The sequence below is a fragment of the Eubalaena glacialis genome, chromosome 14, assembly GCF_028564815.1.
Source record: "Eubalaena glacialis isolate mEubGla1 chromosome 14, mEubGla1.1.hap2.+ XY, whole genome shotgun sequence".
Taxonomy (NCBI): Eukaryota; Metazoa; Chordata; class Mammalia; order Artiodactyla; family Balaenidae; genus Eubalaena; species Eubalaena glacialis.
Genome location: NC_083729.1, coordinates 58,786,274 through 58,858,362, shown reverse-complemented (window position 1 = coordinate 58,858,362; position 72,089 = coordinate 58,786,274). Strand labels below are relative to the sequence as shown.

Here is a 72,089-nt window from a genome sequence, read left to right as displayed (position 1 = left end):
ATCTGTCTTACGCATAATGGCTCATTTTTATCCATCCCTTGTGTCTTACCAGAATAGGTTACTAAGGAGGCTGGCCCCGCAGCACAGAGGTCTCTCAGCCTGAGCTCTGCGGATGGCCCTCATCCCCAGGCCTCCTTGCCTTTGCTGGGCTGACCCCTCCTCCCTGACATTCTTGAGCTTCTCCCAGGTCATGAGCCCCCGGGCTCTCGGCAGCTGAAACAAAAGCTGAAAGAAACCCACTCAGCTCTGCAATCAGTGTGCTGAAGCCCCCGTCCATAGCAAGGGGCCAAACCCTTCCATTTCCAGTCCTGTGGAGGCTGGAGCCACTGGGCTCAGATCTGTTGGTTAATAGGGTTGGAGAAGTTGAGACCAAACTCTAGGTCCAGAAGGAAAGAGCAGATTCAGGCCCAGCCCAAAGCTGCTTCTATTTTCTGAGAAGAAACGAAGAAGCAACCATTCTCTTCAGACTTTCTGGAGCAATCCTCTTTTGAGCACCCTTATTCTGTGGTGGATAGAAGTTCTTCTATCTGATGAGAGCATCTGTTCTAACTGTGGCAGTGGAGGGCGGAAGAGAGGTTGGGAAAAATGTACGTCTAGGAGCAAACAGAAATTGAGGTTGGAGAACTGTTCATGGTGTTTCTGGGGAGTCCTGTACGATTAGCACAACGTGTTACTAAGAATGGCCGTGGACCAGGGGTGCCGTGGAGGCTGGTTTATCTGTTTGGCCCATTCTCAATCTCGTCCTGAACAGAAATCGGGGCTCTGATGAGTGGTGGGGGAAGAAGAATGGCAGGGCATGGAGCTGGGATCGCAAGTGAGGGCCTGAAGCCTCTGGCAGTACAGCATTGGGTGTCCTGTACAGGCAGAGGCTTCCAGGTGGCCTTGGGGACCTAGGTTAGGAGGGACAGGGAGACTCAACAATATGAAGGGCTGGGACAAGCTTTGCCTGTTCCCCTGTCTCCCTTAAGCCAACCTTAATCCCTGGGGTTTGTGGACGAAAAATGTCACCTGCCATATCAGTAAACAAAGGATGGTGCAGCCATCAAACTATCAGCCACTGCAGCCGCCCCCCGACTGTGCACCCTGAGGGGATTCAGGATGGAGAAAAGCAGGGAAATGGTCCTAGGTAGTTAAGGTGCATATCAAAGGAATGATTTCAATGAGCCCAGACTCTCGCATCTTCCCATACAGAGAAAAGTGCTAAATTCATTACTTTGAGATATCTGCTTTTTCTTTAATTAACAGTAATTAATTTTTGATTAATTTTGACCACCCGTTTTTTGTTGCAAAACCTCCAATATATCCTGGCCCCTCCATTACCTCTTTGGAACATTCCCTCAGAGCTATCTGAGAGGCTGTATCCCAAGCTTGAGTTCTCAGCAAGTCTGCTGAATAAAATATAATTGTCAACTTTTAGGTTGTGCATCTTTTTTCAGTTGATAGGTTGAACTTCTGAATAATGAATTAAAAATCTTACCAGGAATAAATATTGACCTAACGTACTGATAGCAGTGATGAGACACATTGCTGGGGCTTTTGATCAGTTCTTAGCAGTCTTGCTGGCACGTGTGTTAGCAGAAGAAATGATACCACTCTGGTGTGACCCTGAGGGTTTTGACCATCTGGCCCCAGTCTATCTTTCCCAGTTCACCTTTTCCCACCTTCCCATCAATTCCTTGCTTTTGTCCTTCTGAACTCTTCCCAATTCCCAGGCACACCCTGCACTTAACAGCTGTGCTGAGGGTATTCTTACTGCCTGGTAGAAATCCTTCTCTCTCAACTCTTTGGAAAAGTCTTATTACCCATTCATTATGTTCCCAGGCAATTTCCTTCTATAATGATTTTTCTAGCTCCCCAGATAAAATTGATCCTATCCTTCTCTGAAATTTCATTTTCATGCTACTATAGCATATGTTGAATTATAATTATTCCTTCATTGGTGTCACCCTGCTAGATCACGTATGCTTTAACTGGGGAGACCAAAGTTAAACTGAATTGCCTTGTCCTGCATTAAACTAAATGAAAAGTCTAAGATAAGCAAGTACTGTCTCAGTATCCGGTAGGTGTTTATAAAAGAGGGAAGGGAATGGAGGTGGAGAAACTCTATCTCTGTTATCAATGTTGCATGCTGGCGTATACACACACACACATACACACACATATACAGATAGATAGAACTACTTACTATGTACCATATACTGTACATACATGTATATTTTAATTTAATCCTCATAAGGAAAGAGAAATGATGAAAGGTTTAAGTAATTTGCCCAAGGTCACATAACTAGCAATAGAGCATAAATTCAAATTCAGATAGTCTTGACTCCAGAGCCCAAGACTTCATCTGTTATTATTAACGACCTCCCTTTATCACACCTCTAATGGACACCTGTCATTTCCTTGGCGACCTGCCTCCTATTTTAGAAGCTGAAAAGCCCAGACATTGTCCCATCCTCTCTTGCACCTAGAATGCAGGCAGGTGACCCAGGCTTGACTAAACAGATGCCTCTGCTAGGGACTCTGAATTGGGAGCTGGTGACATAAAGAGGCAGAGACAGTGGAGAATCCAGAGGCGCCAAGGGGGTGGTAGTAGAAGCAGCAGCATCCAAAGTCCGGTGTCTGTGGTTGCCAGGCAATCTGTGGCTTCCATTTTTCAATGGTGGGTCAGTGGTGGTGGTTTCCCAACTAGGTGGGTTAGGTGATGTGTTTTGGCTGGGGTCCACCTGCGGCAAAGCTTCCCTCGTCTGGTTTCCTTTTCTTGCCTGGTTCCAATCATGTTGGAAAGTCCTGGAACTATTTCACAACTCACCAACGAATGCTTTTTTTTCTGCTTAATCAACCAGAGTTAGTTTCTGTTGCTTGCAGCCAACAACCCTGACTGGTATAATATATAGACTCATTATCTTTAATGTAGGTTGACTCCAACATACATCATTCTTACCTGGAAGAAAAAACACACATGGACCAAGAATTTTATGAAAGTTCAACAGAGTAGAGGGTGAAGGTGGTGGATCATTGGGAACAATTTCTAGCTCATTGATCTGACTATTTATGATTCACGTTGCAGTTTGCATGGATGATTATGGGATTTTTCAGCGTGTTGTTACAAAACTGGCGTCCAGAAGTGGACTTTTACCTTCCAAGTATAATTTGACTTCCAAGTCTAACTCTGTGCTTTAAAAATTTTGTGATGAATTTGGCCTTTGAATAATACGAAAGAAAATTACTACATATCTTTCCTGCTATTATAAGCAAAATGGCTTCCTCAAATTGTAGTACTTACAAAAGTAAGATCACAGAGGAATTTGAACTGCCGAATTATTTAACATAATCCGACTCATTAGAGGCTTAGCTTCTGAGATGGAAGAAGATACGATAGCTTACAAAAAAATTACTGATAAATTCCAAGATGGAATTCACTTTGAAGAGAGTGAAATGTGGTTGGTGGGTAACAAATCTCTCTGGCCTAATGCAATGAGAGAGTTGAATTTGCCGTTTGACAAAGGGGTTTATAATTACAAGGCATCTCTGAACTTCTGGAAGAAGCTACTGCTTCAGATGGCCAAGAGTTCTACTGAGATGTCAGATATAAGATAGGAATAAACCTTACAGAGGCCAGGGGTTTGACCTTGGTAAGTCTAGACACACTAATATGATTATCATCACTCTAATCAGGTTGTAAATTAAACACACACTCTACAAAGCAAAGACTTTCATGGGGTTGTTATTTAGAGGATGATGAAAAGCTGCTTTCTGTCTCTCCTGAGAACACAACGGGAAGAAATGAGGTGACTTTGCTTAGATCAGTGGCTTTCAACCAGGGGTGATTTGGCAATGATGGTAGGGAGAGGGAAAAGGGAGGGTGCTACTAGCATCTAGTGGGTGGAGGCCCAGAGTGCCACCAAACATCCTACAATGCACAGGACAAAATCCCACAACGAAGAATTCTCTGGGCCAGAAATGTCGATAGTGTTGAAGTTGAGAAACCCTGGGTTTGATGTAAGAAAGAAATTTCTGAACTTGAAGTTATATAAATATCGGAATGGGTTTACAGGTCCAGGACTACCGTGGGGTGAGTAAAGCACTGACCTCTGGGTGCATAATTTGAGGGTCAAAAGCCTCAGTAATCAAGATAAATAATATTTTTAAAAAATCAGTGCAAAAAATCCATGATGAACAGTGTCTCAAAAATTTAAATAAAGACAGGATCCAACAGAGATGGGATTTGGGTAGAGGAAGTTAAAATCTTATTTATCTTGATTACTGAGGTTTGGGGCATCTCGCTTAAATTTTGTGTCCCAGGCAAGGACTTCAGTTCCCTCACTCTAGTCCTGACCTGTTGGATTATCAAGGGTGTGGAATCGTTTCAGCTAAAAGGTGATTTGATTTGAGTATTACTAAGCTGGGGAATAGTTAAGCCTGGTGGAGGTAAATGAGAAGGTCTTTTCCAGCTCTAGAATTTTAGATTTTGGTGACTAAGTTAAATAAGGAAGCAACCCCTATATTAAGCTGCACAGAATTTCTGTAACATGGCTTTCTAACTTCTCTGATTTATAGCCTGGCCTCAGTTAGCCAAGATCATCTTCATTATAAAATGTAATGTATGAAGGGCATCCCAAAGAAATACGTGGCATTAACTATAATCTTTAGCAACACTCTTCTATTGCAAATTTCTCTGTCAGAAAAATAAACATTGCGTGACTTTCCCATTTTACTATTTCTCCGTTTCATCCTTTCGTCTCCCAGCCCCACCTCACCACAAAGCCTCCTGACTATTCTTCTTCAGGATCCATTGGTATTGACATTCTTCTACATTACTTGCCCCTTTTGTTCCCTAAAATGCCATAGATGGAATCTTTGTGTGTGTGTGGAGATGGGGAGGATTTTAAATATTTTTCCTTCTCATAGGCTTGGGGAAGTAGTCTGTCTATATCTGATGACTAAGTTTATATATGTGGGCTATAGAGTACTTACCACATAATGCTGACCTCTCAGAAATGCCAGATGAAAGCTTCAAAGATAATTTACTATCCTGGGCAGGGCAAGATAGACAGTTACAAAAAATTACAGTAATATTACCAATTAGGAGAAATGTGGTCCTGGATCCGTATTAGAACAAACACTCTAACCGTTATAGGTCGCCTTCCCTTAATTTCCCCGGTTTCCATCTATGTGCAGCTCCCGTTAGAGTACCTGCATTCAGCAAATGTATTCTTGCATGAAGTAACTGGATATGGAACCCACCACTTCCCCACATCCTGTCACTTAATCTAACTGACATATGTACAATTCCTTTTGATCTATGCTAACCATCCTTATCTCAGTGCAGATCTCTAGTTCTATCTGTTATTTTTTAAAAATGCTTTAATCAGAGGGTCACGACAAGTTGGGTTGAATTATAGGGTTTGGGTTTAAGAATTTTCTTTCATTCTGTTAGAGACAAAGCAACATCAAACTTGGGCTCCTTCTTCCCAACCCCTTAGTCATTGCTATTTTGATGAGCTATTTTGTGTTTATTTCTTGAAAAAAGAACAAAAGGAAAAGAAAAGAAAAAGAAACTAAGTGGTAGATGGGTAGATGAGAAATAATTCTAATTTAATTGGAATTACCAAAGCTAGACATAGCCAAATGTTTTCTTCTCTTTTTTCCTTATCCTTTTCATTTTCTTTTTTCTTCTGGGCTCAGGGTGAACGGAAGGTCAAGTAGTCTGCCCACTGCTTAAGCAAAGGATATGTTTAATTGTCTAGGATTTGGGACTCGGGCAGAAGTTCTGCAGTCCCTTTAGGATTATGCATTTTGACTCAGGATCTAAATGACACATATGTGCCTAGGTTCTCCAATTCTCAAGAAAAATGCTCAAAGTTTCCTTTATAATAATCAGGCTACATGAACATCAGGTTTGTGGGCCTCCTATGGCAGAAAAGAAATTATGTCTCCTGCATAATTTTAGTTAGATCTTCAGAAAGGAGATCAAGTGAGACAAATGGGGTATTTGTTCTCTTTTCTACATCCCTGTTCTCTAAACAGATGTTACTCCACCTATTTTATATAACCTTGCAAACATATACTGAACAAATGGAGGAATAAGTGAATGAATCAGAGTTCATTGCAAATGGTAAGGATTCTTTTACAAAACTTTTCTCTTGGTCATACATAAAGTATGAGTCACGAGGTAAAATGTTTTGTTTTGTTTTTTTTTTTACTGTGGTTTGTGCTAATCACTGCTGATAAGAGAGTATCATACAAAAAACACCACCATCCCTGCCCCCAAAAAAAAACAAAAAAAAAAAAGAAAAGAGAGAGAGTATCATATGACACTTTAAACAGAATCCTACGACTACTAAATAAATTATCACTTCATTACTGGAGTCATAAGTTTAGGGTTCAAAAATTTTCCTTTAATCACTCTGCTTCCTGTGTTGCAATATAACTTCAGCTATGTTAAAACAACTCCCTCCATTGTACTATTGTGTTTTTGTGCATGTTTGAAATTTTTCATAGAAAAAAGTGTTTTAAAAACTTCCCACCCACTGCACCAATTTATTGTTCATAGTGAATAAGTCAGGGAGTGTCTCTTATGTCTAATGCTTTGAGGCAAACCCTTTAAATGCAATCTGGGTCATCTCAGTGATCTCAAGGTTTCTGTGCCCTAAGTTGTATCTTCTGTTCGGGTCTGTTTCAGATTATGTCCGTAGGATGGAAAAAAATCCGTTACCATAGTAAACCAGCACCTTTTCAATATACAAGTTCAGTTACAATATTCTCACAGAATGTTTCCATTGAAAGAGGCTGACATAGAGAATGGACTTGAGGACACGGGGAGGAGGAAGCATAAGCTGGGACCAAGTGAGAGAGTGGCATGGACATATATACACTACCAAACGTAAAATAGATAGCTAGTGGGAAGCAGCCGCGTAGCACAGGGAGATCAGCTTGGTGCTTTGTGACCACTTAGAGGGATGGGATAGGGAGGGTGAGAGGGAGACGCAAGAGGGAGGAGATATGGGGATATATGTATATGTATAGCTGATTCACTTTGTTATACAGCAGAAACTAACACAACATTGTAGAGCAATTATACTCCAATAAGGATGTTAAAAAAAAAACTTAAAAAAAAAAAGAGGGCTTCCCTGGTGGTGCAGTGGTTGAGAATCTGCCTGTCAATGCAGGGGACACAGGTTCGAGCCCTGGTCTGGGAAGATCCCACATGCCGCGGAGCAACTAGGCCCGTGAGCCACAACTACTGAGCCTGCGCGTCTGGAGCCTGTGCTCCGCAACAAGAGAGGCCGCGATAGTGAGAGGCCCGCGCACCGCGATGAAGAGTGGCCCCCGCTCGCCGCAACTAGAGAAAGCCCTCGCACAGAAACGAAGACCCAACACAGCCATAAATAAAAATAAATAAAATAAATAAATAATAATAAAAAAAAAAAGTCAAAGTCCTGCATCCCGAGAACTCTGTCCGTCTCCAGCAAACTGAGGTTTCAACATGGCTCTGTAAGAGTTAGTTGTTTGGAGTCTGACAAATCACATCAATGTGAGTCTCATAAAATCCACTAAGTCACTGTATAGACATCAAATATGTAAAAGCAATAAAGTATTATATTTTCAGTGACTCCTCTCCCCCAGGAGAGACTAAGCTTCTGTGAGTTGGCTTTGATAATGGTAAAATGCAGTCACTAGAGCTCACGCTGGCAAATCAACATAATTTCTGGGCTCCTCTAAACACGAGGAATTGATATTTCTTTCATAGCTCAGCCCTGCCCCAATGACTTTTCACTATTCCTGTTTGAATGAGTGGGTAGGCTAAACACAGAAAACTTAACTGTGTTATACCCATTATTAGATAAGGACAGAGGGTGATAATCTCATAAGATGAGGTGGGGTCAGGGGAGCCATTTCCACTTGACATCATAATAGCATTAGCTTGGAAAAATTATCTGGAGCCACGTAGAGAACACACTGGATTTAGTTCAAATCCACTAAGTCTGGCTATTTATAATAGATTCCTTTGTACAGTCTATTCTGCTTGTTACACTTGACATGAAGTACTTAGCAGCCCTACAAAAAGAGAAAAAGTATTTGTAGGTATTTAGTAAAGTGGAGTCATTGAACAAAAAACAAAAAAAAAATAAAAAAGGGTAGAAAAAGAAAGATCCGTCAGGATGAGAAAGGAAAAAACAGGGATGGAAATGGGGAAATAAAACAAGTTTCCGTTTAGATTTGTAATTCATCTTTGTAAAATCTATTTCAGGCCTGAGTTATATTGTAGCCCAGGAATATTTAGTGCAGACAAGGCTAAATGGTAAAGACAGGCTGATTTAAAAAAAAAAAATTTTTTTTTTGGCCACGCCATGAGGCTTGCGGGATCTTAGTTCCGCCACCAGGGATCGAACCTGGGTCCCCTGCGGTGGAAGGGTAGGGTACTAACCACTGACCACCAGGGAAGCCCCAAGACAGGTTGATTTTTAACAGTAACTCATTCAACATTAGATGTGTGTATCATTTTCTTCATGACTACCTATATACTATGCTCTGGGAGTCCCCAAATAGCAGTTTGATCTTCAAGTCTTTCGACTGGTTTTAAATAACTTTTCAGATAGGCAAAAAGATTTGTCTTTCGGAAAAACATCTCCCCCATTATTTTTAATAGTAATCAATATCAGGGAGAGAAGTTATTTACATCCTGAAACCAAAATGAACTTATATCTGTTAAAATACGATCGGCATACATTGCCAGAGTTCACTTAAATACCATGAGTTGTGTGAGTCTCAGAATGCAGGCTGGAACCAGCAGTATCAGTGTCCCCTGGGAACCTGCCAGAAATGAAAATTCTCAGCTCCCCACTCCAGACGTGATGAATCATAAATTCTGGGGGGAGTGAAGACGGAGCAGCAATCTGTATTGTAGCAAGCCTTCCCGGTAATACTGATGCACACACAAGTTTGAGAATCACTGCATTTGTGTATCCACAGTGGTGGCTTTATTTCCTAACCATCTTGTTTTATCACATGGATAGGCTTTACCAACCAGGCCAGCTGTACTATATTCTAAAAAGTTCACTCATTCTTCAAAGATTGATCACACCTTGCCTGATGCTGCCTCTGCCTCAAGGTGTGATTGATCACACCTTGCCTGATGCAACCTACAGAATAGCTCTAGCATATGGGTCATATTTTCAATCATTATTAAAATCCTTACTTGCTTTTGTTCTTTTTTAATTTCAAAATTTTTTGATATAAGTGACATATAACATGGCATGTAACCTACACACATTCTTCCTTATATTTTAAATCATCTGAATTTACTTATAATATGACATACAATGTAAATGCTATGTAAATAGTTGTAAATACAATGTAAGTGCTATATAAACAGGTGCTAGTGGGGAGCAAAGTCAAGTTTTGCTTTTTGGAAATTTCTGGAATTAAAAAAAAATTTCTTTTTTTCTATTGAATCCTCGGATGTGGAACCTGCAGATATGAAGGGCCATCTATATGTGGTTGTATCACCTAGGGCTTCTGCTTGAACCCTGACTGATACAAATTGGCAGTGGTGCCAGATCAAACCCAAGGCCTGCTTTTGTATGACTCCTGAGCCAAGATGGTTTTTATGTTTTTAGAGGGTTGTAAAATAAAACAAAGAATGTGTGACAGAGACCATACGTGTCCCACAAGGCTGAAAATATTTACTCTCTGGCCCATTACAGAAAGTTTGCTGACCCTTGTAGGAAAAGTAGGAGTGTAAAATGCTATGGCTACTTTTTAAACAGTTTGACAGTCTCTTAAAAACATAAACATAAATTTATCATATGGCCCAGAAGTCCTGCTCCTACATATTTACTGAAGAGAAATGAAAATACATGTCTGTACAAAGACTTGTGCCTGAATGTTCATAGCTTTTTAATTCATAATAACCAAAAATCAGACAACACAAAGGCCCGTTAACAGCTGGATGAATAGACAAATTGTTATACATCCATAAAATAAAAGGGAATTAACCTCTGATACCCAACAATATGGATAAATGTCAAAAAAAAAATGCCAAGTGAAAGAAGGCAGAGAAGGAAGAGTACATATTGCATGATTCCATTCCATTTATATGAGGTTCTAGAACAAGTGATATCAATCTATAGTGACAAAAAAAGTACTAGTTGCCTGGGAGGCCAGTCTGGGGGGTTGACTGAAAAGGGGCTTGAGTGAACTGCCCAAGGAATTTTTTTTTTTTTTGGCAGTGCTGTGCAGCATGTGGGATCTCAGTTCGTGACCAGGGATGGAATCCGTGCCTCCTGCAGTGGAAGTGCGGAGTCCTAACCACTGGACCACCAGGGAAGTCCCTGGGTGGCTTAAACAACAGAAATTTGTCTCATAGTTTTGGAGGCCAGAAGTCCAAGGTCAAGGTGTTGGCAGGGTTAGTTCCTTCTGAGGGTTTTGAGGGAGAATCTGTCCCATGCCTCCCTCCTAACCTATGGTGGTTTGCTGGCAGTCTTTGGTGTTCCTTGACTTTAGATACATCAGTCTGATTTCTGCCTTCTCCCTGTGTATGTTTCTGACTCTGTGTCCCAATTTCCCCCATTTTATAAGGACACCAGTCCTACTGGATTAGGACCCACCCTAATGAGCTCATATTTGCTTGATCATCTGCAAAGATCCTATTATCAAATAAGGTCACATTCATAGGTACTGGGGGTTAGGATTGTAACATCTTTTGGGGGGGGGGACACAAGTCAACCTATAACAGTTGTTCACAAATTAATATAGAGGTGTAGGACTTGGCCTCATGAACATGGTCATCTCAACAAATTCCTCTCTTCCTTAGGCCATAAGTCTTTGGAATCTTTGCCTGTCTTTCCTGTCTATCATGTTATCTTGATCTAGGCCAAGTTCTACAGGGTAAGCATAATTGAATTGATTTGGTTTGAGGCAAACATTTAAACAGAGAAAAGACAAACATATGTACTCAATATTCAGCTAAACTAGTCACCCACTAATTTACGTTAAGGCCTTAAAGTAAATATTACCTACTTAGAAAGGTTACTTTATCTAAAATAGTATGGCTGCAGCCACAGTTGCCTTTACAAAGTCTATTTTTGAGACTTCTGAAGCTGTGAGAGCCATAGTGCTACCAATAAACCAAAGGTAAAAATTATTTTTATTAATAAAATTTTACTTCCCTTTTCAGAGTGTAAAGTTTCTAAAGGTTGACTTTTTCCCCATCCAGTTATTTATTTATTTTTCTAAAATTTATTTATTTTTTAAATTTTTGGCTGCGTTGGGTCTTCGTTGCTGCGCGCAGGCTTTTTCTAGTTGCGGCGAGTGGGGGCTACTCTTCGCTGGGGTGCGCGGGCTTCTCATTGCGGTGGCTTCTCTTGTTGCAGAGCACGGGCTCTAGGCACGCGGGCTTCAGTAGTTGTGGCATGCGGGCTCAGTCGCTGTGGCTCACGGGCTCAAGAGCTCAGCCTCAGTAGTTATGGCACACGGGCTTAGTTGCTCCGTGGCATGTGGGATCTTCCCAGACCAGGGCTCGAACCCGTGTCCCCTACATTGGCAGGAGTATTCTTAACCACTGTGCCACCAGGGAAGCCCCGTCCATTTATTTTTAAATGGAATACTTTATTCTAAAATTTTCTAATTAAAGAGTTAAGACATTTTTAATGGACAAAACTGTATCTGTCTGGTTTTTTCTTTGTATTTCTTAGTTTCAGCATAATATAAAATTTTCACAGAAAAGAATAATTCTATTGGAAAATAGAATAAAAAATTCACCCAAATGCCATTACCTTATATAGCTATATATTTTTTCCTGAAATTCTATACACATTACATTTAGATGTACCGATTGAACAGAACATATTTTTTTTCCTTCAAAATATAGATGTGCTTCTTCCTGCTAATAACTTTGTTAGTATAACATTTCCACTGTATTTTTGTTCCTTGAGAGGAAAACGATGCCAGATTTCTTTCTTTATACTAACGAGTTTACACATTTCCTAGCCTTTTCTTTATGTAATAGGTAAAAAGATGAACCTAATACCAACTAGCTAATCAACGACTAGACAGGGTTATGGTAATGTTCCAGGCACTGAAAAAGAAATTAGGGAGGGAGAAAAGAGGTCAGTGTCCTTAAGAACTGGAAATCTAGCTGACGAATTTACAAAAGAGGTGCCAGATCTGAACACAGATCAAATTCCTTACTATGTTGATCTGCACATTATACTTCTATGCCTGGGGAAGCTCCCCCAGGGCCATTGTGTGTCGGCTGCCAAGGGAAGAGATTCAGTGTGACTTGATTTCTTCAAGTTTTTGCTCAGTGAGGCTAACAGGTGGTTGGGGGAATGATAATAATAGGTAGTGAGATATCATTTATTATTTAATATGGAAGGAAAAATATGCTATTGACATAAGACATAAAAACAGAGATTCCTCTCCCATTTGGAATGAAAGAAACACACATCAAGAACGGTTGCTAATGAAAATGAGAAATTTCTACTACCCACCCTGTAAAACAAAGAAAACAAGCAATAGAACCTCGCAACACCCTACCCTTCTTTTATATTAAGTACTTAATTTCTGAATGTGGAACATTAATTACATTGTTGAGATTAAGCCAATTTTGGTAATTTGGATTTTCAAGCTCATTATCTCTTGTATCCAGATGCAAATATTTCATTCTAGGGACAGGGGTTTTACAGAAGATTTACCAAAAAGCAGGGTCCTCTCCACAGAGAGCTATTTATTTTCCATTTAGCAGAAGTCATGGCATAGAGCAAGTCCAAAATAGTGCAAATTACTACAAATGTCTCTGCTCAAACATTTCCAGTCTCTTTTGCGTCAGGATAATTGTTTCCACGTTTCAGTTTATTTTGTTAGCATAAACAGGTTTTTGAGTTTGTCTGGATAATATTTTTACCTTCCAAGTTCCTTTTGCCTGTAGCGTCCCAGCCTTTCTTTGGGAAAGGGCAGGACTCAGCACTTTTCAAATAGTCATTGTGATTTATAATCCTATTAATTGGCTTAATAAGGACTTCTGGGGCTTGAGTTCCAGGCATGGACACTCCAAATTCCCATTATATTGAGGACCCTTGTATTGACCAGCAGTCTTCACTTGGTTATTCCCCAAGCCCAAGTTATGGGATGTGTGAGCTTTGCCTCTCCTGAAGTTTTCCTCTAAATTCATCCTCCTTGTGGAAACTGTTGGATAACCCAACCTTCCTGTCTAAATTAGCCCAATTACTGAACCATGATTATAATTAGCAGCATACCCATTTTTCCATTCACTTTGGGAGCCAAAAGTACTATCTCATCATGAGTTAATTCACCAGGCCGGGTCTTGGGATTGTTGTCCTATCACTGTTGCTAAAAGTAGTCATACGAAGTCAACAAAAGAGAGTTTCAATACACAGTTTCAGCCTTGCTTGAAACTTGGATTCCAAATGTTATTTGAACTATTTATTAGTTGTTATTAGTGCTATATAACAAAGAATTTAGCTGGCTTTTGTCTCTGGTTACTGGGAGAGAGCCTCTAAATTATTGGAATTTCCCAAGTGGTAGGAGAGTCTTTGTTGTTCTTGGTGAACCCCTCAGACCCCACCTGAGTTCATGCTAATGAGGTGACTCATGGTGGGCACTTGGATAGTTTCAGGATAGGGGTTGGCTAGGCTGCAAAGATCAACCATGTGATTAGAGGGTTGGGGCTTTGAGCCAGGCCCTATCAGTGCCATATGGGAGGAGAACTGGAGATTGAGTTCAATCATGTGGCCAGTGATTCAATCATTCGTGTCTACGTAATGAAGCCCCAATAAAAAACTTTGGACACCTGGAACTCAGGTGAGCTTCCTTGTTGGTTATACTCATTGATGTGCTGGGAGGGTGACCTGTTCTGAGGACACGGAGGGTTTGTGTTTGAGAGCCTCTCAGATCTTGCCCTATGTGTCTCTTCATTTGGCTAGTCCTGATTTGGATCCTTTATAATAAAACTGAAATCATAACACTTTCCTGACTTCTGTCAGTTTATTTTAGTGAATTATTGAGCCTGAGGGGGTAGTGGAAACCTCCAAATTTGTGGCCAGTTTGTCAGAAATGCAGTGGCCAGAGAACCCAGGAACTTGGGCTGGTGTCTGAGGTGAGGGGAGTTTGCTTACTGTGTCCTTAGCTAAAATTTGACCTAACTCTGCATAGTTAGTATCAAAACTGCATCGCAATGAGGAACTTACTTTAATTTTTTTAACAGAAGTTGAAGAATTTCTTACGCATATGTAAGAACACATGAGAACGCATAACCTGGTCAATTGTCCAATTAATTTTCTTCTTGAGACTTTTTTTTTTTTTACAGTAGACTTCCAAGTCCAAATAAAACAGGTTTTTTGTTGTTCTTGTTGTTTTAGTATATTGAAATGCAGCATGATATTCTATTAATGGGGTTATTTAATACAGCCATTGTTTCAGCAGTTTGGGGTTTATAACCAGCTGGGTTACTTTTAGTTCTTAGTAGAAATGAAATGATTAGATCTTTTAAACAACCACTTGCAAGACTTGGACACTAAAGCTCTAAGAGGTGGGAATTCTACAGAACCACCAAGAAAAACCAGATATGTTGCTGAAGGTCTCCTAGTGACAAAGATGCAAGGGTGGTACCAAAGTAGACACATCAACTTGTTTTGGGAACTTCAGAGGAGGAGAGAGGAGGGCAAATCATCTCCATGTCTCTTACCACATGGAGGCTTATAAAAGACTTTGCATATAGTAGGTGCTCAATAAATGAGATGCCATGAATAAGGCCCTTAAAGGTTATGTGAGGGCTGGATGGAAGTCCATGTGTAAGATTCTGGTGGGTACTTTATGTAGTTTAATAAGCTTCAAGGACTGACAGCTCAGAGACAGGGAACTAGAAGCAGTGTGAGAAGTCGTGGCTTCTAAATTATGTTTCTGAAACAGATGTTTATATTTTCTGTTTCAAATTAGTGCTTTAAGTTCTGACACTTCCAACATGGCCCCCATCTGGATGGGTGGAGAATATGGGGCAAAATCCAGCAGTCTATTCTACAGAAAATGTCTCCTCCTGCCCCTTGAAGAACGGCGAGGAATCCTGAGTAGCGAGTGTGATGCTGGGGCTAAGACAGGGCAACTATCAAATGTGATAGGTGACAAAAGTTTTCCAATCCAAATACTTACTAGATGGCGAACACATCGTTTAAGTTCAGAAGGAACTTACATCATTCCTTTATTTTTTTTCTCCTTAAAAATGACATTTCAATTTAATTATGTAATTATTAATTTTAAAAAAGAACTTATATTGGAAACAACCTGAAACTGTATTTTTCTGTTGCTTATATTAAAAAGCATAGTATGATGAATCCCCATGTACTCATCATGCAGTTGGGTGAATTTCAGTTGTGAGAACTGAACCAATGTTGCCCTACGAAGCAAAGACTAACGAAAAAAATGTTCAGTGAAATGGTAAAGATATCCTTCGTGAAGAAATAGGACACTCTGGCATTTCTTCAAGTGTGTCTCTGCTGTCCAGATCAGTTTATGGTGCTCCAGAGCCTTCAGAAGGCAGTTGTGGAGCTCCTTTAAAAATGGCCCTGGCTTCTCAGTGGTCCTGGGAATCAAGGCCACTGACTGCAGTGGAAGCTTTTCCAGATACTCCTCCCTTGAGAGAGAGGAACCAGGGAATAAGTTGGGAAATAGAGCGTTAGAATTCCTGAAGCCTCAGAGGACCTGCTGGGGCAAAATCCCCAAACAAAAGAGATGATTAAACACTGATGATGGGACATGAAGAAACTCCCCATCATGGTACATTTAAGGGAGCTATTAACACTTAGTGAGGAGCAGCTGGAAACACTTGCATTTCACCCTCACAGCTGGCTCTCTCGCTGGCCACATGAGGTTGTCATAATGGCCTTGTAAAACACACCCAATTGTCTCTTATTCCTTAACTAACATCTTATAAAGTTGACAATATGATTATGATGGAATTGAATCAGAAATGAATTGACACTTATCTGCACACACCATAGCTTCCTGTCAAGAATTTAAGGAATAGTGTGGGTAGGAAGGGAGCTGTCAAATACATGAAGACAAAGCACAAATAGTGGCATCAGGAGCTCCTTTAAACCTTTAAGGAAGAAAATAACAAAGTACAGTAAGTGCAAACGAGTGCTGTCAGTGGGAAGGAATCTTAGCCCTACGATTCTTCAATCAGTTTCATCTCCTTAGCATAAGACTGGCTGTGTATACTCTTTACAATAGCCAAGACCTGGAAGCAACCTAAATGTCCATCGACAAATGAATGGATAAAGAAGATGTAGTACATATATACAATGGAATACTACTCAGCCATTAAAAAAAAAACAACCAAAAAACGAAATAATGCCATTTGCAGCAACATGGATGGACCTGGAGATTATCATACTAAGTGAAGTAAGACAGAGAAAGACAAATACCATATGATATCGTTTATATGTGGCATCTAAAAAAAATGATACAAATGAACTTATTTACAAAACAGAGAGAGACTCACAGACATAGAAAACAGACTTATGGTTACCAAAGGGGAAGGGTGGAGAGGGATAAACTGGGAGTTTGGAATTAACAGATACACACTACTATATATGTAAAATAGGTAAATAACAAGCACAGGGAACTATATGCAATATCTTGTAATAACCTATTATGGAAAAGAATATGAAAAAGAATATATATATATCTGAATCTTTAATCATCAATCCAGAAAACTCAGGTTATTCTTCATGAGGGAATGGCAGGAGGCAGCTTTGATATTAGAGAACAGAGCTACATACAATTCACAGGAAGGGTTTATTCTGAGTAATAAATACATATATTTATTTTCATTATGTCTATAAACATTGATTTTTTTTTTGAAGAATGTTATTATACTGCTAGGTTTAAAGGAGTATGACAGGCATCAATTTTTTAAATAAACTTTGCCTTTATCACAATTATTTTTTCAAATGGCTACTTCTAGAAAGGTATTCAAATCCTTTATTCCATTTTTTGATGTAAATCATTTAGGACAATAAAGCACAGTGAGGTACAGATGAGCGCTATGGTCTGGATGTTTATGTCCTCCCAAAATTCATACACTGAAAATCTAATGAAGTTATTAGGAGCTGGGTGGGGCCTTTGTGAGTTGATTTGGTCATAAGGGTGGAGCTCTCATGTTGGAGTTAGCTCCCTTATAAACAAGGCCCAAGAGAGCTCCCTTCTGCCTTCCCCAAATGATGATACAAGAAGTTGGAAGTCGAGGATTGGTTCAAGATGGTGGAGTAGAAGGAAGTGCGCTCACCCCCTCTTGTGAGAGCACCGGAATCACAACTAACTGCTGAACAATCATCGACAGGAAGACACTGGAACTCACCAAAAATGATACCCCACATCCAAAGACAAAGAAGAAGCCACAATGAGACAGTAGGAGGGGTGCAATCACAATAAAATCAAATCCCATAACTGCTGGGTGGGTGACTCACAAACTGGAGAACACTTATACCACAGAAGTCCACCCACTGGAGTGAAGGTTCTGAGCCCCACGTCAGCCTTCCAAACCTGGGGGTTCGTCAACAGGAGGAGGAATTCCTAGAGAATCAGAATTTGAAGGCTAGTGGGATTAGATGGCAGGACTTTGACAGGACTGGGAGAAACAGAGACTCCACTCTTGGAGGGCACACACAAAGTAGTGTGCGCACCGAGACCCAGGGGAAGGAGCAGTGGCCCCATAGGAGACTGAACCAGACCTACCTGCTAGAGTTGGAGGGTCTCCTGTAGAGGCAGGGGGTGGCTGTGGCTCACTGTGGGGACAAGGACACTGGCAGCATAAGTTCTGGGAAGTACTTGGTGTGAGCCCCCCCAGAGTCCTCCATTAGTCGCACCAAAGAGCCAGGTAGGCTCCAGTGCTGGGTCGCCTCAGGCCAAACAACCAACAGGGAGGGAACCCAGCCCCACCCATCAGCAGACAAGCGAATTAAAGTTTTACTGAGCTCTGCCCACCAGAGCAACACCCAGCTCTACCCACTACCAGTCCCTCCCATCAGGAAGCTTGCACAAGCCTCTTAGATAGCTGCATCCACCAGAGGGCAGACAGCAGAAGCAAGAAAAACTACAATTCTGTAGCCTGTGGAAGGAAAACCACATTCACAGAAAGATGGACAAAATGAAAAGGCAGAGGACTTTGTACCAGATGAAGGAACAAGATAAAACCCCAGAAAAACAACTAAATGAAGTGGAGATAGGCAACCTTCCAGAAAAAGAATTCAGAATAATGATGGTGAAGATGATTCAGGACCTCGGAAAAAGAATGGAGGCAAAGATCGAGAAGATGCAAGAAATGTTTAACAAAGACCTAGAAGAATTAACGAACAAAGACCTAGAAGAATTAAAGAACAAACAAATAGAGATGAACAATACAATAACTGAAATGAAAAATACACTAGAAGGAATCAATAGCAGAATAACTGAGGCAGAAGAACGGATAAGTGACCTGGAAGACAGAATGGTGGAATTCATTGCCGAGGAACAGAATAAAGAAAAAAGAATGTAAAGAAATGAAGACAGCCCAGGAGACTTCTGGGACAACCTTAAATGCAACAACATTTGCACTATAGGGGTCCCAGAAGGAGAAGAGAGAGAGAAAGGACCCGAGAAAATATTTGAAGAGATTATAGTCGAAAACTTCCCTAACATAGGAAAGGAAATAGCCACTCAGGTCCAAGAAGCACAGAGCATCCCAGGCAGGATCAACCCAAGGAGAAACACACTGAGACACATAGTAATCAAATTGACAAAAATTAAAGACAAAGAAAAATTATTGAAAGCAACAAGGGAAAAATGACAAATAACATACAGGGAACTCCCATAAGGTTAACAGCTGATTTCTCAGCAGAAACTCTACAAGCCAGAAGGGAGTGGCATGATATACTTAAAGTGATGAAAGGGAAGAACATACAACCAAGATTACTCTACCCGGCAAGGATCTCATCCAGATTCAACTGAGAAATCAAAAGTTTTACAGACAAGCAAAAGCTAAGAGAATTCAGCACCACCAAACAAGCTCTACAACAAATGCTAAAGGAGCTTCTCTAAGTGGGAAACACAAGAGAAGAAAAGGACCTACAAAAACAAACCCATAACAATTAAGAAAATGGTAATAGGAACATAAATATTGATAATTACCTTAAACGTGAAAGGATTAAATGCTCCAACCAAAAGACACAGGCTTGCTGAATGCATACAAAAACAAGACCCATATATATGCTTTCTACAAGAGACCCACGTCAGACCTAGGGACACATACAGACTGAAAGTGAGGGGATGGAAAAAGATATTCCATGCAAATGGAAATCAAAAGAAAGCTGGAGTAGCAATACTCATATCAGATAAAATAGACTTTAAAATAAAGAATGTTACCAGAGACAAGGAAGGACACTACATAATTATCAAGGGATCAATCCAAGAAGACGATATAACAATTATAAATATATAGGCACCCAACGTAGGAGCACCTCAATACATAAGGCAACTGCTAACAGCTATAAAAGAGGAAATAGACAGTAACACAATAATAGTGGGGGACTTTAACATCTCACTTACACCAATGGACAGATCATCCAAACAGAAAATTAATAAGGAAACACAAGCTTTAAATGACACAATAGACCAGATAGATTTAATTGATATTTATAGGACATTCCATCCAAAAACAGCAGATTATACTTTCTTCTCAAGTGCGCATGGAATATTCTCCAGGATAGATCACATCTTGGGTCACAAATCAAGGCTCAGTAAATTTAAGAAAATTGAAATCATATCAAGCATCTTTTCTGACCACAATGCTATGAGATTAGAAATGAATTACAGGGAAGAAAATGTAAAAAACACAAACACATGAAGGCTAAACAATACATTACTAAATAACCAAGAGATCACTGAAGATATCAAAGAGGAAATCAAAAAATACCTAGAAACAAATTACAACAAAAACAGGATGATCCAAAACCTATGGGATGCAGCAAAAGCAGTTCTAAGAGGTAAGTTTATAGCAATACAAGCCTACCTCAAGAATCAAGAAAAATCTCAAATAAACAATCTAACCTTACACCTAAAGGAACTAGAGAAAGAAGAACAAACAAAACCCAAAGTTAGTAGAAGGAAAGAAATCATAAAGATCAGAGCAGAAATAAATGAAATAGAAACAAAGAAAACAATAGCAAAGATCAATAAAACTAAAAGCTGGTTCTTTGAGAAGATAAACAAAATTGATAAACCTTTAGCCAGACTCATCAAGAAAAAGAAGGAGAGGACTCAAATCAATAAAATTAGAAATGAAAAGGAGAAGTTACAATGGACACCGTAGAAATACAAAGCATCCTAAGAGACTACTACAAGCAACTCTATGCCAATAAAATGGACAACCTGGAAGAAATGGACAAATTCTTAGAAAGGTATAACCTTTTAAGACTGACCAGGAAGAAATAGAAAATATGAACAGGCCAATCACAGGTAATGAAATTGAAACTGTGATTAAAAGGCTTCCCACAAACAAAAGTCCAGGACCAGATGGCTTCACAGGTGAATTCTATCAAACATTTAGAGAAGAGCTAACACCCATTCTTGTCAAACTCTACCAAAAAATTGCAGAGGAAGGAACACTCCCAAACTCATTCTATGAGGCCACCATCACCCTGATACCAAAACCAGACAAAGATACTACAAAAAAAGAAAATTACAGACTAATATCACTGATGAAGATGGATGCAAAAATCCGCAACAAAATACTAGCAAACAGAATCCAACAACACATTAAAAGGATCATACACCATGACCAACTGGGATTTATCCCAGGGATGCAAGGATTCTTCAATATATGCAAATCAATCTATGTGATACACTATATTAACAAATTGAAGAATAAAAAGCATATGATCATCTCAATAGATGCAGAAAAAGCTTTTGACAAAATTCAACACCCATTTATGATAAAAACGCTCCAGAAAGTGGGCATAGAGGGAACCTACCTCAACATAATAAAGGCCATATACGACAAACGCACAGCAAACATCATTCTCAACGGTGAAAACCTGAAAGCATTTCCTCTAAGATCAGGAATGAGACAAGGATGTCCACTCTCACCACTATTATTCAACATAGTTTTGGAAGTCCTAGCCGCGGCAATCAGAGAAGAAAAAGAAATAAAAGGAATACAAATTGGAAAAGAAGAAGTAAAACTGTCACTGTTTGCCGATGACATGATACTATACGTAGAGAATCCTAAATATGCCACCAGAAAACGACTAGAGCTAACCACTGAATTTGGTAAAGTGGCAGGATACAAAATTAATGCACAGAAATCTCTTGCATTCCTATACACTAACAAACAACAAAAGATCAGAAACAGAAATTAAGGAAATAATCCCATTCACCACTGCAACAAAAAGAATAAAATACCTAGGAATAAACCTACGTAAGGAGACAAAAGACCTGTATGCAGAAAACTATAAGACACTGATGAAAGAAATCAAAGATGACACAAACAGATGGAGAGATATACCATGTTCTTGGATTGGAAGAATCAACATTGTGAAAATAACAATATTCACAATATTGATTCTTTGGGTAGTGAATTATTCACAATATTTCACTACCTAAAGCAATCTACAGATTCAATGCAATCCCTGTCAAATTACCAGTGGCATTTTTTGCAGAACTAGAACAAAAAAACTTAAAATTGTATGGAGACACAAAAGACTCTGAATAGCCAAAGCAGTCTTGAGGGAAAAAAATGGAGCTGGAGGAATCAGATTCCCTGACTTCAGACTATACTATAAAGCTACAGTAATCAAGACAATGTGGTACTGGCACAAAAACAGAAATATAGATCAATGGAACAGGATAGAAAGCCCAGAGATAAACCCATGCACCTATGGTCAACTAATCTATGACAAAGGAGGCAAGGATATACAATGGAGAAAAGACAGTCTCTTCAATAAGTGGTGCTGGGAAAACTGGACAGCTACATGTAAAAGAATGAAATTAGAACACTCCCTAACACCATACACAAAAATAAACTCAAAATGGATTTGAGACCTAAATGTAAGACTGGACACTATAAAACTCTTAGAGGAAAACATAGGAAGAACACTCTTTGACATAAATCACAGCAAGATCTTTTTTGACCCACCTCCTAGAGAAATGGAAATAAAAACAAAAATAAACAAATGGGACCTAATGAAACTTAAAAGCTTTTGCAAAGCAAAGGAAACTACAAACAAGACGAAAAGACAACCCTCAGAATGGGAGAAAATATTTGCAAATGAATCAACAGACAAAGGATTAATCTCAAAAATATATAAACAGCTCATGCAGCTCAATATTAAAAAAAACCAACCCATTCAAAACATGGGCTGAAGACCTAAATAGACATTTCTCCAAAGAAGACATACAGATGGCCAAGAAGCACATGAAAAGCTGCTCAACATCACCAATTATTAGAGAAATGCAAATCAAAACTATGAGGTATCTCCTCACACCAGTTAGAATGGGCATCATCAGAAAATCTACAAACAAGAAATGCTGGAGAGGGTGTGGAGAAAAGGGAACCCTCTTGCACTGTTGCTGGGAAAGTAAATTGATACAGCCACTATGGAGAACAGTATGGAGGTTCCTTAAAAAACTAAAACTAGAATTACCATATGACCCAGCAATCCCACTACTGGGCATATACCCAGTGCAAACCATAATTCAAAAAGACACATGCACCCGAATGTTCATTGCAGCACTATTTACAATAGCCAGGTCATGGAAGCAACCTAAATGCCCATTGACAGACGAATGGTTAAAGAAGATGTGGTACATATATACAATGGAATATTTTTCAGCCATAAGAAGGAATGAAATTGGGCCATTTGTAGAGATGTGGATGGATCTAGAGACTGTCATACAGAGTGAAGTAAGTCAGAAAGAGAAAAACAAGTATCGCATATATGTGGAACCTAGAAAAATGGTACAGATGAACCGGTTTGCAAGGCAGAAATAGAGACACAGATGTAGAGAACAAACGTATGGACACCAAGGCAGGGAAAGCATGGGGGGTGGTGGTGGTGGGATGAATTAGGAGATTGGGATTGACATGTATACACTAATATGTATAAAATCGATAACTAATAAGAACCTGCTGTATAAAAAAATAAATAAAATTAAATTTAAAAAAAAGAAAGAAGAAGTTGGAAGTTTGCAACAAGGAGAGAGCCCTCACCTGACCATACTGGCACCTTGATCTTGGACTTCCAGCCTCTATAACTGTAAGAAATAGGTGTCTGTTGTTTATAAGTCACCCAGTCTGTAGCATTTTGTAATAGCAGCATGAAGGGGCTAAGACAGTATTAGAACAAATATCATTTTTCTGTGTTTTTAGAATGACTCATGAGCTGACAACCTATTTAAATATTCCCATCCCACCAGAATGTTTCAAATCAGTCAAGTACTCCTTGACATGGGGTGGTGGGCAGGGGTGAAGGAAGGAAAGAAGAAGGACAAGGCAACAGAAAGAAAAAGAGGAAGTGGCTTATTTATTGAGGTTATTTAGGCAAACAGTAGAGATGGTGATGGCATCAATTCCTCATCCTCTAAAAACTCCTACCCTTGGTTTCAAGATAGAAAATCTCACCATCTGGGTATTCTCTGGCAGCAATACTCAGGCATACATGTGGAAGTTTTAAATGTTGAAATCAGGAATTATAGGAGAAAAAAGTTTGGTGAAGGAAAAGAAGAGGAAAGGAAAGTGGAAGAAAGGGGAGGAAAAGAAGAGGGGGAGGTATTCCCAGCTGTAAATTTGAATGTAAGCTCCATAATGAGGAAGGACTTTTTTGTCACTGCTCTACTTATAAGACGTAGAATAGAGTCTCGTATTTAATAGGGACTCAGTAAATATTTGTTGAACAAATCATGGGATTGTGGTGCTACTGTGGTGTTGATGGTTAGGTGTACAGCAGTTCAGGCAATGTGCACCTCAGATCTCCCTTTAAGAAAGAATTTACCGTTCTGTGGTAGAAGTGCAATTGACTGAGAGCCGCCACCTGGCAGCATCTTTAGGCTCTACTTCCGTTTTTAAGCTGAAGCCATGCTCTTGCTAATGACTGAATATAGAGGTGGGTGCCATTGCCTGGCCATTTCTGCCCAATGTGGTCTCCTCTAAGGGGCAGTCTTTGCTCTGGAACTCACTGTTGGGGTGGTGAGACCCTGTCAGATGTCCATCACGGTCGGAGGCTTTCTGCTCAATCCTGCTTCCTACGTCTTTATCTTTCAGAGACATCTCTGCTTCCCCCACACCTCGAACCTCTTGTACTACTAACTCCATTTCAGTGTTTGCTTCCTGATGACCTAAATGACACAAGGTCTGACAATTTGCCTTGAAGCCTCATTATCACTTTGGTGCTGGATGAACTGTCAGCTTCTGAGTTATTCTGGGTGCTTCAGTCTTCCCAGATCTCAACAGTCTTCCTGGTGAGGTTATGCACCCAACTCTCAAGGATTGTGCTACTGAAAATGTGATCCCTGGACTGGCGCCCATCTCCGAACTATTTGTTATTACCTGTCCACAATGAGATGAATGCAGAGATTGAGAATAATCATTTAAAAACTTTTATGACAATTTGGCATCACTCTAACAACTAAGGTCTGTGAACTGGTTTTCTTGAGTAGGGTATAAGATTAGTTTGGATGTTGTTGAACTCACACTGTGAGTCCCATGTTGTGTGGATTGCGTAGTAGTCATATGTAGTAGGACCACATTGCAACTTGCGATATTTTGAGGTGACTCTAACTATGTATAAAATCTGGAATCTATTTCTTTCATCAAGAGATAATTTAATCTTAAAGATAACTTTAAAGGATAAATTGTTGGAACTGGCAATTGATGAAGGATTGAAGATGAATTTTGAAAATGTCATCATTTGTTTTATTTTACTTTTTAAAAATATTTATTTATTTATTTAGCTGCGTCAGGTCTTAGTTGCGGCACCCTGGGATCTTTAGTTGGCTCCTTAGTTGCAGCATATGAACTCTTAGTTGTGGCACGGCAGTTCCCTGACCAGGGATCGAACACCGGCCCCCTGCACTGGGAGCATGGAGTCTTAGCCACTGGACCACCAGGTAAGTCCCTGTTTTATTTTAGATAAAAGTTAAAAATGAATATTCTTAGCTTGCAGAAATTGCTTTGAAAACTCTTCTCCCATTCCCATCAACTTATCTCTGTTTCTCTACTGAGTGTAAAAACAAAACAGAGAAACAGTTTAGATACTCACCACCCTCAACCAGAAGCCTTATCTTTAATCCCACCAGATTAGAATAACAAACCAGAAGAAAGCTCATTTGCCACTTAAAATACTTTAGATACTGACACACACGGTGTTTGTTCAAAGTGCTTTTGTAGGCATTTAATATATGGAATCGCTATTTCATGCATAACTTTTTGTTAAATTACGATTGTGGAATAAAGTCAGGAAAGTAAAAACGATGCTCCTAATCGTTCAAGTAGCAATATGCAGTCTTTGTCTTTTTTTCCTCTTACGTTTGTTCTGATTTCATTTATTGCAGTGCAGTTTTATGTTTTTTGAAATAATTAGAAATCTGGGCTTCTCTTTTGCCTTTTTATCCATCTTTCAAGCAATTCATTTTGATTATATTTTACAAAAGTATCTCGTAGCGATGGGTTGGAAAAACAAAGAACCCGAAACTTCCACCACGGATAACTTGGGAAGCTGCTTTGGAGGCTAATTTTGAGGCGGACAATGGGAGCGTAGTAAGAACCTGGGCCCTGCAACGAGTTTCAGCGAACGTAAAAACCAGCACAAAGCTTTAGTAACTAACATTTTTTTTTTTCTGGTTAAATATGCTCAGTTTGTAATCCGGTGGGCGTTGGCCAAATGCAAATCTAGAAAAAGGTGCCGGCGCCCCGCCCCAACAACCTCCCACACCTTCAGCCTGCGGCGCGGTTACAAAATGGCCTTCGAAGGCGGAAGGGAAAGGAGCGAAGGGGCGGGGCGAGCAGCGTGAGGTCACCGAAGAGCGCCGCTCGCGCCGCGGGCAGAGCCGGCGCGCCACTGACGTCACCGCCGCCGACTGCTTTCTGGGAGGCAGGAGTGGAAGCCCCGCGAGGTATTATTCAGAGCTGGGGTTGGAGTTTCTCGTGCTTTTAAGTTCGCTTCTCCTGGAAGCCCCCTGTCACCCTCCGGCTGACTGTGGGGAGGGGGACCGGGCTGCGTAGCCTTCTGCGAATGCGAGCGTTGGGGCAGCGTCGTGGCAAGATCCCCCACTTCCGCTTTCCTGTGGCTGCTTGCTGGCTTCGGCTTACCTTGGCCCTTCACGTCTCTGGGTCCGGCCTTTCGCTTTTTCCTCGCTTCTTAGCTCCGCCTCTCAAGTATTGGAGGGCGGAGAAATTAAGAGCACGTGACTTCACCGTTAATTTTCAGCTGCCTTCAAACCTGGTTGAGGGAGGAAGGCCAAAGTGGCAGATGTAGGGGAGTAGTTTCCCGTGTCATCCGTTATCATTTACATACATGATCACGCACTGCCTGCCACTGCAATATTAGCCCACCTGAGATGGTAGGCTAATTTCGACCTTAAGGTGAAATCTAATGGAATCTCAAAAAAGTGGTTTTTCTTTACGGCCCAGGAAAGTTTAGTGTGACTGAAACTTCTGTTTGAAAGTGTCTTTTGTGTCTTGCTGTTTGTTGACTGCAACAGTTTTGGCTTGATAAAGATGTATCTGTCCCAATGAGATGTTTGCTGGCCACTTATTAATCTTTTTGGACTGATAGTAGACTGACCCGAGACTTAACCGAATGTTGACGTTGGATTCGAAAATAACCAAATAATTCCTATTGAAATTCCGAGAACTGTTTGTGATTGATGGAAAATGATAGAGCTCACCGTTTTGTTGAAAGAGAAAATAATGATTTTGTGAACAATGTTTTTTCAAAATAATTAGAACGGTTCTGAGTCAAAAGATGTTATAGCTGTCTTCAGATAGCTATGTTGTATGTATTGCAGTTCAGAGGTGATATAATTTTTCATTACAGTCTTAAAATTTTCAAATGGCTCTTTATGTGTTTTATATCAGTTAGCGACTGTTTCCAAACAGTTGACCCTTCAAGTATGGCTCTAAGTAGTCCCCACTGGGTTGGGGTGTTTGATCATTTTCACTTTAGTAAAATAATAACTAGTATTACTAGTTAATGTATTGAGTCCTGAGCCAGACACTGTTCTAAAAACTTTACCTATATTATTTATTTAACCTGCACAGTACACCTGAGAGGAGATGAGAATATTGTCATAAGCAAATTCCATAGTTTTGGAAGGTAATTTTACTGCTTCACATCAATAATTTTGAAAACACTTCGAATTAAACGTTAGAATTAACAACTGAAGTAATTTCATTGTAATCTGATTTAATTATTCATCTCGATCTTGAGCAACCTCTTTGTAATTTGTAATTTATATCTTTTTCTACTATGAGACTTTGGGATAAATTTGTTTTTAGAGGCTAGCATCTCTATCTTTTCTCCGTGATTTTACTTTAAGTATGAAGGAGAGTTACAGGCTGCACTAGCGTAGACTATCTGCCAAAGACAACAATATTTATGGAGAGATTGTTGTATATACATTTCACTATCATTTTCTAAGGTAATGCAGTGCAAAAAAGTCATTACGTTAATAGAATTCTGATGCAACATTTACGGATGTCTCTCTAGTTTTCCCCCCAAATTATATATATTTTGGATTTGTTCCTGGCTTAGTTCATAATTGTATGTAACTCTACTTAGTATAGGGATGGAAACAGCCCTGGAATGTACATTATTATATATTTTCTTTTGGATCCACATGGTCACTATCCTAATCTGATATTGAGATCCTCCAAAATTTGGTTCCAGTTTACTTTCATTGTTTTTTAGTTAGTGAACAAATAGTTATTAAGTACATGGCAAGACTTTATGTTAATCACGTGGAGATACAATGGGTAAATAACCAGTGGAAGGTTTTGAACAGAGGAGTGACATGATCTGGTTTAGGTTTTTAATAGGATCACTCTGCCTGCTGTGTTAGGAGCAGGTTGTTGGAGAGAGGGGTAGGGCAAAGCCAGGAGACTAATTAGGAAGGTGTAATAATTCAGATGAGATGATAGCAGCTTCACAGCTGGAGAGACTGTGGTGAGTAGCAGTTCAATTTTGGATGTATTTTGTAGGTAAAGCGAACAGATTTGCTTCTGGATTGAATGTGGGTTGTAAGAGAACTGTCAAGGTTTTGGGCTTGGGCAACTAGAATGGTTAATTGCCATGAACTGAGAAGTGGAAAACTATGGGAGGAGCAGGCTTGTGAGGGAGAATTGGGAGTTCATTATGATGTGTTAAGTTTGAGATCTCTGTTAGTCATCCAAGTGGAGATGTTGAGTAGGCAATTGAGTCTACCAAGTCTGGAGTTCAGTGGGGAGGTCATTGCTGGAAAAGAACATTTGGGAGTTGTCAGTTGGTATTTAAAATCGTGAGACTGGAGACAATCGCCAAAGGAGTGAATGTAAACAGAAAAGCAGTACAAGACGTGAGTCTTTAGGCATCTTAGCCTTTATAGGTTTGGGGAGATGAAGACCCAACAAAGTAGACAGAAAGAACAGCCATCGGGGGACAAGGACAGTTTTGAGAGTCTAGTGTTGTGGATTTCAGGGTGGAGTAATGTGTTCACTGTTCTCAGACGCAAGTTATGGATCAGATAGATAAACGACGACTGACATTTTTGGATTTATCAAGATACATGAGAAGGAGTGTTATTAATGGATAAGTGATAACGGTCTGGAGAACCTTGGGAGCAAAGAGGAAGAAGGGACTACTTTTGTTTGGGAGATATGGAAGCCTTTATAGAGGAGAGGGCATTTGATGTGGGTTTTAAAGGATTAATAGGTTTTACTAGGCCCAGAAGACAGGGGAGGAGTGGGGGGAGGGAGTATTGCAAGCAGAGGAAAAAGCCTTACTCTCTCCCTTCAAGGCCATACCTCCCAGTCAGCTGTCTTCAAGATGCTTTTGCAAGTCCTTTCCTTTGTATCCATTAGTCAGTTCCTCATTCTGGATTACCATTCTTGCTCCAGGCCTACTGAACCCTGCTAAAGAAATTCACAAAAGACCCAAATTAATGCTACCCACCTTCAAATGGGTCCTTTCTCGGTTGTCTGACAGTTGCTTTATTTATCCCTACTCTCTTCCTAGCACCTACTCCACATTTACTCAGCATTGACTACATGCCAGGCACTGAGGAGTCATTTCTTTAATAGATATTTATTTAGCATCTATAACATGCTACCCCGATACTTGGAGTGTATATGAGCAAAGACTTGCCCTGCACCAAGGTGCTTACAGTCCAGTGTGGGTGATGGACACTAATCAAATAATCACAGAAATATAAAATTACAACAATGATATGGAGAAATACATGGTGCTGTGAGACTGTATAACTAGTGGATGTGACTTAATGTGAGGCAAGAGGGAATGCTTCCTTGAGAAAGCATTGTTGATGAGGGAGCCGAGTTTAGCAGGCCAAACATGTTGGTGGCAGGGAGTCCTCACAACAACTCTAGGAGGAGTCTGTAGAGAGCACGAGGCTAGAAAGGCTTTTGTACCATGAGAATAGGGAGAAAGTGGCCTTATGGTGGCTAGAAAATTTAGCAATAGGGAAGGCAATCCATTCATATAGTTCTTTGAATAAAATAGAGCTAAAGAATGTAGGGTTTTTTTTTTTTAATAAATTTATTTATTTTTGGCTGCATTGGGTCTTCATTGCGGTGCGCGGGCTTCTCATTGCGGTGGCTTCTCGTTGCGGAGCATGGGCTCTAGGTGCGTAGGCTTCAGTAGTTGTGGCTCGCGGGCTCTAGAGCGCAGGCTCAGTAGTTGTGGCGCACGGGCTTAGTTGCTCCGAGGCATGTGGGATCTTCCCAGACCAGGGCTTGAACCCGTGTCCCCTGCATTGGCAGGAGGATTCTTAACCACTGTGCCACAAGGGAAGTCCCAAGAATATAGGTTTGATTGTAACTGTTGAGTTGGGGGCAAATGCCATTTTATCTGGCATATTCGGAACTAAAGTAAATTCAAAATTTCAGAGAGTTGAAAATTTTATTTATAAACTTATGTACTGTTGTAATATGTTACATATATTATTGTTTAGAGATCCTAATTCTGAGAGTATAACATAAAATGTGCTCCTTTACCTTCCTGCTTTGGTTTCTCAGAAGTAACCATAGTTAACAGTTCCTTTTGTATTTTTAAAGAAACTTACATGCATATAGAAGTATGCATCCACACTCATACATTTTTTTTCTTAGAAACAAATGGGTTGTATTATAAATGCTGTTCTTCAGTTTTTGCTCACTTAATGTATCTCAGGAATCGAAGCTCTGCTTCATATTTTTCCCTGCTGCAGAGTATTTTATTGAATGAATATATCATAAATTATTTAACCAATCCTTGCTAATGAGCATGGTGGTTGTTCCCTGCTTTAAAGTGTGTTTTTAAAAAGTGTTGCAGCGGACATCCTTAAACATTATCTTGTGTGAAAATGTGTATTTTGAGACGTAGAATTGCTGGGTCAAAGTATTTGCGCATGTATAATTTTAAAGCATAGTGCCAAATTTGCCCCCCAAAATGCTCAGTTTACACTCCAATTAATAGTAAATGAGAGGCTGTTTCTCTTCATCTTTGCCCATATTAAGTACTATCAATCTTTTTGATTTTTGCTTGTTTGACAGATGAAAAATGGCATCTTGTTGCCAACAAACACGTGAAAGAATGCTCAACATCATTAATCATTAGAAAAATGCAAATCAAAACTACAATGAGATATCATCTCACACCGGTCAGAATGGCCATCATCAAAACACAATAAATGCTAGAGAGGGTGTGGAGAAAAGGGAACCCTCTTGCACTGTTGGTGGGAATGTAAATTGATACAGCCACTATGGAGGTTCCTTAAAAAACTAAAAATAGAACTACCATACGACCCAGCAATCCCACTACTGGGCATATACCCTGAGAAAACCATAATTCAGAAAGAGTCATGTACCACAATGTTCATTGCAGCTCTATTTACAATAGTCAGGACATGGAAGCAACCTAAGTGTCCATCAACAGATGAATGGATAAAGAAGATGTGGCACATATATACAATGGAATATTACTCAGCCATAAAAAGAAACGAAATTGAGTTATTTGTAGTGAGGTGGATGGACCTAGAGACTGTCATACAGAGTGAAGTAAGTCAGAAAGAGAAAAACAAATACCGTATGCTAACATATATATATGGAATCTAAAAAACAAACAAAAAAATGGTCATGAAGAACCTAGGGGAAAGACGGGAATAAAGACGCAGACCTACTAGAGAATGGACTTGAGAATACGGGGAGGGGGAAGGGTAAGCTGGGACAAAGTGAGAGAGTGGCATGGACATATATACACTACCAAATGTAAAATAGATAGCTAGTGGGAAGCAGCCGCATAGCACAGGGAGATCAGCTCGGTGGTTTGTGACCACCTAGAGGGGTGGGATAGGGAGTGTGGGAGGGAGGGAGATGCAAGAGGGAAGAGATATGGGGATATATGTATATGTATAACTGATTCACTTTGTTATAAAGCATAAACTAACACACCATTGTAAAGCAATTAACTCGAATAAAGATGTTAAAAAGAAAATTGGCATCTTGTTCTGGTGATTTATGTTTCTTTAATTATGAGTAAGATTGAATAGCTTTCTTTTTGCTTATTGGTCGTCTGGATTCCTTTATATGTGAACTGCTGATTTTCTTTGTTCATTTTTCTTTTGGGTTGTAGGTATTCTTTTTTTTGTTATAAATTTATTTTTGGCTGCGTTGGGTCTTCGTTGCTGCGCACGGGCTTTCTCTAGTTACGACCAGCAGGGGCTACTCTTCGTTGTGGTGTGTGGGCTTCTCCTTGCGGTGGCTTCTCTTGTTGCAGAACACAGGCTCTAGGTGCGCGGGCTTCAGTAGTTGTGGCTTACGAGCTCTAGAGCACAGGCTCAGTAGTTGTGGCGCACGGGCTTAGTTGCTCAGCAGCATGTGGGATCTTCCCAGACCAGGGCTCGAACCCATGTCTCCTGCATTGGCAGGGGGATTCTTAACCACTGTGATACCAGGGAAGTCCGGGTTGTAGGTATTCTTGTGTGTTGTTCTTAAGTTGATTTGCAGAGGCTTCTTTTATCTGTCTTAATGTTGCAAATATTTTTCCCTAGTTTTTCATTTGACTTTAGACTTGGTTTTTAAATTTATTTTTGCATGCATACATTTTTGTAAGGGCCACGTAAAGATATAAGGCATCAGGATTTTTTTAGAAGGAAATTTGTGACATTATGGAAGTAATTAGACTGGAACATCAGCCTTTGTTGGAAAGGTTAGTAATACAATACAAACCTCATTTGAGGCCACTGGCTCTGTCTTGTTTTTATAAGTTGTTTAGCAACTATCACAGAGCTGGTGAACACCCAGTAACCTACCTTCCCCTCACCCCAAATTATATTTGGCATTGAAATGAGATGTAGTCGAGTATTCTAGACTATACTTTCTATTTAGGTGTTGCCCAATTTATTTATTTTTTTGAAACCTAGGAGGTTTTTTAAAAAAATTTATTTATTTTATTATTTATTTTTATTTTTGGCTGTGTTGGGTCTTCATTGCTGCGCGTGGGCTTTCTCTAGTTGCAGAGAGCGTGGGCTACTCTTCGTTGCGGTGTGTGGGCTTCTCATTGCGGCGGCTTCTGTTGTTGTGGAGCACGGGCTCTAGGCGTGTGGGCTTCAGTAGTTGTGGTGCGTGGGCTCTAGAGCGCAGGCTCAGTAGTTGCAGCACACAGGCTTAGTTGCTCCACGGCATGTGGGATCTTCCTGGACCAGGGCTTGAACCCGTGTCCCCTGTATTGGCAGGTGGATTCCCAACCACCGCGCCACCAGGGAAGCCCTCCCCAATTTATGAACTGGGTTATATTCTAAAAGTTAATTTGTGGGTTGGCTATCTAATTTCACTATAGAAATAATGTACATAAGTTCTTATCTTTGTTCTCAAAGTATGGTGAATCCTTGAAGGCTAGCTTTTTTTTTTTTTTTTTAAGGTAAATTCAACATGTCTTGTAATTTTACCCTTATGTGCATCAGTTTACATCCTTAAATCATAGGGGTATTTTCTTATGTAACTGTGATGCCATTTTTATAGCTGAATTATAATTTCATAACAAAATTATCAATAATTTCTCAGTGTCATCTAGTACCCGATCCATGTTTAGGTTTCTTTCTTTCAAAAATATCGTTTTACACTTAGTTTATTTGAATCAAGATCCAAACAAGGTCTACACATTCCATTTGGTTGTTAGATCTGAAGGTAGATCTCTTCTTTCTCTCCCTCCTCTCCCTTTTCTTAGTTTTTTTTCATGCCATTAACTTGTTATGGAAACCAGGTCAGTTGTCCTATAGAGTATTTCTCATTCCAGATTTGTGTGTTTGCTTTCTTGTGGCATGAACTTGTTTCTTTATCCTCCATATTTCCTGTAAGTTGAAAGTTAGCTCTAAAGGTTCAGTTAGATTCAGATTCAACTTTTTTGGGGAGTTGGAAATGCTACACAGACGCTGCTGTGTATGTCACATTGCTTCACATCAGGAGGTTCATGATACATTTATGTCATGCTTTTAGTGATGAAGACTGATCTGTGGGTTCAGGTAGTGACAGTCTCACTTCTCTATTGTAAACTTCCCCTTTTATCTGTCGGTGAACATTACGTGAATCTGTAATTTCACTAGGGGTTGCAAAATGGTGATTTTCTTTTTTTTTAAAGGTTATGATTTCTTCCACATTTGTTAACTGGAATTTGAACTCTAGTTTTATTACTTGGGAACCTGACAATCATCAATAACATGTCTATTGTGGAAAAATGCTGTCAGAGCAACAATTTGTGTTGCCAGGAATATACCTTTCCTGGCTGTAGTTCTGGAGGCTTAAAGGAGTGTGATGGTCTTTTTGATGTGTCAGCTTGGCGAGGCTGCAGCCCCCATTCAGTCCAACACCAAACTAGGTATTGCTCTGAAGGTATTTGAAGATATAATCGAAATACACAAACAGTTGACTTTTGTTAGTCTAGATAATCTGGGTGGGCTTGATCCAATTAATTAGAAGGCTTTAGAAGCAGAGCTGAAGCTTCCCTGACGAGAAAGAAGTTCCACCTGTGGACAGCAGTTTCAGCTTGCAGCCAAGAGTTCCAGCATGTTCTTTCTTGCTCGCCTGCCCTGCAGATTCCTCCACAATTGCATAAACCGGTTTCTTGCAGTACATCTCTTCAGCAGTTCCGCTGCTGTGGTTGAACCCCAGCTGGTACCAGGAGCCACTCTCTAGGCTCTCATGTTCTCTAACAAAGTGGGGTGAGGAGTGGTGGCAAGGGTCAGAGAACCTACTTTTGTTAGGGTAACCCTCTAATTTACTGCTCAAACTGGGGCTTCTGAGAGAGAAATGGGGAGCTGAGCAGATGGCAAGCTGAAACAATAGACATAAATGGGGACTCTCTTGGGCAAGTTGAGACATAAAGTCATTCTGTGTGTCAGCCACTGGTGACACATCAGCATGGCAGTGTCATATTGATGACACCGCCCCCTCAGGGAGCTTGTAGTCAAAGTTAAGTAAATCAACACATGTCACCAGATAGTGTTTTAGGTGACATGAGAACCTGTAGCTGTCCTTATCCAGACAGAGGGAATGGGAGGGTGGCACTCAGAGAAGTCTTATCCACTAAAGGGAAACCTGATCTTACCTCCAAACATAAGCAGGGTTTGAACAAAGTGAAGTGGGAAGGGTGGTTCATGTATAGAGAACCACACGGGCGAAAGGTTAGACTGAATGGGCATAGAACATTTGGAAAACTGCCATGGTGGCTACAGCTATAGGATTGGAAGAGGGGAGCAATGAAAGATGAGGCTAGTCAGACAAGCAAGGGCCACATCGTAAAGGGCCTCACATCCATATAAGGGGTTTGGAGTTTATCTTCAAGGTGGCGGGAAACTATTGCAGGATTTTAAGCAGGGGTGTACCATGACCAGACTATCTTTATAGAAAAGTTATGTTTTGTAACATCCTAACATTGAGAGTGGAGAAAAATTGAGAGTAGGGAGACTACTCCAAGGCTCTTGAAATGATCTAGTTAGTGAGAATGGGGGAAAGCCTGTGGCTAAGGAGATTAAGGAGGCCGTATTGACAGGACTGATGGAACTGGGGCCTGAGGCAGCGATGAGGGGCGACTTCCAGGTTCCAGGCTGCACTGAGCTCCCTGAAGCAGAGAATGGAGGGGAGGAGGTAGGGGATGATGTCGTGTGCCCCTCCTTTTCTCCTGTCGGTACTGTGGCTCTCATCACCAACGAGAGGAGGGAAGGAATGGCAGTAACGTCCTGTAGGGATTGCTGGGCAGGGTTTCTCCCCTCTGCCCCTGAGTCTCAGCCAGACCTTCCTGAGGGATGAAGAGAGGCACCTTCTCTCATGCCCTCTTCCACTTTCTCCACTTCTGCAGCCTGCGCTTTAGAAGGAGTAGGTGGAGGGAGGGGTGGGGAGTCCCTGTAGAACCAGGCAGCGAGTGAGGGGCAGAGGGGGGCGAGTTCTCTTCTTTGGACATTTACCACGTACAGTCTTGGGCAAGTTACGGAAACTCACTGTGGGTCCGTCTGTTGTCTGTGAGGAGTAAATGAATGAATGTGTGTGGCTGCTCAGGGCAGTGCCTGGCTCACAGGCAGTGGGGTTCAGATGTTGGCTATGGCTGCTGATAACCATCCATCCACTGCTTCATCCTGGCATCTGAGTAACAAAGGGGACAGAGGGCGGTTTCTGCAGCTCCCTCCTTGGCAGGGTTTCCTGTGGAAGGAACAAACACTCAGGAGCTATCTGTATAAAATGTTAGAAGAAATCATTTGAATTGGGGGGAATTTCTGATAATAGAAGAACCTTTATTTTTCAGTCTCCCTTGCCTTTATTTTTTAGTTAGGAAAAAGGCAAGTGGTTCAGTTCAGATTTAATGAGAGTCATTATTCTTACTTACTGCCTTGCTTTCAGTGTTCACCGTAACCCATTTTAACAATAAATAACTACTTGTTTACTAGGGCTTAGGGACAAGGAATAATTGCAGGAAAAATCCCCATCATGATCTTGAGAGGGGAAATATTTTCTAATAGAAAAATCGGATGAAAAAATTCACATTTAAATAAAGGCTTTTTTGTGTTTTTTATACTTGCAGTATTTGTTAAAAGCCAAAACACTTTATTAAAATATGCCTTTATTTAAATTTAATGATGGTTTATTTTTAGTTACAATTTTAATACATGCTTTTTGAAATAATGAAATTTAAACAACAAAGAATGAAGAGCTAAAAACATGAGTCTGCTTTGATCTCATTCCCAATTCCTATCCCTTCTCAGAAAGAATGTCTATTTTTGTATGTCTCCTTCCAGACCTTTTTCTACATATCTACATATACAATTTTTTAAAATAAATGGCATCTGTTAGACACATTATGTGTTATATACTATGTTCTATGACTCTTTTTCACCACTTATCGTGTATTACTACATAAAGATTTACTTCTTTATTTTTACTCTTTTGGATGGATGTGGTATAATTCATTTAACTCTTCCCCTATTGATGACTATTTAGATTATTCCCAGTATTTGGTTATAATTTCTTCATTCAACAAATGTTTATCGACTGCTAGGCAGTGGTAGTGAACAAAACACAAAACTGCCTGTTTTCATGTAGTTACCTTCTTTTGGAGGTAGACAGACAATAAATGAAATATGTCAGATGCTGTTGAGGCCTGAAGGGTGAAGAAGGAGATAGGAAGTGCTGGGAATGAGAAGAGGGGTACGCATTTTAAAATAGGATGGTCAGGAAAGCTTTACCAATAGATAACATTTGAGTAGAGATCTGGCAGAGGTGAAGTCATGAGCTTTGAAGCATTTGGTGGGGGAGAAACATTATAGGAAGGAGAGAAGTCCAAAGGCTCTGAGATAGGGGCATGCCCAGTGAGGCCATTATGGCTGGAATGGAGTGAGCCAGGGGCAGAGTGGGAGGAGATGAGGTCACAGAGGAGGCAGCAGAGAGTCAGGGTTTTTTCGGCCATTATAAGGACTTTGTCTCTTACTGAGTGAGGCGGCAAGCCTCTGAAGGTTTCCAAGCAGAGGCATGATAGAATCTGACTTAGATTTGGGATGATCACTTTCTTGATAATAAACTATTGGAATGGAAACAGGGAAGCCATTTAGGAGGCTATTGCAACAATACAGGCAAGACACAATGATGGCTCGGACTGGCTCGGACTAGGGTGGTAGCAGTAGAGGTGGTAGGACGTGAATATGTTTTAAAGATAGGGTGAAAGAGGAGTCAAGGACTATTCTGTAATTTTAGGTCTGAGCAGTCGAACAGGTGGAGTTGCCATGAAATGAGAGGGGGAGGACTGCAGTAGGCAAGATTAGTTTCTTTTTTTTGCATTGAAGTATAGTTGATTTACAATATTGTGTTAGTTTCAGGTGTATAGCAAAGTGATTTGGTAATATATGTGTGTGTGTGTGTGTGTGTATATATATATACACACACACACACACACACAGTAAGTCCCCTACATATGAACCTTCAAGTTGTGAACTTTCAAAGATGCGAATGTACGTTCACATGTCCAATCATGTAAGTTAGTTCAAGTGTCTGGCGTACATTGTCACGTGCATGCATCCTCTACAAGTGGTTGTCCTTTTGTGTACTTTACTGTACAGTACTGTATAGAGTATAGTAGTACAGTATCTTTGTTTCCTGCCTGTTCATTCGATGCCAGTCCCTGTATGCCAGCTGTTGTACTGTACTACTGTACTTTTCAAGGTACTGTACTGTAAGATTAAAAATGTTTTCTTTATTTTTTGTATTTGTTTTTTATGTATTATTTGTGTGAAAAGTATTATAAACCTATTACGGTACAGTATTATATAGCTGATTGTGTTAGTTGGGTACCTAGGATAACTTTGTTGGACTTACGAACAAATCGGACTTACGAACGCGCTCTCGGAACTGAACTCGTTCATATGTAGGGGACTTACTGTATATACACACACATACATACATACATACATACATATACTTTTTCAGATTCTTTTCCATTATAGGTTATTACAAGATAAAGTAAGCAAGATTAGGAATTGGGCTTTGGGCACATTACATTTGAGAATCTATTAACAGCCAACCAAGGTACTGAGTAAGCGGTTGGACATTAAATTTGGAGTTCAGTGGCGAGGTCAAGGCTGGAGATGCAAACCTGGGAGTCATCAGTTTATTAATATAGTTTAAACCCAGAGCTCACCTAGGGAGTAAATTAGAGAAGAGATTCAAGGACAGCCCTTGGGCACATCAAGGTTAAGAGGCTTGAGGATATGAAAAGGATGCAGCAAAGAAGACCAAGAAAGCAACCTGTGAGGTAAGAGAGAAACCAAGGAAATGTGATGCCCTGGAAACCAGACAAACTGAGCCAGCTATGTCAAATGACGAGAACTGAGAATTGACCATTGAATTTGACAATGTGGCCGAGTGGGTGACCTTGACAAGAACAATTTTGAGTGAGAAATAAGGGGTCTGATTGTAGTAGATTCAAGAAAGAATGGAAGGAGAGGAACTGGAACTCTAGTATTCAATATTAGCAACCCTTTTGAGGAGTTTGTTCTAAAAGGGAGATAGAAAATGGGACTTAAGCTGGAGGGGGATATGAAGTCAAGGTGTTTCTTTTGTTTCTTATCTAAGATGGAGGAATAAAATGTTTCAAGCTTATGGGCAATGATCCAGCAGAGAGAAAAACTGATGTAAGGCAAAGTCCCCACTTTAAGAGAAGAGTCTGCGGAGTCCATTTTAATAAATTTATATGCATGTATACAAGGATTTCTGTAGGCTACTTTCTGAAGAGGATATCCTGAGTCAAAGGGTGTGTGCATTTAAGAAATCTGTACCAATTTATATTCCACCTCCAGTGTATACCCTTGCTAACGTCAAACTTTGCCCGTCTTTAAAATTATTGCCAATCTGATGGGTGAGATCTTCATTATTTTAATCTGTTTTATGCTTTGTAGGAACTCTTTATATAATCTGACTAATCCTTTGTTGTAGTTTGGCAAATATTTTCTCCCGTGCTGTTTCTTGCATTTAACTTTGCTTATGGTATACTTTTACCATATAGATGTTTTTTCAGTTTTTATGTATTTAAGTCTGTCAGCCATTTCCTTTTATAGCATTTGGGTTTCATTTGGATTATATACATATTTTATATAATCTTTTAATACATTTATCTTTTAAATTCATCTGGAGTTTATTTTTGTGTATGTTATGAAATAGGTATCTAAGTTTTCCATCTCCTTCTATGTTCTTAAACAGTTAAATACCATAAAAATGAACTGTTTCTTAAAGGTTTGGAAGAAATTACCTATAATGTTTTCTAGACTTGGAACCTTTTTGGAGCATAGATCTTTGACTTCTTTAAAGTTTTTTTTTTTTTTTTTGTCTGTGTAATGATCTATTTGTTTTATGTACTTCTTTTTAGGTTCGTTTTGGTAATTTTTTTTCCCAGCACCTCATTCTTATCATCCAGATTTTTCAAATTTATTGGTTTAAAATTTTATCTGAAGAAAAGAAATATCAAGTCTTCTCTATATTTGTGTCTGTTCCTGTACTTATACCTTTATCTGGGCAGTAGATGCTGGAGCTGTCCTTTCACAGATTGGGAGACTGGTTTAGCAGCTTTCAGCCCTCATGGTTCACCTCTTACTGTCCTTCATCTTGGGTTTATTCCTAGATTCTCCTTATCTTTTTTTTTTTTTTTTAAATAAATTTATTTATTTATTTATTTATGGCTGTGTTGGGTCCTCGTTTCTATGCAAGGGCTTTCTCTAGTTGCGGCGAGCGGGGGCCACTCTTCATCGCGGTGCGCGGGCCTCTCACTATCGCGGCCTCTCTTGTTGCGGAGCACAGGCTCCAGACGCGCAGGCTCAGTAGTCGTGGCTCACGGGCCTAGCCGCTCTGCGGCATGTGGGATCTTCCCAGACCAGGGCTCGAACCCGTGTGCCCTGCATTGGCAGGCAGATTCTCAACCACTGCGCCACCAGGGAAGCCCCTCTCCTTCTCTTTTGTTTGTAAGGGATTGCAAGCTCCTTGGTTCTGTTCCCTATCCGTCTAATCCCACTTGCTCTTTAGCTTATAAAAATTTCTGCTGTTGACGTCGGCTGATGGATATGTGCCCTTCTTGGTTTCCAGCATTACTATGGACTTATTTTTGTGTTTCTTCTGTCATTTTGGAGAGATTTTTCTGGGAGGAATGAGAGGCAAATCCGTGTTTTCAGTTAACTTTTTGAAATAGGAAGTCACAATTCTTTCCTGTGTGGTTTTCTTTTCTCATAGTCCTTTGTTTAATTGCTGTTTGCACAGTAGTTGGATAGTAACTTCACAGCGTGAGTAGTGATAGTCCCCCGGACTTCACTTTTTTAAAATTTGAAATGAAACCAGACGTCTCAGTGGACTATACTTGTTGAATAGAAATGTGGATATATTGTGACTAAATATTCAAGCAGTACTTTTAAAACTTAAATGACATATGCATAACATTTAGAATTACAAGGGACTTTAGAGATCATTAGACCAAATGCCTTATTTAGTGGAAGAGATATTTGGGGCCCAGAGAGATTCAGTGATTTATCTAAGGTGACAAAGTCAGTGATCAGGCAAGGTGGAAAGCCCGAGTCCCTTCACTTCAGTTTGGCTGTGCTGTTTGTTATTTTGCACAGTCTTGATGTTCTCCTTAGCTGTGTAATGAAAGAGGTATTTTCAGCGAATAAAACCTAAGGATGGTACAATGGCTTGGAATTGCTTCTGAAATTTGATCTTAGATACCATATTAAATACATTGATGTGGATTTTTCTTTTCCTCATATAGCTATTAAATATTCTGATGTAAATGTGAATTTTAAAGAATGGGCTGTCAAGGTATGCTCTAGCCTGAATGAAAACCATATAGTTTATTTCTCCCATGTTTCATCTTTTCTGCTTACAGACTTTATGTGATCTATGGACTCTTGAATTTCTTATTAATATTTTAAGCTTAAGGAGTATATAGAAATATAAATATAGGCTTGAAAATTTATTTTAGTGATAAATAATCATAACATATTTCGGACCTAAGATTTCTAATTTTTTGGTTTAATATACCATGCTGCTAGATCAACATCTAAATTTAGAAGTGCTAATATGTATGTTTTTTTAAAAAAGAGCTTTGCTTATCATTTTTTTCAGCAAGCATTAGGGGGTAAGGTATATTTATCACACTTTCATTGCTTTGTTTGGTCTTTAACTTCAACAGAAAGTTTTTCAAATGTAGGATTTTTATTATTGATATAACATGTTTGGTAGTCGTATCTCTTTAGTTCTCAAAAAGCATCGAGGGATTGAGGGATTGATATGTGTAGCGTTAATGAACTTGGGTGGGTCCCATCCTGGCGGCCCACCCCCCACTCCCCAGCAACCTAAGAAGAGGGGAAGTTTAAACGTGGTTGCTCCAGAATTATATTCTAAGAAGATTTGTTTAATTAACTTCAGGTTTTAACTCTTTTAGCACTTTTGAAACATATGATATGACCTATTAATTTTTTTTTTGTAACCTGGAGAGCATTCTCTGTCTCCAGTATGAACTAAGAATTTAATTTTTTTCCAGTTGGTCATAATGGCAAGCGAAGAAATTAATGAAGACTACCCAGTAGAAATTCATGAATATTTATCAACATTTGAGAATTCCATTGGTGCTGTGGATGAGATGCTGAAGACCATGATGTCTGTTTCTAGAAATGAGTTGTTGCAGAAGGTATTTTAAGTAATTTCTAAAAATGTAATTCATAAAACCGAGTGCTATGTTATGAAAGATATAGAAGAAGAAACAGATACATGATATATGCCCCTTTCCCCCTTTATTTCAATTTTTAAGTGTTTGGATATCTTTAAGGAGAAAATATAACAAACTCCAAGCTTAGGAAATACCTCCTAACTATATTTTTATTTTGACTTGGTTTTGAATTAAAAAAGCTCTCCCAGCATTCTTTTTGACAGACTCTATCTTTGACCTTTTAAGTATTACAATGATGTTATCAGGGTTTCTGGAAACCCTATAGGACAAAAAGAGTAAATTGACTTTGACAGTCTAAAACAAATCTCATTATGTTTCGTCTGTCTTTGGTATTGCCTAAGCATTTTAGCCTGCTTCTTATACATAAATGCATCATGTACAATGTTTATATTGATGAATTACTTTTGACATACAAAGCCCAGATGGTAAATCCTGAAATTAAAATAATTCAAAAGAATTTTTTTAAATTTTGGATTATACACATTCCTTGTTTAACTTAAAGATGGTACACTGAAGTGAAAATTTGTGGGCAAAAATCACTGGTTAACAAAACTTTGCTTTTTGCAAATTATTTCCAGATTATTTGGTTTGATTATTGGATTATAGGAAGTGAAACAAACATTTCTTTGATACATTGTACTTGGTGAAAGTTTAAAATATGTGATGGTGCTCAAAGTTTGTATTTCTTTTTTCTTTCTCTTTCTCTCTCTCCCTCTTTTTTTAATAGTTGGACCCACTTGAACAAGCAAAAGTGGATTTAGTTTCTGCTTACACGTTGAATTCAATGTTTTGGGGTATGTATATTACTTTAGAGTTAATTAGAAAGCAAATTATCATGTCAAAGGTGACTTATTTTTTAAATGCTAGCAATTATACTTTATGGCAATTTTAATAGTCAGATATTTATTTCTTTTGAATCAGAATACCAGATGCCCATGAGCCACACATACATTTGGTATTACAAAGAGGTTGAATAATTTAAGATTTAGTTAATAATTTGTGTGACGTTTCCTCTTTGTAACTAGAGTTTCTTTAATTAATGCTCTTAATTAATATATATGCATTTTATTCCATGAAATCTTTCTCTTGTAGTTTATTTGGCAACGCAGGGAGTTAATCCTAAGGAACATCCAGTAAAGCAGGAATTGGTAAGATTGCAGTGGATCGATTTCTTTTTATTTTACTTGTAATGTCTGTTGTAGTGTTTCTAAAGGTAAAATCGCAGTACCTTTATCACACGAATTGTGGAGAACAGAATTATTTAGGGATGAAATTACGAAAGTGAGCCAGATTTCATCGTGCCTTTAGTTTTTCTTTCTCTCACCTTTGTCAGAGAAGGGTGTTCCATATATTATATAAATCTCTGGATGGGGAAATGTCACGATTCTAGTAATTATTTATAACTGCTATATTATTTTTCCTATAAATTCTTGAAATCCTGTTCATCTCTACAACTGCCTGTTTTTTTTTTTAAACTCTTATGCAATTCTTAAAAGTATATTCTAGTTGATTTACTAGCCAAGACGGGAAAGTTTCTCCTCCACCGTTTCAATTCTTCCATTAATTCATTTTCTCAGCAGTAAAGAATCCACTTCGGCAACAAAGCTAAGAGCTTTTTTGGCACCAGTTGTATGTGTACTGTCCAGTAATTCTGCATTAGTGACATATTTACAACCTGTAATAAATCTTCTAGGTTTGTCTTTGTATTCCATTTAGATGTATAAGTATAGTATATTATATAAGGTCTGGTATCTTAGAGTTTTTGCTGACTTCAAAAATTAAATCATTCAATTTGAAAGAAAAAAATTGAGAAATCAAACTTATGGTTACCTTCTTGACTTGGCTTTATGAATAAGAATATTAATAAATTTATTCTTTGTGTTTATAAAATATAAGGTAAATACATATGTGAAATACACTTGACACTGTATTATTGTTCTAAAGTTTTATGGTGGTTGATATGTATTTTTTTTATAACTTAGTAAAGTACTTGGTCATTTATTTAAAAAAATGAGTAAACCAGATCTGTTGTCTTCAATTTTTAAATGTGTAGACTAAGACATTTTCTTCTTTTAAATTTCTTGGGAGAAAAGTAAATTTATTTTTAAATACAGAAATTGTGAAAAATACTTAAAGCAAAAATATAAAGCAATATGATCCACAGAGCTTGATTTGACAAGTGATACTGGCTTTAAATCTTAAGAAGTATGCATTTTATCATCTGCTTTCACCTTTCTAATATGGACTTTACATTTATAAAATTCCTCTTTCTTCTCTTAAACACAAAGTTATTTGGAGTAGTGTAATACTTAATTCTGTCATTGGAAAAAAAATCATCTGTCTTTTTCCCTCAGAATCCACTTTATGGAGGAGTACATTTATATTTTGGACAAGGGTTGATAAATGAAAAGCATCCATAAACCTATTCCCCTTTTCTGACCTTGTGACAGATGTCACTAATTGATCACAGAGTTAGTATGTGAGAGGAAGCCTATTTGTCATATCTTTCATGAATGGGGAAGGGCAATGAAAATAGTTTATTCATTCGACAAATATTGGAATGCCCACTGGAAGCCAGGCATTATTTCCAAGTGAGATAATTCCTCAGTGAATAAAGCCAATAAATATCCCTGCCTTTGTGGCAGGTGCCAGACTATCTAGTGGAGGGAAACAAACAACGTAATCAAACAGACAACAAATAATAAATACATATGAAGATATAGTATGTTAGAAAGTTACGTTGTGGGAAAAAAGAAAAAAATAGCACAGAGTAAGGGGCATTGGAGTGCTTGGGTAGGATTGCCATTTTCAGTAGTAAAGGCAGCACTTATTAACAAGGTGAACATTTGAGGAGACTCGAAAGAAGCGAGGGCTGGCCGTGTGGGTTTGTGAGGGAAGATCATTCTGGGCAGGGCTGGGCTGGGTGTGTGTTGTGAGGACTTTGGCTTTTACTCAGAGAAATAGGGAGCCACGAGAGGGTTTTGAGCAGGGTTGTCAGTTTTTTAAAATTAAAAAATTCTAAGGTTCTGCATTTTTCTGTGTATGTTTATATAACTATTTTGATTATTTTAATGAAACTTGCTTTTAAGCAGTGATCAATCATTTACTCTGCTGTTTTATAGCTCTCACGCCTTTATTTCTCCAACTGAAGTATAGAATAGCCCTTTATTCTGATTAGTGGTCTCAGAAGATTCAAAGTGGTACAGCAACCTAGTATGTTTCTCACCTTGTAAAGTCTGATTAGAACTGTATACTTCATCAGAAAATATCATGTGCTTTTCAGTCAGAACTATGACATTGGATAAAAAGATCTTGTATTTTCATTATACTTACTGTAATTGTGACACGAAGGTAACACAGAAAAATAAATAGTTAAATACTGCCTTAGCCATTTCCTGTTTAGAAAAATTTCTGGAGAGTTTAGTTTGTATGTTGAAAGTATGTGAAAGCTTTATTTTAATTAATTACTTATTTATTTATTCAGGCTGTGCCAGGTCTTAGTTGCGGCATGTGGGATCTTTGGTTGTGGCATGCAGCCTTCTTAGTTGTGGCATGTGGGCTTCTTAGTTGCGGCATGCAAACTCTTAGTTGTGGCATGCATGTGGGATCTAGTTCCCTGACCAGTGATCGAACCCGGGCCCCCTGCATTGGGAGTGCAGAGTCTTGCTCACTGGACCACCAGGGAAGTCCCGAAAGCTCTATTTTAGATTATAGACTTCAGATACAAGAGAGTTAGTATGTGGATTTAGGTGAATGCTAAATTTAAAAATTTAGCATAACCACATATAAACAATTAAATGTTTATCTCTGTAGTGTCTAGATCTTCCTCTTTTGAAACACTCAGAACACTTCTGAAATGACTTTTTTTAATATCTGTATTCCCCTCAGACTGTGAACCCCAGGAGAACATGGAATGTGTTTATCCTATTCACTTTGCACTTATGAGCACCACTCAATAAGCAATAAATACAAAGCTGTTGAATTTAACTGAGGTATAGTATAATAGAACTTAGTGGTGAACAGCTTAGTAAATCTGTTGCCTTTCTTCTTTTTTTGTCTTTAAGGAGAGAATCAGAGTATACATGAACAGAGTCAAGGAAATAACAGACAAGAAAAAGGCTGGCAAGCTGGATAGGGCTGCAGCTTCAAGATTTGTAAAAAATGCCCTATGGGAACCAAAACCTAAAAATGCATCCAAAGTTGCCAATAAAGGAAAAAGTAAAAGTTAACCTTTTGATTTTGATGTACACATATTGAAAAAGTACATAATTTTTATTGTTTTCCACAAAATAGATGATGATTATGTGGCATGGTAAGGTTTAAATGTATTCCATATTGACTTCGCATGTAAAATTTGCATTTTAAATTTGTAATGCTAAATACTTTTCCCCCAGGAAGATTAAGTTATCCTTATTGATTTTCCTATAGAACATTATGAGGTTTTTTAACATTGTGGTATATTTTATATTTATAGTTTACTGTCTCTTGACAAGACTCTTATTTCCTTATATAGGTCAGTTTTTCAAGTGCCATTTTATAAGCAACTATGAAATTTAAGTTAACTGTTCTTTGCAAACATTTGTCTCTTTTCGATCAATAATGATTTTATGAAGTATGGTGAAGTTTTAAATACATCTGTTTTCACTATATAATATTAGGAAAGAAAGAAATGACTTAAATGTCCATTTTTTCTGTGAAGTTATTTCATTATGCTTTCATGATTTTGGGAATTACTGCTTTTTGTGATATTTGAAGTATGAAATTAAGACTTTTAAGGTTATTCTTTAATTCTTGGCGCTTTGCCGCTATGTCCCATTTAAAGTAAAATATATTCTCATTAACTTTAGATGGGAAATGAGGTTGTATATTGATGGCTGAATTTTGGCATAATGGCTATACCCTATCAATAAAGCTGTAAATGTTGTGTAGCTGACCTGTTTTTTATTTTTCTCTTTTGAGTAAATTTTCTCTTGAAATTAGGAAGGTAGTTTTTAGAAATCCTTAGGAATGGGGGAATTCATGAGTTTTTGTTCCTTATGCATAGTACCCACAGTTCTCTTGGCCTCATGTTTTCAGATTTTTTTATTGTATGTTTCTGAGGCTATAGCAATTACATAGAAGTATTTTGGAACAACTTTGTATGTTATTTAATGCCACTTAAGCAGAGGAGAAATCCAAAGGAGATTACATTGTGTTTATATTCTGATTTATTTTTCTGCAGTATTTGCTACAGAGAATTCTAAATATTAAACGAATTTTTTTATGTCTAAGCCCATGAATTTTAATTATATACGCTTAATGCTTTCAGTCTTTGAATTCACATCATTATGTATAGGAATGCCAAGTACAGTAAAATACTTTAATTCTTGAAAATGAAGTTGTTAAAATTTTTTGTGTGACTAATTCTCCTTAAGTAACCTTGAATAAATGGATTTCTTGATTTATGGTAGCAGATATTGGAAATGGTCTTAAAATGTAATGGATTTTGTAACACATGTTGAACTCTTTCTATGACACATGAAGAGGTAGTCACTGATAGATGCAGAAAGTCGTCTGGCTCAGATGTCAGACAATTTTTGAAGTGGAAGAACATTTATAGTTAGCTCACTCCTTTTTTCACCTTCGTCCCCTCAAAATTCAAAATTTTTTTTTTTTTAAAGTAACTTCTTCATGAGAGAAATAAATGTTATTAAGATCAAATATAGTGGCCTAGTGTTATTTATTGCAAAGAAGGTTATAGCTTGCATTTCTTTATATTTTCTCATTTCATTAAGAAAAAAAAAAAGTTAAATGAAAAATGTCATGCAGTTGCAGAAAATCATTAGCCAAATTATTGGTTTGTGAAAGTCCAATTCTACCTTCTCTTAAACTGGAAATTCTTAAGTGAATAATTCTTTTAAGTGTTTATTAGAGGTAAAAAACAATTTGAGTGTATTCCATTTTATTATGTATGATTTTAAGTACTTATTAGCACATAGTAAGGAGCTGAGTGATAGTAAGTGTATTGGGTTGCTTATTTTTTGTCTATTCATTTCACAAATACTTAATGATATTTACATTGCTAAATACTGTGCTAGGTTCCAGATAAGACAACTCCAGCCTTTATTCTATTTTAAGTATTATGAAAAAACTAGTCTTTTCATTCAATTCAGTTTTTCAGAGTTACTGGAAAATTTATGACAAGCTGTGCTCATTAACCTTAGTCAGAATCATAAAGGGTGATGGGTTGATCTATTTGACTGTGGTACAGTTATTGTTAACATAGTTTGTTCCAAATGACAGTCTGCTCTAAGTTTAGATGTTAATTATATCTTGTATTAATCTCTTTGGGAATTAACAAACTGGAGGGGTTATAGCTATAGATACTTTTAAGATTAGAATTATGGATTATTAATCTAATACTAAATAATGAGATCTAGTCTTTTCATATTATTTTAAGCCCAGTTTTCTTATTGTTCATAGTTGCAGGATGGGAATTCATTTTAGTAAAGTAGAATATTTTAAGAGGAAAACTGAAGCTTGAATTATGGTTTACATTCCTGGAATTTGAGGTTATGTCAAATTGATTGGTTTTTAAGATACCCTGCAGATTAAAAAAATTGTTCTACTTAGCTATTAGAAATGGATTAGTATTATTTCTAAATGAGCCTTTAAACATTGACTAGAAATACAGGAAATGCTTAAAAAATGGACAATATATTGAATATAAATACTTTTTCCTAAGCGCAGGTCATTGGAGAAGAAGATGTTTTAGGAATCACTTAGCTTATAATACTGTTAAACCATACCTTTATGCAATAAATTATCAGAAATTCTGGCTTTACAAAGTAACATTAACTGAGAAAGGTTTGAACAGTGATTCTGGGCCTCATGTAATAGCTAAGTTTGGTAGATAAAGCGGAGAAAAAGAAGCACTGGCATCTTGTTTTCTCCCTTCATAGAATAGTTAGTAAACTTGCTCTGATAAATTCAGGGGCTCTTTTAACTGAATAGCAACCTATTTTATATAAATGTGATCTGAATGTACTTAACTAATAAAAACATTTCTTTTCCCTATATCCTGGTCTAAAACTCATCAGTTTTGGAAATACAAACCATATTTTGCTTATTTTATATATTAGCATTTTATAGTTTTCATTAACAATTATGTTAGGGGGAAGAGTATACAGATTTTATTACAGTATTCTGTAGATTTGTTCTACTTGATTAATTTGCTATTATATTGCTTGTGAGCAGGATTTCAAGAAAATGCTTTGAATGATTTTGGTTTGCAGATTCGTTTTCCTTTCAGAGAGCAACCACCCTCTGACCTGATGTGCCTTTTAAAGTGTTTATTCTATGGTATAATTTTAATATAGCCAGGAAGATTAGTTAAAGCTATCCAGAAAAGGGGGTAGCTATAGTGATAACTACTGGCAATTGAGGCTTAATTTTAATTCTGTAACCCCCTACTCCCAATCTTAGGCCAAAAACCAAAACCAGCCTAGCTCTTTATTACTTATCTGTTTATAAAAGGTTGAGAAAACATGTCAGTCCCTTCCCTCCGACCCCGCCTCCCCAAAACCTTGAAGTCTGGCAAGGGTATCGTGGCAAAATAACTGCATGCAAGATGTCAATTTTGTAAAGTGATATATCTCAGATAGTACACAAAATTTCATGGCAGGAAAAATAAGCTTTCATACATGAAACATTTAAGAGACTCTTTTATTATTTCCTTTCAGTGTAGTGTTGCCTTTAAGGTGTGCCATTTCAGTTTAGCAGCTACAATAAATGACTGAAGGAAATTGAAGATGATAATTCAGCATTTCAAGATGCTTCTGCTGAAATGAATGTAGACCTATCCAGGGCTTGAATTTAAAGTTTATAGTAGTACAGTATTTTAAAGCCAAGTACCCAGGAAATTCATGGTGATAGGATTTGAATGAGATGATTAGGAGAAATAGAAAAGAATACCTTCAGTTTCTTATTAGGTGAGTATTAGCTATTGAGAGCCTATGTTGAAAAATGTTATTGTAAAAAGGATAGAGGCTTGTTATATGCAATTTACTATAGTGTATAATTCATCTTGGACCTTGTCCAAAGATGTTTAATTATTAAAATACAAAAGAATGATTATAACAAGGAATCATTTCTGATTTAGTGCTATAGCAGTGGTCTGTAGACCATGTTGTAATGTATCTGGCTGATTTTGTTTCATTTAGTGACCTTTGCTCTCTCTAATAATACATTCCTTGACTTATTTAAATCATTTACTATCCCATTTCTGATCCTTTCCTTCTTTACTATTTTCCCTTAAGAAAGAAATCATTAAAAGTATGTATAAACATTTGGGGTGCTAGTTTCTTTTTTAGTGTTTTTGTTTTTTTCGGATATATACCCAGGAGTGCAATTGCTGGATCATATGGTAGTTCCATTTTTAGTTTTCCAGTGTTCATTATTTACAATTGTCAAGGTATGGAAGCAACGTAAGTGTCCATCAACAGGTAAAATGGATAGAGTGAGTTCCCTGGTGGCCTAGCGGTTAGGATTCCGAGCTTTCACTGCCATGACCTGGGTTCAGTCTCTGGTCGGGGAACTGAGATCCCCCAAGCTGTGTGGTGTGGCAAAAAAAAAAAAACACCAAAAACCCAAAAAACAGGTAACTGGATAGAGGAGATGTGGTGTACACACACACACACACACACACACACACACAATGGACTACTGCTCAGCCATAAAAAAGAATGAAAGTTTGCCATTTGCAGCAACATGGATGGACTTGGAGGGTATTATGCTAAGTGAAATAAGTCAGACAGAGAAAGACAAATACTGTATGATACCACTTACGTGTGGAATCTAAAAAATACAACAAACTAGTGAATAAAACAAAAATGAAGCAGACTCACAGATCAAACTAGTGGTTGCCAGTGGGGAGGGGCAATATAGGGGTGGGGAAAAAAATGTATAATAGTTGCTGGGTTTTGTGGGTTTTGACATTTGTCTCAACGTTTATGATTTTCACTATTGGTGAGTGACTTTATGCTTTTTTTGGTTTTTTTTTTTTTTTTTGGTGAGTGACTTTAGAGGTTCATGGAATATATAGTATTTTGCAATTTTGCCAAGGCATAATCTTAATTGCTGCTAAATTCCATGCAGAAAGGCCTTGTTCAGCTAATGATTTAGCCTAGCTAATCTCTCAGCAGCTACAGGTTTTTTCCTCACTTGCAGTCACATTCATTTATTCACTCATTCATTCAACAAATATATTGAGCTTATGCGTGCCAAGTTCTGTTACAAGCATGGGAAATTCAGCAGTTATTCAAACAGTGTATAGTGATGAGGAGATGTCAAACTTGATCATGTGAAAAATGGCTGCTCTGGGTTGAATTTTTCCCCCAAAATGAATATGTTGAAGTCCTAACTCTTAATACCTCATAATATTACCCTATTTAGAAATAGGGTGGTTGTGGATGTAGTTAGTGAAGAGGACACCACAGGGTGAGCCCTAATCCAATATGGTGTCCTTATAAAAAGGGGAAATTTGGACATAGTCTTGCACCCAGGGAAAACACCGTATGAAGATGAAGGCAGAGATCAGGGTGTTGCTTTTATAAGCCAAGGAATACCAAAGGTTGCCTGCAAAGCACCAGAAGCTAAATGAGAGGCATGGAACAGATTCTCTCACAGCCCTCAGAGGGAACCAACCTTGCCAACACTGTGATGTTGGACTTCTGGCCTCCCCAACTGTGAGGCAAATACACTTCTGTCTTGTAGGCCACTCAGTTTGTGGTACTTTGTTATGGCAGCCCTAGCAAACTAATACAATGGCCGTTTAGATGGAAGGAATTAAAAAGATTTATAACTTGGAGTGAAAGTATGTGCAAAGAAACTTCATGACACAAGATGAAAATGTAATTCTGAAGAAAACCAGGAACCTTTGTAGACTTATCTAGGACTATTTTTGAATTGGAGCAAAGATCTCAAAATTTAGACCTGGAAATGTCAAGGGTCTGTTACACTCTTTCTGAAGCCAAAATGTTCAGACCTTTCTAGCAGACTTTGTTAGTTTTGATTGAGTGTACCATCTTTTAAACTTTACCTTGGTTTGAAGAAACTCATTTCCCTGAAGGAAAGAAAACCCTGTCAGGTTTCCATGGAGGAGAGATTTTCACTAAGCCTATTATCATGTGCCATGTGGTCTTTTCCTAATATAACACAGCAGTCAGGTTCAAATAATGAAAATAAATACATAAAACATCTTACACAAGTTGTATGTAATTTGTGCTCATCCAAGAGCACAAACCACTTAAAAAATTGCTTATTGAATTCATCTGGATAGAGATTTTTTTTTTAAAGCCCTGAAACCTTTTTCCCCCCAAATTTTTAACTCTGTAGTGTACCATTCAGTTTTTTTTTTTTTTTTTCTTTAAAGTTAGGTATTAGAGAACTCAGAAGTGGGTTTTTACTCTTAATGATTTGGGACCAGTTTAATTAAAAAAAATTGTAAATGTTGCTTACTGGTTTTCAGCTTTTACAATCAACCAGTAGATTAAACAGAAGACAAGAATGTGAAGGAAATCAACTTTGATGATGTAAAAGTGAAGGTACGGTAGACAGAAGTGAGTTAGAAATGTGGGGGGAGGGAAGAGGGCACGCTCATGGCAGGAAACCTGGATGCTGCATGACACTGTTGGGTGAATGTGATTTTAAGTAAGTTGTAAAGGTAATAGCTATATTTTTTCTTTCTTTTTTTAAATTGAAGTATCGTTGATTTACAATGTTGTGTTAGTTTTTGGTGTACAGCACCGTGATTCAGTCAAAGTGATTTCATTTCTGGTGTACAAAGTGATTTCATTCTTCTGTCAAAAATTGGAAGGAGTAAGGGAGTAAGGTGCGGGGAGTGGTATAAATTAAATCCTCATTTTTAGGCTGGGGAGTCAATAGACGAGGGCCAACGAAATAGCAGTGTAGGTGTGTGTTATGAAGGTAATCACCAGAATTAAAGACCAGTTATTTAAAAGTGATAATCCCTCACACGAGCAGAAGTAAAGTGGGAGCAAAGGGTTTTTGCTTTCTGTTGTGTCGTGTGCATGGTTTCTTCGGTAAAAAGAAATGAGAAAAAAAAAGTTGTACTGATCAACATTTGCTCAAAGAAGCAGCACGAGAATCGGATAACCTAGTGAATGCTAGTTATTCAGTTTGTGAGATGTTAGGCAAGAAGTAAAATCCTTCCGTGACAAGGAAATAACATGAGAATGCTTACATGTAATAGCAGATATTTCATTGTCTTCAAAAAAAACACCATGTGTATATAAAAATGTAGGCATTTAATAGTTTCCTACATGTGGGCCCAGTTTATTTTTAATTTTAATGTTAGACAAATTACATTCAGATATAGCCAGAAAAATGAGAATTCTTAGTTGAAAGTGGCTCTTTTTCTAACCTGCTTTCTATACTCTTTTGAAACTTCTAAATGTTGTTTAAGGTAAGGTTAGATACCACAAAAATAGGGTTATGTGTAAGTGATAGTGGGATCTTTGCTTGATTGTCTTAATAATGCCGAATTGGAAGAGGGATCTTATTGCACCTAATTTTCATAAAGGGAGGTTAGTTCATAGGAAACATGCTTATATTTTTTTCAGGATCTGTTTTCTCACTGCAATCTAACTGTATTGTAATGGAAATTAATTGTTCAGTATCAGAAATTATATACGTCAGAAGTGTAGCAAAATATAAAATCTTTTTTAGGATTTGTTCTAAACATAATTTAAACTAAGCCTTAAGGAATTACAATTGCTAGATTTTATCTATCACTTTTTAAATTTGTAGAAGACAGTAATAAAGACCAACCTAATAGTGTTTCCTTAATTATCGACTACTTAAATTTTTATTTTAGCATAAGTTGTTATTTGAGCTACGTTATATATACTTAGCTATATTATACCTAGATACATAACATTGGAAATATCTGTAATTAAATTTCATTCTCCCACTTAGCTAGGCATTTAAAGTAACTTACAATAATTTAAATATATAACATTGAAAAGAAATGTTAGAAGCAGCTTTTGGGAATAGTGTCAATGTGTGTTTTAATCCTTTAAGGGAGGTACCAGGTACAGCTTAATACATCTTCTTAGACTCTGACTTGTTAAGCTTAGTTCTTATGTGTTGCCTTGAAATTTACAGAAATATTTGAATTAATCATTTTAAGCTGTAATTGTATGAGATGTCCTTGTTGCCTGTACTCCGCTTCCCTCTTATATGTAATTTTTAATAGATTAATTAATAAACTTTAATGTTTAGAGTAGTTTTAGGTTCACAGCAGAAAACACAGAGAGGTCCCATGTACCCCCTCTTGCCTCCACCACCAGACATCCACCACCAGAGTGGTACATTTGTTACATACCCTGGATGAACCTACATAAATACATCATTATCACCCAGGGTCCATGCTTTACATTGGGGTTCCTTTGGGGTGTTGTACATTCTTTGGGTTTGGACAGATATATAATGACATGTATCCCTCATGATAGTCTTGTACAGAGTAGTTTCACTGCCCTGAAAATCCTCTGTGTTCCACCCATTCATCCCCTCCTCCTCACAACCCCTGGCAACCACTTATCTTTTTACTGTCTTAATAGGTTTGCTTTTTCTGGAATGTCATATAACTGGAATCATGTATGTAGTCTTTTCAGATCGGCTTCCTTCACTTAGTAATTTGCATTTAAATTCCTCCATGTCTTTTCATGGATTGATAGCTCATTTCTTTTTAGTGCTGAATGATATTCTATTGCCTAGATGTCCCACAGTTTATTTATCCAGTCACCTACTGAAGGGCATCTTGGTTGCTTCCAAGTTTTGGCAATGACGAATAAAATTGCTGTAACCATCCACGTGCCTGTTTTTGTGTGAACATACGTTTTCAATGCCTGTGAGTAAATACCAAGGTGTGTGATTGCAGGATCATACGGTAAAAGTATGTTCAGTTTTGTAAGAAACTGCCAAACTTTTCCAAAGTGGCTGTACCATTTTGTATCCTCACCAGCAATGAATAAGAGTCCCTGTTTTTCCAACGTCTTGCCAGCATTTGGTGGTGGTGGAATTTATTTTTAAAGCTTTTATTTGTGGATTCTGCTATATGTTTTTGTAGGGGTTCAAAGCAAAAAAATTATTTAAGTGATCAAAGCAGAGGTAGAAAATCTTACATTTCTTGATGATAAAATAGAAATGGAGCTAGGGGCTGCATCCTGAGAAGCTGGCAACTAGAACATTTCATTCTGAATAAGACTTGGGCTTTCATTTAGAATGTGTCTTAAAATTTTTTGCATTTCCTGACTCATTGGAAGGTATTTTTAATATATTCAAATTTCTATGAGGCAAAGCATAGGAATCCTCTTCCCCAAATACATATTTTTTGTTAGAGAGAAATAAGAAATGCTTGTTAATATGTGGGTTGGGAAGCACAATTGAATTTACTAGGGCTTTGTCCTTTCCAATTGTTTTAAATATTTTTGCCATTTATCAAGATAAAGTGGAATAAGTGATATCTTAAAGTTCCTACTGGATTGCCATTTTCACCGCTGGATTCCAGGCTCATTGTTTACTGTTTTTGTACTAGTACCCGTAGTTGAAGCATAGGTTATAAATTTAAAAAATGATTTACAAATGAATAAAAAGATTCTCCAATCATCCCTTCCTCTCTGAATAATACTTTTCCTGTGCGTACGTATATTAAGGTCGTGCCTGGTCCATGTGTGGGCATTTGTGGCAGCTAACACCAGGTCCTGGCCATGGTTGGGGCAGACCTGTGTTATCTCATCTGTGATCTATACAAGCCAATTGAAGTGGGTATTTATGTCCAAGAGCACACAATGAGTGAGGCTAGGATGTGAGTCCACTCTGGAGACTGCACCTCTCTTACTGTCTCTGCCCTGAACTTTATAACCCGCCCAGAAACTGCACACAGAGGGGCTTCGCAGGAAGAGAGGACCCGGGTCATGGATGCTGGTTGCTGATTGGCTAAACCTACACTGAATTTTCAAACACTGGAAAGCTGGTTTCAGTTTTGGTTTATGTAGTCTCGGTGTTAAATTTGCACACCAACTTTGGAGCATGATTTGGAGCTATATCATATCTCTGACCCCGTGCTCTATCGCTTGTGTCCGCGATGGGAAAATAATCCTGAATTTTTGACCAGTTTTGACAATTTGTTCTCCTGCTCAGACTGTCTTAAAAGTATTCGGGGCTTCCCTGGCGGTCCAGTGGTTAAGGCTCTGCGCTTCCACTGCAGGGGGCGCCGATTAGATCCCTTGTCGGGGAACTAAGATCCCTCATGGTGCGCGGCGAGGCCAAAGTCCTCTCACTGAAAGATAATTGACTAACATTTAAAATACTTTTTTTGAGCCTATTATCCATTTATATTCAAATGCAAATACAGCTTTTTCGTTTTTTATTTTTCCACTTGATTATAATAAGCATTTTAATGAAACGGATTAAAGAGGTAGCTGGTTAGGCTAAACAGGTGTTTAAGCACCTACTACGCGCTGACGCCCAACCAGCCTCAGAGTCTAGGAAGAGTGAAGTGCTGAGCTCCCATTTTTGCTTGAATTTACAATCTAGGGGAGGTTTTCCCTCAATCTTTATGCAACATAAAGGAACCCTTTTTCATGTAACTGCCTGCTTCGACATTTGTCCCTTTTCATAATTTGGATTTTCATGCTTTGGGTTTTCTTGAAGGTGTGTTTCTGTCTCTTCAGTTAGATTTGTCATCCTGGCACTTGCTGATCAGAGCCACTGGGTGGCAGCAAAAGAACATAGAAGAGTTTGTTTTGCTTTTGCATTCGCAAAAATGAAGAGAAAGGTATTTGGATTTCGTGGGTGATGAGAAAATAAAGTGATTAAAACTTGATATGTAACTAAAGCAGGTGAGACGCCAACACATATCATCACTGGATGTATGTTACTGTAGTAACATAAAAGATTAAATGTATGCTCTATTATTACCAAAGCCATATTGTAAAGTTCTATTCCAGTTTCTTTCAGTCACAAAATATCTTTAAAAATTCCCATGCCATTACTTTTCTGTTTTTAAAAGTGAAAAATAAGAGCCAAACTAGATATTAAGAAAAACTTGTTTAGCAGGAAACTTGTGAACAGAGATTTTGAATGTCAAGGAACCGTGGAAAGGGGTCATTTTCTTGATAGCCTGTTTTAAAGATCGTTCTTGGAGAGAAATCCATTGAGTTTGGAGATCTCGTTCATATACAAGAATTTGTTTTCCTTTTTCTTTTAAAAAATTGCTTACCAAGCAGATTTAAAGTAATGAGTGTCTTTGAAGATTTCATCCCATTTCTATAAAGTTACAATGGCTTTAGTTCTGAGCTGAGCATACCTTACAAATGATATATAGCTCCAACCGAAAATGTGAAATGGGCTTGAGGCAGTGACAAAGTAACAAACACTTGGTTTTTTTTTTATTTTATGATTTTGTACAGATATATGAAATTTGCTTAGGTGAAAATACAGCTGTCCCTTTCTCCCAAACATTTGTCAACATACTACTTTAAAAGAATCTTTTAATTTTTAGACAAAATATATTTAATCTATCTGAAAGCTTCAATGAGTTACATAAAATATTAAGTGCAGAATGGAAAGGTTGCACTTGTCCAGAAAGCTGAGTATTGAGTGAAGCCAGGGTATCGTCCTGGGACTTGTTGTCAGAGGATCATGGAAGAACAGAGCATGTGTTTCTTCCCCTCTTGAGGTTGGGACCTTCCAGTTGTGCTTGGAACCTGAACCCTTCTTGATTTTATTTCTTACTGGCACATTATCATTGCCTTTTGATGTATGTATGATATGGATCAGGTTGACCTTATGTTACTTAACTCTTAGTGGAAATGAAGTTTTGGAAAGTGGGATAGTTTTCCCCCAATAATGAAGTATATGGCCAGCAGAGTCTCAATGTCTAACTTCCTTTAACAGTACTCAAGAAGTTCCAGCAGTATTTATGGGTACTGAGACCTGAAACCCCAACCTGAAACTATATCTGATAACCTTCCTGGGTTTGGTCTCTGGCCATCAGTGTCTGCTGTAAACCAAGAACAAGGAGAGAGAAATAATTCTTATTTTCACCATTCCCTCCTTTTGGAGCAATTTTTTTTTTTGGAGGGGGGTGAAGCAGCAGAAGTGAAGCATGTGTATTGTCTCAATGCAAGGCAGATTTATGTGAGATGTATTTAGTTTCTTTAGAAACTACATAGAGTCACTACACTGAGAGTCTCAGTTGCTATTTCTATTAGTCCAGAGTATCTGGGGGCCGAGGGTTGTAAATCCTCTTGGAAAATTTCTAGGAAAGAAAGTTCTGGGGCTTCCCTGGTGGCACAGTGGATAAGAACCCACCTCCCACCTGCCAATGCAGGGGATGCAGGTTCGGTCCCTGGTCCAGGAAGATCCCACATGCCGCGGAGCAACTAAGCCCGTGTGCCACAACTACTGAGCCTGCGCTCTAGAGCCCGTGAGCCACAACTACTGAAGCCCGTGTGCCTAGATCCCGTGCTCCACAACAGGAGAATCCACCGCAATGAGAAGCCCGCACACCGCAACAAAGAGTAGCCCCCGCTCGCTGCAACTAGAGAAAAGCCCGCGTGCAGCAACGAAGACCCAACACAGCCAAAAATAAATAAATAAATAAATAAAAATTTTTTTAAAAATGAAAGTTCTACACACTTCTTCAGTAATAGTCACCTATACATCTCCCCTGTGTCTATCATTTGGCCATGTGGTTTTGATTTATTTGCATTTGCTATCATAAAGGGAAATTATAAATAAATGAAACAAAGTTCGTTTTGAAAGTAAACGATGGTAAAACTAAAGGCTGAAACTAAATATAATTTGTAGCTGTCTTTACAGACCATACAGACCTAGCTTTCAAATTTCAGGGTTTATTTTGCTCGACTTATTTTTGTGGCTATTTTATTTTATTATTTTTTAAAATTAATTAATTTATTTTTGGCTGCACTGGGTCTTCGTTGCTGTGCGTGGGCTTTCTCTAGTTGCAGCGAGCAGGGGCTACTCTTCATTGTGGTGCATGGGCTTCTCATTGTGGTGGCTTCTCTTGTTGCGGAGCATGGGCTCCAGGCGCACAGGCTTCAGTAGCTGTGGCTCTCAGGCTCATTAGTTGTGGCTCGCGGGCTCTAGAGTGCAGGCTCAGTAGTTGTGGCACACGGGCTTAGTTGCTCCGCAGCATGTGGGATCTTCCCGGACCAGGACTCGAACCCATGTCCCCTGCATTGGCAGGCGGATTCTTAACCACTGTGCCACCAGGGAAGTCCTGTGGCTATTTTAAATTTCATGGAATTTGAAGTTCCAGCCTTAAATACTGCTTCTTAAAATATATCTTGAGGAAAATATCTTAACAGAGTATTTTTTAGTATAAATTTTAGAACATCAGAGGGAACATTACAACACAGCTTTGATTTTTTTAAAAAATTTATTTAATTAATTTTTTTCTGCGTTGGGTCTTCGTTGCTGTGCGTGGGCGTTCTCTACTTGTGGCGAGCCGGGACTACCCTTCGTTGCGGTGTGAAGGCTTCTCATTGTGGTGGCTTCTCTTGTTGCAGAGCATGGGCTCGAAGCACGTGAGCTTCAGTAGTTGTGGTGTGTGGGCTCAGTATTTGTGGCTTGTGGGCTCTAGAGCTCAGGCTCAATAGTCGTGGCACACGGGCTTAGTTGCTCCGCGGCATGTGGGATCTTCCCGGACTAGGGCTCGAACCCGTGTCCCCTGCATTGGCAGGTGGATTCTTAACCACTGTGCCACCAGGGAAGCCCAACTTTGATTTTCTTGATTCTGTCAATGACTGCTGACTTTGAAATAAGTCACTGAAATTATGCCTATGCTTCTCCAGCTATAAAGTGGGTACAACCATGCCCATTTTTCACCATCAACTATACAAATTCAAATGAAAGGGAGTAGGGGCTTTGGAAGAAAATGCTACTTAAAATGTTATGTTGATAGTACTAAAATTAAGATGACTTACCTCAAAACTGGACAAATTTAATGGAAAGTTTCTCTTCTAGTTTGTCCTTTATTTTCTTCGTTCCAAATAAGTTTTCTAAATTAATATTTGAAGAGGTCCTATTGGGAAGTTAGTGTTCTCAGACCTCTACATGTATGGTTCTTTGCCTAGAGTCTTATGCACTCTGTTTGGATAGCTAAGGTTTTGCTATGTTGTTTGAAATCATGGGCTGACCCTTGAAGGAGTCAGGCAGTGAACAATTTCTAACAAAGGAAAAGGTATTATATTATATGACAAAGTGTCAACGCTTCTCTAATTTATTTAGAGAGAGAAGACCACACCACAAGAAATAGATTCCCCTGTGTTTGTTATGAGTGGGAATTGTTCCTCTTGACTCCAGAGCAGTGTCTAGACCAGTGGCTCTGAGTTCTGGCTCCACATCACTTTTGGAGTTAAAAAAAAAATCCTTAGGTTTAGGAAGAACAAATCAGACTTTCTAGGCATGGTGTCCAGGCACTGGTATTGTGTGAAGCTCCTCAAGATATGTAATGACTATCCAAGGTTGAGAAGCATTGATCTAGAGACAGGTGGGGAACAATAACAACTTTGTAAAAGCCTTAAAAAGAGAACAGCCTTCAACATCCATTACTTTGTTCTTGCTTTTGTTATCTTATTTTTCCAAAGTGAACCTGTAACTTGAAAACAAACAACATATAATGAAGATGTGCTCAAAGTCAGACAGCGAAACTTGTCAGCTAACCATGGGCCTTCCTGGGACAATTCTAACTTGGCTGTACTGCTGTGAGGGAAGGGGTCATTCCTTCCAGCCTATCTACTCACTATGCCATTAAAAGGAACTTAAAAATGAACATGAAATTCATCTGAGCCATCTCAGATACTGCTGAAATTCTTAGATATTGACACAGAATGAAAGAAATATTTTCCCCAAGTTGAACAAGCACCTGTACAAAAATTACAAGAAATTAGCAGTTTCTCTATTTTGCCTGGAATGAATAAAAAAAAGAAAGAAAAAAAAATCTCACTACTTGAAGCATTCAAATAATGATGTAAAATCATTTACATATACATATAAACAAAAACACATGCAGGAGATATCAGTTGTAGGATCACAGCTCGTGATTTCATTGTGTGGTACAAAGAAGATCCACCTGGGGGATAGACATAGATTCTGGACCTAAGTTGGTCCTGGCTGGGACCTTAAACGTTTCTTTTATTCTCACTCAACTTTAATTTCCTCACTCATAAAAGGGGGTTGCAGTCGTGATTCTGGAAAGCCAGAGACTTTATCTACTGCTTCCACGATCCTTATTGACTTCTCAAATTAACCCTTCTTGTAGAGATTTGAAGTTCCAATTAGCTGTAGACTTGCTTTAGAAAAATTCTAACCACAGGTGATCATTTTTGCTGGGTGAGTAGAAAAGAATGTTGATGTCATTTACTATCAATTGCATTTGTCCCTTTTTATGAGGAAGATAATACCGACATCAGATTAAATTTCAAGGCTGTCTTAGAAAGACACATTACACCGAGAACTGGGAGATATTCTTTTCACTGATTACGTTACAGACAGTAATGTTTAACATGACACGTAAATCAGCAAAGGACAGGAGCAAGAATCTGACATGTTTTAAAAAGGAACCTAGCAGTATACTTATGTGTTTGACATATAGTTAGTGCTCAACAAATATTTGTTAAATGGTGAATGAATTTGAAAGATTGAAAAGCAATTTCTGTCTCAAATGCTAATCTGAAGAGATTCTAAAAATTGGTGATTTTTGGTCATAATTTATGATTTTGATTTAAATTGGATTTACTGAAATGGTTTAAGTTTGAGTACAGTAAAGTTAGAAAACATCATGGGACAAGAATGACAATTTTTAATTCGATAGTGCTTGGGTTAACATACTTAGGCAATCATTTCGAAAAGTTCACAAAAGTTGCAGCAAGCTTTGAAATATCTTTAACTCATTTTATTAAAACCGTAATCTCAATGAACAAGTCTAAGGAAGCCTTTCCTTAGAAAGGAAATACTTCTAGTTATTCCTATGGTTACATCAACTATGATAAGCTTTGTGACTCTGAAGCACAGTTTTGTTAAGATGTTGAAGAAAATGGAAGTCACATTAACATTCTGACATAACCTACACCTTAAACTTGTACAGGGCTGTATGTCAATTATATCTCAATAAAACTGAAAGAAAAAGTATTCTGATATAACCATTTGTTTAAATTAATACTTTTTAAAAGACATTAATTTGGTCAAATGAGTATTTGGTTACTCTGGATTAAATAATTATAAATTGATGAACTGCTTGGGAATAGAAGGAATTAGGTAGCTTTTTGTTTTCCTAGCTCCTCTCATTTAAGATTGAAAACACAGGATGAAATTAAGTTTAAGTATATTCTGCTTTTATATCTTTTCATTTAATTAAGTTAATTAATTTATTTAGGCCATGCTGCATAGGTTGTGGGATCTTAGTTTCCCGACCAGGGATTGAACCCTCGCCCTCAGCATTGAACCCTCGCCCTCAGCATTGAAAGCGCAGAGTTCTAACCACTGGACAGCCAGGGAATTCCCTCTTATTCCTCTAATAATGGTGGACAGAGTAACTTAGACTGACCCTCCTGAGCCAATAATCTAAGCTTGTACCTCAAGAAGTTAGAAGAAAATATCAAATTTTATCTAGAGAAGGAGAAAAAGGAGAAATAATAAAGAGTAGAAATCTATGAAATAAATGTATAATAAAGAGAATCAATGAAATGAAAATTAATAAAATTAATAAAATCTTTAGCAATACAGACCCAGAAAAAATTAGGTAAGGTACAGACAACCAGTGCTAGGAAAGGAAAAGGGGATATTACCATAGATCATCTCAATAGATGCAAAATAAGCATTTGATGAAATTCAGCATCCATTCATGATAAAATCTCTGGGTAAACTAGGAGTAGATAGAAACTTTTTGGTCCGTTAAAGGGTAACTACAAAAAGCCTGCAGCATAGAGACACAGATGTAGAGAACAAACGTATGGACACCAAGGGAGGAAAATGGCAGGGTGGGGGGTGGGTGGGTGGCAGTGGGATGAACTGGGAGATTGGGATTGACAAATATATACTAATATGTATAAAATGGATAACTAATAAGACCTGCTGTATAAAAAAAATAAAATAAAATTCAAAAATTCAGAAAAAAAAAAAAAGCCTGCAGCAGACACCATACTCCCCTTTGAGTTTGGGAACAAGGTAAGAAAAAAGTAAAAGGTATAAGGACTGAAAAATAAGAAATAAAACGGCCTTTATTTGAAGATAGGATTATGCACATAGAAAATTTAGAAGAATCTACAAATAAATTATTATAATTCATAAATCAGTTAAGAATACTAATCATCCAGGAATAAATGCAAAAAGCTTGGCCCAAGGCCTCTGTTAATGGATTGAATGTTTGTGTACCCCCAAAATTCATATGTGGAAACCTTAACACCCAGTGTGGCTGTATTTGGAGATGGGACCTCTAAGGAAGTAACTAAGGTTAAATAAAGTCAAGAGTGGGGCCCTGATCTGGTAGGATTAGTGTCCTTATAAGAAGAGACTCAAGAGGGCTCTCTTGCTCTCTCTCTGTTCATTCTCAGAGGAAAGACCATGTGAAGACCATCTGCAAAGTGGCCATCTGCAACCCAGGAAGTGACCCTCACCTGGAACTGAATCAGCTGACACCTTAATCTTGGACTTTGAGCCTCCAGAACTGTGAGAAAGTAAATTTCTGTTGTTAAGCCACCCAGCTTGTGGTATTTTGTTTTGGCAGCCCACACTGACTAATACAGACTCTGCAGAAAACTATAAAAAATTATTGAGAGCCATTAGGGTAGACCTAAATAAATGGAGTAGTATAGCATGGATTGGATGATAATCGTTTTCTTCCAAGTGATCTGCAAAAGTACTTCTCAAACTTTACTGTGTACACAAATTTTACGAAGGGATCTTGTTCATGTGGTTTCTGATTCAGGAGATCTTGTGCATGGCCTGAGATTCCCCGGTTTTAGCAAGCTGGCAGGTGACGTTGATGCTGCTGGTCTTTGAGCCACACCTTGGCTACTAAAGGTGTACAGATTCAATGAAATCCCACTCAGTGCCCTAGTACCCTCACCCCTTCCCTCCCTCCACCTCTCTCTCTTTCTGTAATATTAACTAGTGGTGTAACTTCCATGATTCTCATCACATGGTCAGTTGCATTTCCTCGAATCCCCCTCCTCCCTCCTGCAATGGATTATTCTGGAGTAAAGTTAGACATTATATCATTTCATCAGTAAATACTTCCGTGGGAATCTTTTTAAAGCATTAGTACAATGTAGTTATCACATCTAAAAAAACTGACACTACTTAAAAAAAAAAAATCAAATATGTAGAACGTTTCCAACTTTCACCTCTTGTTTTCTTACAATTATTTATTAAGAAAGTTAACGTAGTTTCTCTTTTCCTCCATGATATGGTTCGGTATGTACCTCCACCTCCTCCATTACCCATAAAATGATAATAGACCTATAGATGAGGCTTGATGAGATCTGGCTTTTTTTTTTCTTTTTCTTTTTCCAAGAATACTTCGGAGGTGGTGGTGTATACTTCCCATGGCACTTAAGAGAAGGCACATAACATCTGTTTCTGTTTTTCATGACATTAAGATTGATCAGCTTTTCACCTACTTGTTTTAGCAGCCATTGGTGGTATCTGCCCACGTCCATTATTTTGTTAGGGGTTGCAAAATGGTGATATTCCAATTCCATCATTTCTTATTTATTTAGGTGGCATTCTTCTCCTAAAGAAGAATTTTCCCTTTCCATCTATTGTTACCCAGAGGTATAGTTCATATAGGAAAGGGGGAATAAATACTTGATTCTTTTCCTTTGTTTGCCAGTCTTCAGAATAATGATTTGAGTCTCTGGCACTCTTAAAAGGCGACTAATTTTTTTAAAAAGTGTTGTTATCAACTCCGGATTTCCCACTTTCACTGTGTTTCAATTTTTGGTAGATATCATTCTTTTCAAGGTTTCATTTTCCATCTGTGGTCAGTGGGAGCCTTTTCAAGTTGTCTGCTGCATACTTTTGACACAGCCCCAATGAGTCTGCAGCTTCAGCCCCGTTCACTGCTTAGCATTTATATCCTTTTCTGACCTACAGAGATTTTTATCTGGTTTTTGAGCCCAAGTTTGGATTTTTGTCTTTTTGTCTTTACACTTTATCATTGCTTTCTTTATGAAGCAGAGTGGTGAATCACTGCACCAGCTTGAGTGAAAAGTCAAAAGAATTTTTGAAATGATCATCCATTTGTAAGATACCTTAAACAATAAAGATTGAAATTTCAGTGCATGATGACATAAGACGAAAGTTTCATGATCATGAGACACATGTAGGGAGATGAAAGGTCCAGAAAGGGTCAAGCTGAAGATGTGTGGTCTTGACCACAGGGTGGAGGAAGGGGATGTCAGAACTCCATGTTTACTGTGTACATTTCCCCACAGGTCAGCCATAGGAAAATGTTGATCATTCTCATTCTAGAATGTGAATTAGCCACTCTCAGCAAGTTATTTTGCCTTAAGTTTTAGCTCAAAGGACTCTTCCAGGTAATGTTTATCCACAGATTCTTGGATGGGGTGACCTACATACCTGATGTAGAGAATAAGCACAAGCAGGTAGAATGCTCTCCCAAAGAGGTGTCCTATGAGGTGTATTTTTGTTGGACTGGGCTTTTCCTCTACAATGACATATCCAATATTTTAAGTTCTCAAATTGATACTGTAGAAATAATCTGTTCATTTTCTATTTTTAAAGAATCCCCTTTTTAAATTTACCTTAATTTTTGAATAGTTAATATTTCAAAAGGATGTGTGTTTCTAGTTAAAATGATTTTTTCTATGCTGAATGAAACCGTCTGAAATATGTTTATTAATTTAAAAAGACAAATGTGTGTGTGTGTTTAAAGTATTGTTTTGGGTTTCAATGCTATCATCCTTATCTGGAATCACAAGAATCTCTGCCCTTTCTCTTTCCCAAATGTTCATGATTAACCTTTTAAATTGGAGCTAAGCAGCGAAAAAACAAATATATACATCAATAAATAATTATTATTTTCTGAGATACTCTTGAAATCTGAAAATTTTCTTTAAATTTACTTCAAATTATTCTTAAGTTTAGAATAATTGAGCACCTTCTTCTGGTAGGAAAGATGCTAAAATTAATCCTAGACTGATATTGCATTTTTCTGAAGAGTATTATAATTTAAATTAATTCACCTTATGTTAGTTAATGCAGTTGAAACAAGTTCAGTTTCTTTTATATGTATTACTTGAGTGGAGGTTCAGACTATTGGCATTAAAAAGTAATGTGAAAAAAAGGTAACAAATAAAGTATTTGATGGTTGATAAGGCCTAGACTTCTTAGTTATGCTGTGTATGAATCCACAAACACCAGATTTTGGAAAGCGAGGTCTCACTAAATGGGCTGGGTGGTTTTAACATTCCAATGTTGACTGAAATCAGTTAATTTTCCCATAACATTCTTGTTTCTGCTAGAGTTACTTTGCTGATAGTTTTTTTTTTTTTAATTTTTTAAAATTTAAACTTAGGTACTTTTTATAAGTCTTTGGATTTTCATATTTTGAAGACAGGCGATCCAAAGCCAGGCATGAAGTTTAGGAAACCAGGATCTCTGCCTTGGCTTCCTCCTTCTGTCACCTCCAGGAGCTTGCTGCAGGCACTAGGAATATGACTGAGAAGGCCCTCTGACTCGGAGCTTAGCAGCACATGAGATGACAGATCTAAAATGACTGTGCTACCAACACCACAAGGTGGGTCACCTCTTTCATGTTGGGTACAATATGGTTCTGAATTGCCTTGTGCTTAGTTTTGAATCGGACAGTTTAGTTGCTTGCAAGAGCTACATTTTATCCCATCTTTTAAATGCTCTTTGCATTTCCCTCTGGTATTTTTAGTTATATGTGTTTTATTCTTGTTACTAATGTAATAAATTTATTGTAAATATTCAACATGAGAGAAATACAGTGTAAAAAATGAATGCGTTCAGCAATCTCATTGTAGCAGATGCTGTTGGTGGCCCCATCCACAACCACTCACACTTGTCAGTTTCATACACTTGTCGGTTTCATGCATCACTACCAGCACCAGAAAGTTCTTGCCTGCGGACTTTGCTTGAGGGCCTGCTCTACCTGTGTTTGGGATGGTTGGAAGTGCTGGGGCATGAGTAACCTTTGGGATCCCTTGACCAGTGACTGACAGGATGTGTGAGTAAATAGCTCAGCCTCCTTGCCTCTTGGTTGGGATAACTGAAGATAATGAATGTTCTGCAGTGTCTCCCGGCATTCCCTGTTGGGATTAAGCTGAAGTTGCCCACAGTAGCAACTTGCTTGAAAACACACTTTCTAATGGCTTCCTTCCTTTCCTGGTATTACGTCTCCACTCCCCTACGGAGGTTTCCGGGGATCACTTCCCAAATGAACCACTTGTACTTGTTCCTTCTGGGAGGACCTAACCTAAGGTACCCATCATCCAAGGATGACACCATGACTTTAAATTCTTACTCTTCTCACGTGGATGTGAAGAAACTACACTGTTCTAGGGACTTTCTTGAGTGCTCTTAGGCTGGAAATTTAACCAGAGATCCTGTTCATTATTTAGGAACTGAGTCAGGTTGCCTGTTCCCTCTAGACAGTCATTTATCTGCGTTTCTCCAACTTGGCACCACTGACATTTAGAGCGGGATAACTTTGTTGCGGGAGCTGTCTTGTACATTGTAGGATGTTTAGCAGCGTCCCTGGTTTCTATCCACTAGATGTCAGGAGCATCCCTGACCTGAGTTATGAAAACCCAAAATATTTTCAGACATGGCCAAAAGTCCCTGGGGACCAGAGTTGGCCCCAGCTGAGGACCCTGAGTTAGATCCAAGTTTATGTGGGTCTAATGTGGCGAGTTTGTTTAGGGTACTTAAAGGCTTTCTGATCACCCGACAGGAAGGAAAGGACAGATTGAAGATGACCTGAAAAAAATCTTTGTGGTTATCCCCTTGCATTGGAGCTACCTCCTCCCAATAAAATACATATAAAAGGTATATATTAGAAGAATTTTTGTATGGCAGTAAGGGTTCTTGGGTGGTGATACTTAGTCTGAGAGAAGTTAACATCTTTAGAGACGGTGGCAGCTGGCTGGTGTCCTGAAGTAACTTGGGAAGTTACCACTGAATTTCGCAGAATGCCCAGTGGATGCAATTCTTCAGTAAGAGGGAGTTCATGAAGACCTGGGAATTCCTGCTTTCAGTATGCAGGTGGATAAAGAGCATTTGATGTTTCCACCTGCTGCTCTTCTGGTTTGGTGTAGGGGAAACCCAATCCCAGATGCAGATGGGAAGCCAAGAATTCTTTCCACAAACAAGAGTCAATCAAATTACGTCCTAGAGCGACATAGGGTGGGAATCGAACAAGTATTTGACATACTTTGTTTTCACACTAGGTGTGATAAGATAAGACTGTCCAATGCCAGGGAAATTGTTAGGGAAAAGAGACAGATTGTCATCTAGTTGATAGTTTAGAATTCCTGACTCCTCCCTCAGTTCTAGTTCTAGGTCTCAAAGGCTTGACCGATTCCTTTCATATACCCTGGGAACATAGTCCAGACTTATCTGAGCTGTACCTTTACTCACCTCAAATATGAGATATCACTTCTCCTTTTCAAAGTGACTCCACTTTTTCCTGTGTTGAAAACTGCAGTGGCTGATTCTGTCCTCAATTTGGAATCTTGAGGGAAGGCATAGGAAAGTCAGTCTTTTCTAAAATGATTGGATTGGCATGGGAAACATGCTACTGCAACCTCTGTTTCATGGTCGACGGTGGTGATTCTCAAAGTGTAGTTCCAAAACCAGCCGCAGCACCATCTCCCGGAAACTAGTGAGAAATGCAGATTCTCAGGCCCATCCCAGATCTGTTGAATTAGAAACTCTGGAGGTGGGGCTCAGAAATCTGTTTTGTAACAGGCTCTTGGGGGTGATTCTGGTTTGTACACTCAGGTTTGAGATTATCGGTCCATGTTATAGGGGAAAAGGAAAAGTGAGGATGTGACTTTCAATCAGGCTCCTGCTTGGATTCCTGCACCCAGGGAGGGTCCTTGTCTTCATCTCGTTGCCCAGGGAGGCCCTGACACCAGGCCCTGAGGAAGATCACCCCTCCCATAACTCAGACCTCTGTGTAGCACCAAGGACATAGACATGGGGAGTGAGATTTCCTGGGACCAGGGAGCAAGGCCTGCCTAATTCTCAGTAACAGGCAATGATCTCCCTTGTTGGAAATGTCATTGCAAACTGCCTGCCAAACACAGCACTGGGTGAACACTGGTGCTGGCCTGTGGAAATACTTCCTCTGCCCGTTCCCTAAAACAAATGAGAACAATGGCCATCTTTAAACAGTTCCAATGATGTGCCAGGCACCGTGTTAAATCAGTCCTGTGTGTGTAAATTTCATTTAACCCTCACAACATCTCTCTGTGGTGGGTACTTGTTATGGACTGAAAGTCTGTGTCCCTCAAATTCATATCTTGAAGCCCCAACCCCCAAGGTAATGGTATTTGGAGGTGGGGCCTTTAGGAGGTGATTAGGTTTAGATGAGGGTGGTCATGAGGGTGGATCCCCCACTGATGGGATTAGTGTCCTTATAAGAAGAGGAAGAGACCAGAGCCCTCTCTCTCTCCACCATGTGAGGACACAGTGGAGAGGGGACATCTGCAAGCCAGGAAAAGCAACCTTTCCAGAACCTGACTCTGCTAGCACCCTGATCTCAGGTTTCCAGTCTCCAAAAATGTGACAAATAAATTTGTTGTTTAAACTGCCTGGCTTATGGTATTTTGTTATGGCAGCCAGAGCGAATACAGTACTATTATCATCCCATTTTATAAATGAAAAAAGAGGTTCAAAAAGACCGAGTCACCTGTCCTGGTTCACCCAGCTAGTGAGCAGCAGAGTAGGTTTGGTTGTGGCCTGTGTGATTCTGTCCTTGTCAACCTGAAGGTCCCCATCTCCTGGGTGGCTGAGGGTATAAATCCCTGCTTTTGGCTGAAACCTTAGTGACAGGGCCCTCTTGTCTCATCCATCACTCATGCCCGGCCTTTGGCCCTTCCTCAGTGATCCAGGCCTCAATTTTCCTGTGTGCTTCCTCTTGACTCCACAAAGTTGTCCAATTTGGGGAGTAGCTATATTAACCTGCTCTGTTCAAAATCACTCTAAGGCCCTTGCACGGGCCTCTGTTCCCTCCTCCTCTCTTGCTCCTCCCCCATGAGCCCACTCTCTCCTGGTGACTTGTTCAAGTACCACTGGCAGACTCTCTGCTCTGAGAAGGCAGTTCTCTACCTCTCAAGACTATGCTCTCTTGTCTTGAGGCTGCTTTTATTCACTCTAAGCAGACTGATGCCTGGCCTGGCCCTTAGAAGGTGGATTGCCATATCTTTGCATGTGTTGTCTGTGTTTGCCTTACTTCTTTGGTGAGCTCAGTACTGAAACCCCTGTGTATTGTCACTTAATGAGGCTGAAGCAGAATTCTGAGGAGAAGGGCTCAACTGGCTAACTTTTATGACTGAGGAAAGATGGTGTGTGTGTGTGTGTGTGTGTGTGTCTCTGTGTGTGTGTGTCTGTGTGTTGCTTGGGGGGTGCTATTGGCAGAGAGGGAATGGTGCTATTCTGGATGTATCTATGTTTGCGCTGACATTTCATGTTTGCAAAACCTCACAGCTTGATGTGTTGATCCAATAAAATCATCCAGGGAGTGAAATAAAAATACGCAGAAGATTGGTGGGCAGGAGAGCTGACTGTGTGTGAAAGATACCAGAAAACTCTTCTTGTCACCCAAAGCATTGTTAGAAGGGAAAAAAAAAAAAAAAAAAAAGTCAAGCAAAAAAGACCTAGCAGGCAATAGGGGGATGGCGGCCCTGAGTTTGCCTTGGGCCTCTCATGATAGGCTTTTATCTTGTTAGAGCTGATTGGCACAGAACTTATTAACAAATTTAGAAGTGTTCATTCCTTGGACTATTTTGGACATTATACCAACTTTTTCTGCTGGGTTTTTGAAAGGACTTTATTATGTCAGTTTGGCCTGGGACCCAGGAAATGAGCTGGCACTCTTCAAAGTTAATAAAACATCGTCTGTCATAGAATTTGCAGGTGTGACTCAGTTCCTGCAGTAAAATATACAATAGGAGGCCAGGGCTGAGGAGCCAGCCCTTTGGCAGGCCTAACGAGCATGCTCTGAGCAGTCTGAAATCTTCTGTGTGCTGTCTAGGTTTGAAGTGACTTATTTGTGGGAGGATCAGACCTGCTACCCTCAGCACCACGCAGGCCACTCTTGCCCCTGGGAAGTGCAGGAGAACCCCCTGTTGTTTCCCTGGGGCTGGTTGCAGGTCACCCTACAGATGTGCTTTGGCATGACACATGACTTTCATCTTCCTAAAGAGGGGAATTTTATTGACAGGCTCATGGCACAGGTGGTGGCCACACTGGCCAAAATCTGAGTCTTTTTTCTAGATGAGGTGGGTTCCAGGAATGACTGGGATATGAAAGTGGAGTGCTCTTGTGTTCAGAACCTCATTTCCGCAAACCATCTGTTACCTACACGATCTGCCCCCCAGGGAAAAGAAGCAGGCTGATTGATGCCCCTTGGATGAAGGGCTCCCACCTTGGCCTGTCTCCCCCAGCCTTTCTCTTGTATGAAATTCCTTTTGAAGATGATCATGTGTTCATACTTCGGGTGGAACAGTGACTTTTCAATCTTTTTGGTCACAGGACCTCTTTATACTTCTAAATTATTGAGGACTCCACAGAACTTTTGTTTCAGTTGGTTATATCTATTGACATTTATCATATGACAGGGGTCAGCAAACTGTGGCCCATGGGCCAAATCTAGACCATGACTGTTGTTTGTAAATAAAGTTTTAGTGGAACACAGCCAAATGCATTTGTTTATGTATTGTCTATGGTTCTTTAACGCTCTAATGGTAGAGTTGATTAGTTGTACTAGAGACTGGCTGGTGAAGCCTAAAATATTTATTATCT

The 72,089-nt window shown here is 38.8% G+C and overlaps 1 protein-coding gene across 1 annotated transcript; it reads left to right on the top strand.

Annotated features, from left to right (window-relative positions):
* The first annotated feature begins 26,098 nt into the window (after positions 1-26,098).
* Positions 26,099-46,558, top strand: C1D (C1D nuclear receptor corepressor). The gene is made up of 5 exons (XM_061211243.1): positions 26,099-26,163; positions 41,799-41,945; positions 42,712-42,778; positions 43,077-43,132; positions 46,049-46,558. Exons 2-5 carry the CDS (start codon positions 41,808-41,810, stop codon positions 46,211-46,213), a joined length of 426 nt encoding a protein of 141 aa, XP_061067226.1. The 5' UTR covers positions 26,099-26,163; positions 41,799-41,807; the 3' UTR covers positions 46,214-46,558.
* The last annotated feature ends 25,531 nt before the right edge of the window (positions 46,559-72,089 follow it).

Excerpts from the sequence above, each read along its gene's own strand:
- C1D (XM_061211243.1), top strand. The coding sequence starts at position 41,808 with ATGGCAAGCGAAGAAATTAATGAAGACTACCCAGTAGAAATTCATGAA. Across the intron at positions 41,946-42,711 it reads GAAATGAGTTGTTGCAGAAG|TTGGACCCACTTGAACAAGC; the intron begins GTATTTTAAGTA and ends TTTTTTTAATAG. Across the intron at positions 42,779-43,076 it reads GTTGAATTCAATGTTTTGGG|TTTATTTGGCAACGCAGGGA; the intron begins GTATGTATATTA and ends TTTCTCTTGTAG.